The following is a 67735-nucleotide window of genomic DNA, read 5'->3' as shown; positions in this document are numbered from 1 at the left end:
AGAATACAACGAAGCAAAGAACAAAATCAGCGCAGAGGAAGATCCTTCGTCTTTCCTTCAACAAAAAATGTCGGTGTCCCTTTCGAATTATATACACCGGAGTGCGTCTTGTGTATGCGCTTGCGTAATAGAAAGCCTGCAGCCGCTGTCTTTCCCTTTCTCACTCACACACTCTCTCTCTTCGTCGTCGTCCCTCAAACGCTTTCTTGGGGAGAGCGGGCGTGTGTGTCTTCGGTGTTGAGGGATTTTTGGCTTGTTTTTCTTCAGCTTGTGCGCTCACCTTCGTGTATACGCTCCTTCAAAGTGCCGACAAGGTCGATCCCCGCTCCTCTTATCTCCTTATATTATATATATATATATATAATGTACCTGTGCGCCCTACCGGGGGGGATGTGTGTGTGTGTGTGTGTGTATGTGCCTGTGTGCCTGGTTACTTGGTAACGTCCACTGTTTGTGTGCTTTCTGCTAAAGCTTGAAGTGCTCTCCGTAGTGCTCTCTGTTTGTCGCCTGTGGTTTGGGTGGTTGTATTTTGCTGTTGTTTGACGCACGGCCTTTGAACCGCCACGAGGCAAGCTGTCAGGAGAAGGTGATGGTGGTGGTGAAAAAAAAAAACGAGAGGTGATGCGGGGGCGAGGTGGGAGGGGGGGGGGGGCAGTGCCAGCTCTCTTCACGTTCCTTTGCTGTTTTGCGCTTATGGACAATGCCAGTGAATATGGCGCCTGCGCTGTGTCACTCCTCCTTCTTCGTGTGTGTGAGTGTGTGTGTGTGTGTGAGTGTGTGTGTGTGTGTGTGAGTGTGTGTGTGTGTTTGTGTGTGTGTCCTCTCCCTCGATTTGTTTTTTTTTATTGTTGTTTTCGGCGCGAGCGCCAAGGACCAAAAAAGCAAGTGCCTCTCGCTTTTCCTCCTCGATGTTTCCTTCTCTCCAGCTCGCTCTTCGCACTCGCACGGCGCCGTTTCGTTGCGTCGCTAGCACGTCTTTTGTGTGTTGTCCCGTGTGTGGAACCTGCGCAACCAGTCCGTCTGCGTCGCGCGTTGATCACTCACTCACTCACTCACTCTCTCTCTCTCTCTTACCCCGCTCTCTCTCGCTCGAGCTCCGATACAAAGGTGCTTGCGAGTTGTGTTCTTAGCCTTCGACACACAGGCGGCCCGGCTCTTGCGCAGCCGGGCAAAAACAAAACAAAAAAAAAATTTTTTTTGAGGAATTAGCGCCACGGGCGAGGCGCGAATCAACGAAAGGAGACGGGGCAAGAACAACACGCACAGCGAGGGGGAGAGAGAGAGAGAGATGCTACGCTCTATGTCACGCGGCGTGTGCCGTGTACGTGCGGGAGTGGGCGACGGCGTGCGTCAGACAACGAAAAAAAAAAGGAGGAGTAGAATGGGAACGGAGGAAAATGTGAAGACGAACCAGTGCCGTCACGGAAAGCGGGTGTTCAGCTGCTAACGATGTCGAAAAGAAAGACAGTCCCTCCCTCGATGTGGAGGCCGTGGGTGCTGCAAGGAGGAAGGGCTGGCCGGCTTGACAGACAAACAAAAGAGAACGAAAGTGATCTACGCCGATAGACAGGAGATGCGTACATGCAAGCTTGTGAGCCGCGCTCATTTTCCATGTGCACAAATGTGGGCACGTGCAGACAAGAGAAGGGAGAGGTGGTGAGGAGGGGAAATGCAGAATCGAGCCAGCACGCGGCACCACGTATGTTGCGCATGCACGTCGGCGGGCATGAAACAGTGCAGACGCGCAACGAGACAGTGAGGAGGAGGAGGGAGTTAGTGGTCGGTCAGCGCAGGAGAGAGGCGAATGAAGAGCAGCAAGAAAACGCAGACGCCAGAGAACAGTTCAGCATCATTCGCCCTCTCGTCTGTTTTTAATGACTTCTGACGTTTAGGGGTAACCGTCAGCTTACATCAGCGTGAAGAGTGGGGGCGCGGAGGGCGACAGAGTGCCAACGGCACGACGAACGAATTGTCCCTCCGCTCTCGGCGGCAGTGCCTACAAAGCAAGCGCACACACACACCGCCATACACGCACACATGCGCACATCTTCCGGCCTTGCACGTGCGCGCTAGCGATCTCACCCTTTTCAGCACTGTTATTTGTGTGTTTTTCGTTTTGTGTGTGTGTGTGTGTGCAGGGGGAGGTATCCCGCTCTTACAGCCGTGGCGTGGCCCTTCACGGAAGCAGGCGTGCAACAAGGAGCGTGAGAGAGGTGGGCAGAGAGATGAAGAGGAGCACGGCTTTCCGCCCGAAGATATGTGCTGAGGCACGACTGTGTCTTCTCTCTTCTCCATCCAGGGCTTCCCATCAACTACTCCTACTTGAATGAGACATGTCACTGGCGTCCGCCCCCTGCTGTGCGAAGATGTTGTCGTGCGCAGAGCCCTCACCGGCCCTCCACCTCCGCAATCACGCGCAGCACCGCATCACAAAAGCCCTTGAAGTCGGCGTTGTTGTATTGCGCCGCCTCCAGCGCGTCCAGCCGGGAGCGACTGCTGTCAATGGTTTTGATGAGCTTCTGCAGTGACGGACTGCGCAGCGCACTCCGCACCCGCGGATCGTGTGCCAAGGCGCCGAGGTGCTTCTCCTGCAGAATGTACACTGCGTCAGAGTCCCCCGCGTACTCCGTCCGTGCTGATGGCTGCGGTTCAGCACAGGCAGGCCCGCTTGCCTCCGACGCTCCTGTGGCGGTTTTCCAAGCAGTCTCCACCGCCGGAGCAGTCGATGGCGGCGGCGCGTCGTTCTCTGAGCCGTGCACAGCACCAGCGGCAGCGACCTTCTCTCGCGACACGTCTGAGAAGACGTCCGCTTCGGCCTCAGTGCGCTGCCGCTTCTCATCAAGTTCCTTCTGTGGCCGCTGAGCAGCCACGACGGTTTCGCAGAGATGCGCAAAAGACGATGTCGCGGCGTTGATGTTTGCCACCTGCGCCGCGGCCTCCTCTCTCGACATGCGGTGTTTCCTGTAGCACTGCGAAGAACAGTACGCAGAACGGCACGCACGGCACCGGTAGCCCGCCTTGTCTGCGTCACAGACGACACACTTCATTTTGTATACGCGCGCGAATCGTCTCTGGGTACTGCCGCCTCTGTGACAATAAAGCTTGCTCCTCGTCGATGCCTCTCTGTCTGGGTGCGTGCGGTACCTCCCGACTTTGACACGCGCGTTCAAAGATGTCCTTGCCCTTTCACGAGTGTATGGATCTGGCAGCCGACGTGCGCGTGTGCGCGAGCATCCGTGAGACACGTGCACGAGGGAGGACGCGAGAAAACAAGTACACTTATTATACAAGCGAACGATCCATGGCGTTTTCACGGGGTGCCGTAAGAGTAGTGGAGACCACAAGATAATAGCGAAAAAGGAGCCGAAGTAAGTGATGGCACAATGGAGGTGGAAGCGAGCAACACGTGCAACCAAATGATGCACAGCCTCTACGAGGGGAACATGAGGTGGGCGGCATCTGCACCTTTGCAGGCCCGTCACCGAGCAGACGGTGGAAGCGGTCGTTGAGGAAGGAGCGAAAATTTGCCAACAGAGGCAAGGCATCTTTTTTTTTGCGCCCGGCTGCTCTCTCTCTCTCTCGCGTGCGTTTGTGTGTGTGTTTGTGTGTGTGTGTGTGTGTGTGTGTGTGTGCGTGCAGTCACCGCCGAGGGTTCATGAAAATCAGCGTACGGGTGCGATCGATGAGAATGCAAAGGGTGAAATCGGCAAACCACAGCCGTCACCACCACCCCTCAACCCTTTCCGCACGCATGCATCGACGCGCACAGAAGGCTGAGAAACACATCGGCACAACCGAAAAAAAAGGCACGGCATAGATGGTCTGTGCATTCCTGTGTGTCAGGGCACCTCTCTGGGTATGTATCCCTGGATATGCGCTGCGCTCCATCATGGCTCTCTCACCGTCGATGTATCCGGTTGCGCGCCGCCTCACACACACACACACATTTCTTTGCGCTCATCGACGCTTCGCTTGCTCATAGTGCGCCCCTGGACTCGTCCAGCGGTGCGCCAAAAAATAAAACAGAAAGGAACTGAAGGAAACCCACCACCGGGTGGGTGCGTCATGCACAGCACTGCAAACAGAACGAGAAAAGGGCAGAAAGCAACAAAGACAACAACAAGAGAGAAACAGAGTACCATGGCGAGAAAAAACTTGGAGACGAGTGATGGTCACTGAAGGCGATACCGGTTGGGAGGTACGAAAGGGTGAGTGGCGGCGGTCGAAGGCAGGAGTGAGGGAGTGAAACGGATAGAGGGAGGGAGGGAGGGCAACGTCCAGCAGCACCGTCACGGACCTCCATCCTTGCCAAACCCACACCCACACCCACCCCTCCTTCTTCCCTTGCCCTTCGGCCCCCGTCTTGCGTAGATGCGCGACGAGGAGAAGCGCGCGCAGATAAAGAAAACGGCGTTCATGCCAGTCGCTCAAGTGAGCGAGGCGAATGGACACGATGTCCAGCGCCTCCGCCTCTCCTCCACTGCCGTCGCTCATCCACTCAAGACGCCCTCCGCCGGACTCCGCCTCCCCATACACGGCCGCCATCCCAAGCAAAACGAAAGGCGCGCATGTAGCTGATCTCCCGTGTGGTAGAGGAAGGAGAGGCGCAGACAAACACGGAGATGGGCACTGCCGCAGCACGCGAGGGTTCACATATACGGGGCACCGGAGCTCATGGAACCCAGCAGCTGCTTGTTGCGATACTTGTATCCGTTGAACTCGTTCAACGACAGCGGCAGGTTCATCGATTCCACACAGCATTCGTCCAGGCGGAAGCAGCTGCGGTGGTGCAAGCGAGTCAACGTGCACAACGACCCAGGCGGTGGTGACTTCATCTTGTGGAACGTCTCCACCGTGAGGTAGAACCAGCGCTTGATAAGCATGCGCATCGTCAGCCCGTGGGTGATGATGACGACGCTTGTGTCCATCGGAAACTCAACCCGCTCGCGCTGAAACGCATCGAGGAAGGAGGTGACGCGGTCACAGACGTCCGCGCCGCTCTCGCCAAAGGGGAAGCGGTAGAAGAACCTGCCATATCGTTCACGCTCCACAAGGTGGTGCATGAGCTCGTCGGCGCTTGTGTAGCGGCCAATGTCGCCGTCTCGAAGCCGCACATCTTCGCGGACGCCAATGATATTGTTGCTCGTTCCTCTGTTCAGCACAAGAGATGGGTCGCGATGGAAACAGCACTGTGCGTCTGAGGAAGTCGCGTTGGTAGAGATCGCTGATGGGGCCGGGGCGAGAAGAGGTGGCGAGCCCGCCTCGTCCGCCGATGCGGTGGCACACTTAAGTGTTGAGGACTCTGCAGCCGCTGCTGCTGATGCGACAGCGGCGGTTTCTTCATCCTCCCACCACTCCCGCGAGTGTGACAGCCCACTTAATCGGGCCTCATCAAAGCCCTGCAGCACGTACCGCAGCGACTGCCGCGATCGGATGTACGGAGAGTAGTAAAAGTACACGGGACCGTCGCCGATGAGCTCGCTCAGCGCACGTCCCGCCGCAATCGCCTCGCGCTTGCCTTCCTCTACCAATGGAATTCGCCAGTCTGGTGTCTGCACGTATGCCCTCACGTCTTCATTGGCCTCGCTACGGCCGTTCCGGATTAAAATAATGCGCTTGACGGGCTCTGTGAAACGGGACACCGAGTAAAGCAGCGAGTGCGACGCGGCTGTCCTTTGCGAATTAGCGACCGCCGACGATCCCGCTCCAGAAGGGGCTGCAGTGGACGACGCAGCGTCGTGAAGCCCCTCCGGCTCAGCGTCATGACCGCTTCTTGGTGCGCCGGTGGTTGAAGACGGCGCTGAGGGCGGCAATGACGGAGCCGCTGCTCCCCTTGATGAAGCGGAAGACGCCGATGGCGGAGGCTTGGACGTCAGAGTGGATGTGTCGTGGATGCACTTGTTGATCTGATCAGAGCGCTGATCGCTGCTGGCGGAAAACGGCGGCGGTGCGGCAGCGCAAGAGGAAGAACGCGCATTATCAAGGATCCGCGTTGGCGTGGCTTCCTGCTGTTCTGGGACCTGGGACGACGAGGCTGACTCGGACGTTGCCTCAACAGCAGAGGCGGAGCGGCTCGCCGGAGCAAACGCAGCCCGCGGTAGGGAAACGGAGCTTGATGAGGTTGTCGGCGGTTGTCGACGTGCGAGCTGTCGTTGCGCGGTGCTGCGAATCGAGATTGACATGCACTGCTCGCCATTTGGCTTGCGGGTCGCAATCCAGCCGGGTGTCGCGGTATCCCGCGGCACAGCAGAAGACGGCGGCGCCGGCGGCGGTGGCAGTGATGGTGTGTTGCTCTTCGAGAATCCTTTGGAGGATGCGCACCGATACGAAGAAGCGAGTGTCACAGGCGTCAGCGACGCAGCTGCACCGACCCGCACCGTGCGGGTTGTTCGAAAACCGCTGTGGCAGCAACACAGCGATACCCCGCTCGGCAGTCGAGGAGCACTTGCACGTGCTGTCAGCGCGTGCCGTAGGGCACGCGGCGCAAGTGCAGCGTACGTTGAAGTTGTCATGTTCTAATGTTTTTTTTTCTTTTTTTATGGCGCACTTGCGTGGCGCACACAGAAACCCCGCACTAACGCACTCGCACGTGCGCTCAAAAACGCGAGTGTCCCGCCAGGCAGCAGACGACGGAGACCAGACTCGCAAAACAATCGGGCGCACAGCAAAGAAGCGGGTTGCACACCAGAGGGTGAAATATATTGATCGACATATATATATATAAGTAGCACAGGCAATGCGAAGCCGTCAAATCTGGCGGGGCAACACGCACCTCGCACGATCTCTTTCCGTTAGTGGACGCGCACAGCGGAGCGCGGATGCGGCGAATAACGCCACACGAAAAGAAAAGGTTCAGGCAGACGGACAGAGGAAAGAAGAAGGGAGACGCGCTATCACCGGCGTGCGTGAGCCGCAAGGGCAATAAAAAACGAGGGGGACACACGCATACACATATACACGCATATACACACAACAAACAAAGGGCACAACCCACAGTCACCACAACCACAGCAACAACTACAGAGAGAAACAAAAAAAAAAGAATCAAGCGAAAACCAGAGAGGCAGCGAGGAATGTGCCCGAGGAGGAGAGGAGAGGTGAAGGGCACTTGACCGCTGCTCGTAAAAGAAAACGCACAGGCGTACTAAAGCACGAAAGCGGTGAAGCCCGTGTAAGAGAGAGAGAAGACAGAAGATGCCGAAGAAGAGGCACAAGAGAAGATGGAGAGAGGCAGAGACACACAGGACGAGGCCTCCTCAAGCAGAGAGCGAGAGACTGTGCGTGTGTACGTGTATGTGTGTGCGGCACACGAAGAGGAGGTAGAGGAGAGACTGATGCCAGCGCAAATGGGAAGAAGGCACGAGAGACATGGAAAGAGAGTCAGACGGAAAGAGAGCCGGCGCGCATGAGGGAAAGAGGCAGAGAAAGGGATACGACATCCTTGCAGAGGAGGAGCATGCGGATGTGCCCCTCCTCCCCCCCCCTCCCCGCAAGTGGAGAGGGTTGGCGGAGAGTAGGGAGGCTTGTCTGGGGTGGCAGCGGGGAGGGCACCGTTTCGGCTACTCTACATCTGGATGTTGGATAGGACAGAAACACACTACACCGAAGGGAAAGTGGAGGTGTGTGCATGCGTGCTCTTGCCGTATGGATGCCTTCAAGCTAGGGGAGCCTTCGCGCCCTCGCAAGCCAGCAGAGCAGCGACGCTTAGCTGCTTCTCTCGTGTTTTCTGCATGTTGCTGCCGCTGGAGCTCTCTTTTTCTTCTTCCGGCGTCGTTCGAAAAGGTGGTGGCGAAGTTCTCGTGCACGCCCAAGCTCGGCACAGCAGCAAGTGAAATAAGGCAAAAGCATCAGAGGAAGAGTCATTGTATCAACACGCGGCAGAAACACGTGTACGCCTACGCGAGCACAGCCTGGCACGGGGGAAGAAATAGAAAAGGCGAGGCGCGACGAAGCTGAGGGAGGGATCGACTTCTCGCTATATGGGTGCGCGCGCGTGAGGCAGGCAAAGACCTCCTTCCCTTCGCAGCACGCGCGGGTGAAAGCGGCATCGATTGACGGTGGAAACAGAGTGCGAAAAAGGCAACGAAAGCAATGCAGCAAGTGACGTAGCAGCGACTAATCGACCGAACCCATCTTGGGGGCATCATCGGCGTCTCGAGAACGTCATGTAGTCTCGATTTGGTGTGCAGTCCATGCAAGGAGGTGGACACTTGGGCTGGGTAGCGCGATCTCGAGCAGCTAGCGCGGCGTGTTCTGCTGTAGAGGCTGAAACGTCTGCGCTCTCGGCGCTGCTAGCACTAGTACCTGATGCAGATGCGCTTGTCGATGGAGAAGCCCGTGTTGCCGTCGACGTGGAGGGCTTGCGTTGTCGTGGTGGTGGGGCCGGGGCACCGACGCCGCTGTTGTGCGCGTTTGACATGGAGTAATGGTTCTCGTCATCGTCCTCGACCACCGCCTCCTCCGCGGCCTTTGTGGGGTCCACAATGCCGAGGAACTTTTCACGGTACCAGTGAGTGTCCTCGCGGCCGTCGAAGCGCATCATCTGCAGCAATGGGTCACTACCAAACAGACTCTTGCTCATGTCTGTCATGACGAGGCGGCCGAGTCGGTCGTCGCGCTCCAGCACAATGATGGCGCAGTTGGGCGGGTTGCACATCGTCTCGAAAACCTCCATCGGTACGCGGAACCAGCGACCAATGAAAAGACGGATGAGAAGCCCGTGAGCGATGATCAGAACATTCTGCTCTTCGCCGGCGCTGGCGCAATGGTCGTTCAGCGGTGGGACGCCGCGGGTTTCGGCCTCACCAAAATCCGATAAGGGCAGAGGGCGGTGCGGAGATGTACGCCGGATCGTCCTCCGCAGACCGGCGGAAGACGTCGTGGCCTGGTGGAACGACGGCGTCCATGACGGCGGCGCAGACTCGCTCCCCGTCGACGATGCCACAGGGCCTCCCTGTGACGTCGACACGGAGCAAGCGCAAGAGCTGCCTGGGACGTTATCGACGCCAGTACTCCACGGGCCGAGGTCTAGGGCGCCAAGCCCCTCTCGTGCGCCTTGCACGACGCATTCGTTCATGTTCGGCACCGTCAAGCCGATGCTCTCGCGCAGGAGGGAGTCGAAGAAGCCAGAGACGCGATCACCGACATCAGCACCGCTCTCCCCAAACGGAAAACGATAGTACAATCGCCCAAAGGCGTTGCGTGCAGCCCATGTCGCATCCATATCCTGCAAGGGCTGGTAGTTGCCCATCTCTTGCTCGCGCAGCCGCTCATCCTCGCGTTCGCCCTGGATCTGCGACTCGTCGAAGCTTCGGCGGATCTCGCTCACGGTTTGCCTAGTGCGAGCGTACGGAGAGTAGTAGATGTACAGCTTCTCCCCCTGGATGATGTTTCGGAGTCGCTTGCCGCAGTCGTACGCCTGCTCCCGGCCGAGCGCCGTCAGCGGGATCTTCCAGTCTGGCGTGTTGCTGTACACCTCCCGGTTGACATTCGCCTCCGATTCGCCGTGGCGCACGAGGAGGAGCCGCCGCGGCAGCCACGAATTGTTAATGCGGCGGTTGTCTTTGCTGAGGAAGATTTGGTTCGGGTAATAGAGGCGCCTGCGCGCTGCTGTCCACCACATGATAGCGACTCAGTCTACAGGGGCCTTTCTTATTTCGCTTGAAGCAACGAAAAAAAAAGAAAATGGGTTTGTCTGTGTGTGTGTGTGTGTGTGTGTGTGTGTGTCTGTTATGTCTACGATGAGATGTATTCTATGCCTCTCTCCGACCCATGCGCCTCGCGCTACGGATGGTGCGTGGATGGGAAGTGCTCGCTTGTGGCTCAGTGGCGAAGACGCGCAAACATCAACGAAGAGAGAGAACGTGAAGATGGCAAGCGAGGGGACCACCACTGATGTCCCGAATTTCATGCCGCTGTTCCAGCGGCCCCGCGCGCACGTGCTGGAACTTCGCACGTGGTGAAAACGGGAAGGGGGTGACGTGGAGACGAGGCGTGCTGCCAACTCGTCGAGCACATTGCATCGTTGCGGCACTAAGCAATGCCGAGCCTCGATAACTCGACGACGCGGCAGTCCTCTCCCTCACGCTCCCCACATCCCCCACTCGCTCTCCTGTGAGTGCGTCACTCAGGGTCAACGACTACGTTCATCCTTTTCCTCGTGGCTTACCAGCTCAGCAGCTTCTAGTGGCGGCACGCGTTGCACGAAGCAAAAGCACGCTGTTCTGTCGCTTCAACGAGGCCAGTTCCACGCTACCCGGCCTGTCACAGACCCCACATCGGGTGGTGCGATGGCAGCAATAGACACGCCAGTATGGCAGTGCGCCGCCTCAGTCACCGAAGAGAGCAAAAAAAAAAAAAACAGAGACGCAGCTCCTACACAGAGACAAGCACAAAGGCAAAGACGCAGACGGAGGCGGAGAGGGCAAAGCCTGCCATAGCCGCATGCATGGCACCGCCCACGCAGCCACCCGGCACAGGCGTCCAATACAATGCTCGGCGCGTGGAGAGTCAGCCGCCTACCTTGCTTGCACGTATGCGCGGGTGAGTGACTCGCGTGGCTGGTGCGTAAGAGAGGGGAGGCGCCTCATTTTGTTTCAGCTCCTCTCGGTCTGTCGCCTCATATCTCACTGCTGCCTTCATGTGCAGTGCGTGTTGGCGAGGGGGTGGGTACGGCTGTGGTGGCAAGTGGTGCATCGAGAACAGCCACAGTAGGAGAGATGAGACAGATGACCTGAACAGACACAAAAAGGGGGTCCAATGAGTAAGACGATACCGGCGATGACGCGCGCGCGCTCACACTGTCCAGAGACGCAGACGGCGCACTCACGAGGTGCCATTCGTGTGTGCGTCTGATGAAGAACCGAGAACCAAAAAGGAAAGACCCGAAAGATACACAAGACAAGGGAAAACAAAAGCCGCCGAGCTCGGCGTTGGCTCACATGAAATAGAAATCGCGTTCGCAATGTGCGCGGAGGCAGCGGATGGTCAGGCTCGATGTCAGAACGCTGAGGCTGGACAGCATCATCGCCGCGCCCGCCACGACGGGAGGAAGACGAATGTGAAAGAAAGGGTACAGCAGCCCGCTGGCAGCGGGGAGCATCAGCAGATTGTACCCAAAGGCCCAGATGAAGTTGCCGTAGATGCGCTGCACAGTGACCTTGGAGAGAGATTGCAAGTTCAGCAAGTCCACAAGGCTATCGCGCACGAGTACCGCGTCGGCCGCCTCAATCGCCACCTCGGTACCAGCGCCGAGGGCGACTCCGACGTTGGCCTGCGCCAGGGCGGGGCTGTCGTTGATGCCATCGCCAACGAACATCACCCGCAACCCCTGCTCCTGCAGACCCTTCACAATCCCCGCCTTGGCGATGGGAAGCGCCTCGGCGTACACATCTTTCGAGTGGATTCCAACCTCGGCCGCGATCCGGCCCGCCACGCCGGCGTTGTCGCCCGTGACCATCAGCACGCGAATCCCAGCCTTGTGCAGATACCGGATGACACCGTGCGCCTCACGCTTCGGACTGTCGGCAAGGCTGACGACAAGGCACGCTGCGCCATCAACCGCAGCCACAACAGTTGTCAGACCGTGCCCGTTCTCCTCCTCGACGAGGTGAGCCACCTCAGGGGTTAACGAAACGCCGTGCTCGCGCAGAAGCGCCACATTCCCGACGAGGACGTGATGCGCTCGCGGCGGTGGCGGTTCGGAAGAGACCTCGTCCTTGCCGCCGCTTGCTGGGGTCACAGCCACCGAGGCCTCCACGCCCTTGCCGCCATGCGTCACCACGGATGACACCCCATAGCGTGCGCGGCGCTGCACCTCGTCCGTGCCCCTGTCATTCTCCGCCAGTAGCTTGGCGCTGACTGCCTTCGCGATAGGGTGGTTCGACTGCGCCTCCACAAGCCCGACAAGGCAACGGACCAAGGCGGCATCCGAGCTGCCATGAGGCTGGGCGGTCGTCGTTGGGGGCGACGCCAAGCCCGTCATTATCATGTGCGTCCGAATCACCTCCAGCCGACCGTTGGTGATGGTGCCTGTCTTGTCGAGCACAACGCAGTTCACGCGTCGCACCTCCTCCAGCGTCGTGCCGCTCTTCACCAGCACTCCGTTTTTTGCCCCCACGCCGGTGCCCACCATGATCGCTGTCGGAGTGGCCAGCCCCAGCGCGCACGGACAGGCGGCGACAACGGTTGAAATGAAGAAGTTGAAGGCGAACGCCTGCCAGCTTGTCTCAGCCCCGCGCCACGACACCGGGTACGCGTCCGTCACACCGAGCATCAGCCATAAGCTGAGCGTCAGTAGGGAGAAAACAAGGACGAAGGGCACAAACGACATGGCAATTCGATCGGCAGCGCGCTGGATAGACGGCTTTGTGTTTTGAGCCTCCTGCACAATACGCAGCACCTGCGCGATCATCGTCTCTTCCCCAACCTTGTCCGCGCGGATAAGCAGCGATGCGGTGATGTTAAGGGTGCCGCCAACCACCTCTTCACCTGGCTTCTTCTGCTTCGAGAGCGACTCGCCTGTTACCATCTGCTCGTCCAACTCGGAGCTGCCTTCGACAATAGTGCCGTCGACAGGGACACGATCGCCGGCCAGCACACGCACAAGGGCGCCCTTCTGCAGCTGCGACGCGCTCACTCGCACCTCACTCCCGTCCGGCTGCACACACACGGCCGTTGTCGGCATCAGACTCATCAGCTCAATGACTGCCCTACTTGCGCTGCGTTTTGCCCGCGCCTCGAGGAAGCGGCCAAGTAGCATGAAGGTTGTCAGCATTCCTGCCGTGTCAAAGTACGTCATCATACGCGCATGCGGGTACACAAACAGCGTGAGCAGGTAGACAACGGTGGAGTAGGCGTATGTGCAGCCGGTGCCAATGGCAACGAGCGTGTCCATCGTGTAGGCGCCGTGCTGCCAGCTGCGCCACGCGCTGAGGAAGAAGCCGCGACCAAAGTGGAAGACGATCGGGGTGACAGCGCAAAACTGCATCCCGTCGATCATGCGCGCCAACAGCGGCCGCGCCATGATGTCCATGAACACCGTCAAGACCATCACCACCGCGAGTGGCACACTCAACAGTGCACTGCCGATCAGGTTGCGCTCATGCTCCGCAATTTCGCGCGCGCGCTCGAGTGCCTCACGAGTGCGGCTGATGGAGGAGTCGGGCTGCATCAGCGCCGTCTCTGTCACTGTATACCCCATCGAGCGCACCATCCTGCACGCGTCCGTGAAGCCGCTTGGGGTGCAGGTGGTGATGACGGCGGTGCCAGTAACGAAGGAGACGGTGCAGTTCAGGACAGTGGGCATCTGCCGCAACCGGTGCTCGATGCGGGCTGCGCAGGAGGCACATGACATACCTAGAACAACCAGGCGATGCTCATAGCCCGACATGACGCTCCCTACGTGCACCGGGACGGCTTGCAGGTTGGTGGGGCACTTGCACTCGCCCTCTTGTGGTTGCTCGCCGTCGGCGGTGCCGAGTGGGGCGGTTGTGTCCTGCGCCGTCACGATGTAGCTCATGTCGGCCACGCAGCTCACAACCTTCGGCAGTGGTGCAAGAGCCGGGTTGTGCAGTACCTGCCCACTCATGGCTGAGAAGTTTACAGACGCGCCGAGCACGCCCTTGAGCTGCTTGAGCTTTGCCTCGATGCGCGCCGCACAAGAGGTGCACGACATGCCCTCGATCAGGAGGTTTGTTGTGGCTGCCGCCGCTGCCGCTGTAGCCGTCGTCGACGTGGCGCGGACACCCACCGGGGCACGGCGCCTCGGTGAGGCGCACGCCTGGACGGTCGCCACGGTAATGTCCACCGACGATGGCACCTCGGCCCTCTCCGACAGGCATTCCTCCGAGTCATCTTCAGGAAGCAGACGCGTCTCCTCCGTCACCATCACCGGCTCAGGCGCGTAGGCGCACAGGCACCCGCGTCCACCGCAGCCGCACGGCACCCGGCGGAAGCGGCGAGAGAAAGGTAAGAAGCCGCCGCCCTCTCGCAGCGAGCTCGTTTCCGTCGACTTGGACGTCTCGCTGGACCGCTGCAGCTGTGACGTACAGCACGTCGACACGGAGGCGAAGGAGGAGAGGTGGGAGAGACTCGCCGCACTGGGACGCAAAGGGGGCGGCGCTGGTGAGAGCTCTCTCTCTTCTCGCCCCGGCGCCCCGCACGATGGCAATACCGCGGGCTGTACTGTGTAGCCCATCGAAACCATCTTCTTCTCGATTCGAAACTCAGTAGCGGCATCGGTTGCGTCCACATCCACCTCGGCAAGCTGAGCGTCGAGGTCCACGGAGACGGAGTGCACTCCCTCCAGTGTCATCAAATTCTCCTGCACGTGTTGAGCGCATCCCCTGCACGTCGTCCCAAAGACGTTCAGCGTGACGCGGCGCGTTGCTTGCCGTTCGCCAGCCACTTGAGCAGTCGTCGCGCCCATCGTTGTGGAGAAAGGACGGGAACCACAGCAGTCGTCGAAATAGTCATGTCCGACCTCGCACAGGGACGCAGGGTCAGTGAGGTCGACTGCAGATCTGATGCAATCTTGAGACACAGCAAGTGATACGCACTCTAGCTGTCCGTTGCCGTGCGTCCCCGTCGCGGTACGAATCGTCCTCGCATGCGCGTGACGCTGCGCGAACGTGCCGTAGAAGGTGGCTGATTGCGTCGTCGTCGGGAAGGACACCGTGCGTGAGGTGATCTACGACGAAAGAGAGAAAAAAGGGGAGGTGGAGAAGGGAGAGAGTCTCACAGGAGTCGGCGTGACTAGTGAAGCGCTGGACACTCTCTCCTGAAGCGTGCTCCGTGCGCGACACGCACAAGAAGGCGCAGCAAGAGTGGCAGTTGGACGATCGACTGAGGGGCAGGAGCTGCTGTGCGGCAACGAGAGAAAGAGACGTGCGCAGGCAATGGAGAGAAGACACACCACACCCACACAGAAGGGGGGAAAGTGGAGGTCGACAATAGAACTAGCTGAGCATGCAGCACTACAAAGAAGCGGAGCGACTGGGCGAACGCACGCCTGCGTCGCTGTAGAGGTTGGTGGGGCCTGTTAGGGTTCACGCACGCACACACACACACAAGCACAGAGGTATAGGCAAGGCAAAGAAGTGTAGCACAGCAAGAACTATACACATAATTATGCGTGTGTGTATGTGGTTGCAGCAGGCGAGGCGCCACCGAGAAGCCCCAAGCAATCAGGGAAGGGAGAACAGTCATCCAGACGAGAGAGAGAAAGGGGTAGAATAAAGGCAGTGGGTGGCGCCGCACAAGCGCGTCTCCGTCAGCGGGGCAGCACAAGCATCATAACCTTGTCTGTGGCGTCAGCACAATGCATTCTGGTGAACCCAGATCTGTTGCCTCCCCTCACCCTCCTCCTCACCTCTGAAGTAAGAAAAGCATAAGACAGCACGGAGAGACTGCAGGATGGAGGGGAGACAAGTTGAGCGAGAATCGCGTCTCCGCACAGCACGCGCGGGTGTGCATCATGGCAAGATGGTGCCATCCAACATTCGCAGCTTCGATGCGTTTGAGTTGTCGTTGTGTCTTGTCTGTGTCTGTGTGCGTGCAAATTGGCCGCCTGTGTTGTACCCCTCCCCCCTGCGCGTCGTCGTCGCCAATGTGGGCGATTTCTTCCGCCCTCTTTTTCGCACCAGTGACGTCGATGGAAGGCAGGCGATGCATGAGAAGAGCAAGTCTTCCCCGTCCCTTCTCCCGCCCCTCCCCCGCGGTCACTCGCCTTCGCTTTCAACTGTGTGCGTGTGTAGGCATCCGAAGAGAGAAACTCGAGGTGGGGCAATCGACGAACGCTCTCTCTCTCTCTCTCTCTCTCTGGATGTAGCTGTGGCTGCACTACCCTCCAGAAGTGCAGAGCCATGGCAACGGCTACCACCACCCAACACGACATCGGCTGTTAGGCAAGCATCACGAAGGGGCGCAGTGGCCTACCCTCGCGCACCTTGTCGTAGCACGCCTCGACGTCCACCTCGACGGATTGACCGCAAACCCGCTCAACAATGACTGCCGCTCGGCGAGGCCCCAAAGTAGCCGAGGAGAAGCGGCTTGCAGAAGTGGCCGCAGCCGCGACAAGGGCGTCAGTTCGATCCGGCGCCATATTCGCACGGGCTACCACTACGGCCGATTCTGCCGGGGGCAAAGTCGCAGCAGCGACGTACACCTCCTTGATGCCGCACCCCTTCACCTGCCGGTAGTACTGCGGGTGGTGCCGCAGAACGTACAGCACCGCCGCGCGGTCAATAGGAAACAACGTCGTGCGTGGCATATCCGCAACAGACGCACCACCCGTGTCAGCCTGTGACACCACTGCTGATGACTCCGTGCCCGCTATGCGCTCTGCAGGTCCTACGCCGGTGTTTGGCAGCGGCTCGTAGAGCCTCTCCACCCTCTCGCTCTCCGAATCCGTCCTTGATCGTTTTACGCCGCTCGCAAGCGGTGTATCACCGGCGGTACGGCCGGCCGCGCAAGGCGCTGCGGTGGCGTCTAGCGAGCGGAGATAGTACTGCAGCATTCCGCGCATATGCTGCAGCGTCACCCGCTCCACAGCGTTCGCAAGCTCTGGTGGAAGTGGCAGCCGCTGCGTGCCCCCGCTGGAAGCGCCGTCGCGAGGGGGGTGCGACACCAGCCGCCGCGGCTCCCGCAGCCGCGACAACCTCGGACGCTCGTAGCAATCCTGCAAATCCCAATCCACGGCCACGCCGCACGTGCGCACGAGAAGAAGCATCGACGATCCCGGCGGGAGAAGATAGCCGCCGCCACCCCCACGCCTTCTCTCTGGCGCGGTGGCGTGTGGCGGCAACGCGAGCCTCTGCACGCCGCATCCCGCCAGCAGCGGTGCGGAGGGGTGGCTTTGGAAAATGCGGAAGAGTGCACTCTCCTCTGCGCGGCGCAGGAGCAGCGCCTCCACCACCGCCACGGTGTAGTCGAGCACCGGTGCCGGTGGCGGTGCGGCGCCGCTGCCGATACTGCCGCTGGCACCCACCAGTCGTCGCACCGGCAGCCGCCGCACCGTGCGCTGCGGCCGCTTCTGCACATGTTCCAAAAACGCGAGCGCCTCACTAAGCCCGCCGTCCATCACCATCCGCAACGTCGTCGCCGTCGCGAAGGCCTTCTGGCCGCCGGCCGATCTGGCCTGTTGCAGCCCCAGCTCCACGAGCTTCGCCGGGGTAATCACGCGTGACTCGGCTCCGCTGTTGTCCAGCAAAGTCAGGTCGATGCCCTTCATCCAGCCACGCAGACCCCACTGCTGAATACCGCGGCGCTGGCAAGCAAGAAGAAGGGGAAGGCAGTGACGCTGCAGCACCTCCCGCACGAAGTCCGCGTCGGCAGGGCGCAGACGGTCGCCGCACACCTCCGTGGCGTAGCGAGGCAACGCCGAGCCAAGTCGACAGAGCCGATCTGCCAACTCCTCAGCGCTGTACAGCAAGGGCGGAACACGCGAGCCGGGGGCCGCGGACGACGCCGAAGAAACGCCGCCGGCGCTGTCTAACTCGAGAGCCCCGTCCACAAAGATCTCGGTGAGCTGCTCCGCGGACGGCGCAGAGGCTACGGCGGAGGAAGCAGTGCCCGAAGACGGCAGAAGCCGACGACACGCCTGCGCAGCTCGGGTACCGCTCAACAATGGTGCGACCGTCAACGGCGGCGGTGGCGGTCCAACACAGCGGAACAGCTCTCCCCGAAAGCCGCTCCAGCCGCCACCACCGCGGCTGGACGTCAGCCATTCTCCGCAGCGGGGGCCCAACACGTGGAACGAAGTAGCAATAGGGTCACAGGTGAGCAACAGTAAAGACGGAGGCGCTGCGGCCGCGGGCAAGGACGGCAAAGATGTGAGCATAGCGTCACCAAGAGCGGAATCGGCGGCGGCGCTGTTCTTGCCTATAACGTCTGCCTGGTCTGTTGATGCCCTTGTCGACAATGGCCCTTCGCATGGTCCGGCTACGGTGAACGAGTCCACAGATTGCTGCCGCTGCAACTGCTGCTGCCTTGCTTCGCGAAGGAGCTCCTCGCAGCGCTGGCCTGTATAGCCGAGAATCACCTGGCGCAGGCGTTGCCGCAGCATGTCCGGCTCGAGCACGCATCGCCGCAGCGTGCGTCGCCACACGACAGCGAAGGCGATGAACGCAGGGTCTTGGGGAAGTGGCGGAAGAAAGAAGGGGTGCTGATCGCGAGGCGTGTCGTGCGGCTCAAAGGGCTCAAAGGTGATGGAGACGGCGGCAGTCGCAGCGCCGGTGGACCTCGCGGTAGTCATGGGTTGCCGCCGTGTGCCCGCACGCGGCGCGGGAGACCCTGCACGCGCAGAGTAGCAGTCGGAGAGCATGACTGACTTGGGAGAGGCGGACACACCGCGGTTCGATCCTCGCGACAGGCAAAGATCGCGCGCTGGCAACGGCACCGCACGGCTGCCGGTTGGTGTGGTGGCGGTGACAGTGACGCCACGCCGCGACAGCCACTCTGCAACGACGTGCCTCAGAGTTTGTACTGCAACGGAGCTCGCATTGCCACCACTGCTGTCGCTGCCGGCTGTCCAGGTATCTGGAGCAGAGGTCCACACTTCCCTCCCCATCGCAGCCTCAAGCCACGGCGCGAGAGGGCGAGGGAGAGCAGTGCTCGCCGCTTCGGGCGCCGCGGGCTCATTGGAGCTTGCGGCTGCTGTGGTGGTGCGTGCGAGAGCTTCCAGCAATACACGCACGTGCTGAAGCATATCCGCGTATGTCTGCGGAGGCTGAGAGAGGAACGACTTCAACGAGCTCAGCTGCAGGCGGGTCTCGGTTTCGCTGTTTTCAGGGCAGCCCGTCTGCATCGTCGCGTGCTCTCTTTCAAGTTCGACGATGAGGTCGTTGCCCCACAGGCCCTCGAGCTCGGACCAAACCCTGCCAGCTGTCACGATGACGTCGAGGTACATGATCGTGCCCGCGCACATAACGTACACTTCCTGCGCCGGTATCGAAGCCTCGGCAGCGAAGGAGTGCAAGGTCCATAGGGATTGGCACGTGTGCGTGCTCCACCGCGCGCGCACACACCCAGTGGGAGCAGGTGTAGCAGTAGCCTCAGGTGCTGGCAATGGTTGCTGTGTGGCGTAGTATAGAGATGTGCATCCGCCGACAGAGGGAGAAAGCAATGCGCTGTACAGCAGCGAGGGACACAGCAGCCGCTCGTACGGAGCAACCAGAGATATCCAGTTCCACGCCGCGAGTGAGCGTGGCGGCGGCAACACGCCCTCGGCAGATTGTGGCGGAGATGAGGATGCGGCCGTGGCGGCTTCCGCGCCAAGTTGAGACGGCGGGAAAGCACTGCCATTCGCTGAGGCTCGTGCTCCGGTGCACTCGGCCCAATCAAATTCCGGAGCGGGTGCCGCTCTTGACGCCACGCCCGTGCGCTTCGGCGCAGTCCGCACTTGCGGAAAACCGGCAAAGCGCACCGGGCCGCGCGTCGATCGCACCGCGTGCAGCAGCGTGCGGTGATAAGAGTGGTACGTGTGCTGCTGATCCCAGTACAGCGACACGTGCTCGCGCAGCCGCTTGCTATGCCACGGCGCATCGCCTGCGTCCCCGTCTCCGTCGTGGCGACGGTGAAGGACGTGCAGGAGAAATGAATCAGTCGAGCCGAGAACCTCTGTGGACTCTAGTGGAAGGAGCCGTTCGCTTCGCGGCAGGCCTCTACACACAAAGGACATCTGTGGTGCGGAAGAAGAAGAGACGTGAGGGGAGGGATCAGTTCATGAGGGAGACCACACATCCGCCCCTGCCTGCGAGAACGAGAGTGAGAGAATATAAGGTAAGCGACTAGCAGGAGGAGGAGGAAAAGAAGTGCGGCAGCCGCAGGGCTTCCGTCGGGCCACAAGCCCGCGGGTGACTGAAGGCAGTGAAAGAGACAGAGAGAGTGAGAGCAGTAGCTTGAGAAGAGATAACAATCAGCAAAGTAGAAAGGATGAGGCAGCTTACACGGGCGCAAGTCGTGACCACGGCTGTCCTCCACCTGGGCGAATGAGCGGAATACGTGAGAGGGCCGTCTTTCGCCGGCGTGCGCGCCGGAGGGCAGAGCAACGACAGGCCTCCCCCTCCCCTCTCGACCTCCGCGCCGCCAACGTGGAAAGACAGAGAGGTGACGAGCTCGCTAAACCAAAGCGCTCCTCCACCCACGTGCCTCGCGATACCCCTTCCAGTGCGAAAGCACGGACGAGTGCACGTGTCGTCGGTTCGCGTGGCGGCGCTGACTTGCCGCGATGTGCTTCGCTCTCTCTCTTTTTCTTCGTCTTTTCACATGTCTCCCTGATCTCATGGTGGAAGAACAACACCACCGACCGCATCGGCCACCTCGATGTCCGCGCACAGACGCGCACACACGCTCACAAAGAAGTACCAAAACACTGCCGTGAGAGAAAAAAAAGGAGCCCAGAACTCTATGAATGCATGCGCACCTGTGTCTCCCGCACCCGGCGGGTTATCCGTGGCTCGCTCACCGTCCAACGGGCGCCGCCCCGCTTCCCTGAATACGATCGCACGCGCACTAGGAGGAGCAAGAGGAGCAAAGAACAACAAAATGGTGAGCAACAAGAGGGCGCAGTGGCATCTGCTCCCTGTCAGTCCATCCTCCAGCCCTGCGCTCCTTTTCTCTGCCAAGTCATGGGCTCAAGCGAGGGGAGGGGGGAGGGGTGCACTGGACCCTTGAGATACCGCACACTGTGACGGGTGCCCCCGCCCGCCGGCCTGTCAGTAAGGGGCAGAAGTAGTGACAAGAAAGCCCAGCAGAAAGAGATGAACATACGCCGGGAAGAACGAAGCGCCGCCATCTAGTCACACGGAGCCTACACGCACACGTGAAAGCACAGCCATGGGGAAGGCACGCATACATTCATGCACACCTGCAGCACAAGTGAAAGAGAAGCGGGAGAAGTTACTTGGCTCGATGGGTACCACCACATGCAGCAAACACGACGAGGAAAGGCAGGCCCGTCGGTTAGCGAATGGATGGCAGCCTCGGCGCGCGGGGTGAAGACACAACGGAGAGAGCAGGGGAAGGCGGCCGAGAGACAGAAACAGCAGTGCAGCAAAGTGTTCAACAAAGAAGAGCACTTTGTTTGAAGAACAACAGTAACGGGAGCACTGCACACACGCACCCCTAGACACGCCTGAGGTGCTGTACTCGCACCTGCGGGCATTGCGCCCGTGCGTGTCAGCAAGCCTCTCCTCTCCGGGGTGCAAGAACGGGAAAGGCAAAACCTGAAAGCAAAGGAAGAAGAGCAAGACGCTTGGAGCCGATACGCCTGGCCTCCTCCCCTGCCCACCTTCGGCAGCTCCTCCTCGATGCATCGCGGCCCGCCCTCATATCGCGTACAAGGTCTTGACCTCGAGAGAAGTGTAGTAGTTGAGTAGCTGACGCAGCTCGCTTGACCGCTCGGCGTCGTGCGTGCAGCCGCCCAGCTCCTCCAGCACGGACGACGTCGCCGCCTGGATGCTTCGCGGCGTGTGCCGGTACGACATGTAGCGCTGACGTAGCTCTGCATCTGCTATGGGCGGAAATCCGGCCACGCTCTGCTCATGGAGAGCATTCGGCGGCGGCGACGGCGGCTGGTGAAAGAGGTACGTCTCAGAAGACTGTGGGCTGGGCAGATAGATTGGCGGGGGTGACGCATGCGAAAGCGTGCGCAGCTGCGCTTGCTCAGGTGGCATGCCATCCGCCACCTTGAGGGAGTATGAAGAGCTGCCGTGCTTCTCAGCTGGCTGGCGAGCGGCCGCCACCTGCGCCACGTTGCTCGGCGTAGGGCCAATGTAGTAGTCTGTGCCGGCCAAGTAGTCGTACTGGTCATCGGTGCCCGCCTCCACGGCGGCGCCGTTTAGAGGCGGGACTGTCGACGACGGCGGCGTCACTGCCCAACTGCGGACTTCAGAGTCCGCGCCACGCTGCCCCTCATTGCCGCCGCGCGGTACACCGTTCGCCTCGTTCGGCGATGCAGCAGTGTGGAAGGACTGCTGCTGCGGCAGCATCGCCGTCCCCACACCGCCACCAATGGAGCACTGAGAAATGAAATGGTACGGATCGCTGGGCATGACGGAGGGGGGCACGGACTGCACACGGCTTAGCATGGCGCGGTAGGTGCTCCCATCCAAGGGCATGTTGTACGCCGCCAGCAGTCGCGCAACTTCGTCGGCGGGCATAGACTCCATGGCCTGCGGCGATCCACTTTCAGGGATGCATGGCCCCTCGTTCACTGTTACGTCAAGAGGTTTGCCGGCGCGGTAGCTGTCCAAGTTGAACGCGCTCGGCATCAGCGACTCCAGCTTGGGATCTTCTTCCTCTTGGGCGGCGCTGGACCGACGCCGCGTGATTCGGTTGCGGAATGTGGCGCTCGGTCCCAGCGGAGGCGTATCTTCCACTACTGGGCCACTCTCCTCGGAGCTGAAAGAGTGCGCAAAGCGCTTCTCCGGCTCCGCCGGCGCGGCGGGCGCCGCAGCGGCAGCGGCAGTGGCAGTGGCAGTGGCAGTGGCAGTGGCAGCAGCCGCAAGGGTACCGTCTGGCAGCGACGCTGGCCTATGACGAAAGGCGCTGCCAGGACTAAGGTGCGCCATGAAAGCGCTGGGGCGCTGCTGCTGAAAATCCGGCAAGCACTCTTCGTCCTCGGTGTCACGTGCCCGCTCGCGGCTGCGCTCAACGTCGCCTTCGTCGTCGTCATCGAGGAAAGAGTTGCAGTAGCCTTTCGAGGTGCTGTTGTCAAACGGGTGCAAGGCGTAACTCTGACGCTGCCGCGCTGGCGGTGGTGCGGCTGGTGCGCCACTTGTGCTTGTTGAGTCAAGGGCTGAGAACGGCGCTGCTACGGGGCCCGACTCTTCGTTCTGGACAATGCCACCGTGCTGCTGAAGGCTGTCGCGCGGCAGCGAGGTCAAGCAGCGGTGGGCAGCAGACACGTAGTCATCGATGGAGGTTGGCTGTGTCGCGGTAGCTCTCTCGTCGTCGCTCTTGCTATCGCCGCTGCTGCTGTTCAGCGAGCTAGACTCCTCGTCGCTACTCTCCTCGCTCCGTTGCGGCATCGTTTTGCGCAGAGCGCGCTGCACAAGAGCCAAAATGGCTGCCTTGTTCTCCGCGCGGGTGCTGTCAGAAGAGCCGGAGTAGGATAACGTGAACGGCGTTGGCGCGTACTGCTTCACATTGGAGCCGTAGAACACATTGTAGTTGCGGAACAACTGGTGTTGGCAGAGCTGCTGGGCTGTTGGTCGCTGCTCGGGGAAGAAGGCAACGCAGCGAGTGATGAGGTCGATCCACTTCTCCTTTTCGTCAGCGCTTGTGTGCAGAATCCAGTTCTGCTCGATCAGCTGTCGCAGCTGCGACGGGCGTGCGGCACTGCGCTGCAAGTACAGCTTTGCGTTTCCGCTAGGCATATAGCGCTCAATATCCTCGGCAGCGGGGGTGCCAATGGTGTTGAGAACCACCTCGAGCTGCAGGCTAGCCTTGGCGCCGTCCCACTCGCCGCGCTCGTTCAGCGCCGTCCGCATGGTGAAGAGCGTCTGCCCGGTGCACATTTCGTAAAAGATGCAGCCCAAGGACCAGATGTCGATCCGCGGCGACCCGCCCGACACGCTGGTAATGACCTCTGGTGGCCGGTAATAGCGAGTGCAGATGTAGATAGTGTCGCTATGTTGGGCGTCCCGTGCGAGACCCATGTCCGCGATCAGCGCGGTGGACATGTACGGGTTGGTGATGTCGAGGCGCACCAGCACGTTGTCTGGCTTCATGTCGCGGTGGATGATGAAGCACTGGTGCAGGTAGTCGAGGCCAAAGCATATCTGAAAGGCGAACACAACGGCCACCTGGGCCAAGAATTGATGCGTCACCCCTAGGCGCTGAACACTCGACTGCGACGAGAGCAATCGAATAAAGTAGAAGAGGTCCCCCTTCATGAGCGGCATGACAATGTGAACATTGAACTCGTCCGTTTTGGTTAGCTTCGCCACAAACGCCATCAGCTCCTCGTGATGCAGGCGCAGCCGCTCATCCTCGCTCAGGCCTGCGTAATGTTCGCCCAGCACGTTCAATTCATAGGCTGTGTTCTCTGCCGTCTGTGCAACGCTCATAAGCGGGTCATCGAACGTGTTGGAGTCGTTGTGGTGCGGTATGGCGGTGCCTTTGGTGGCAAAGATGCTGAAGTACCCGATGACGTGCGGGTGAGCCTCGTGCAGGAAGCACATAATATCGATCTCTCGCACGAGCCGGCGGCTCTCTTGATTTACGTACCGGCTAGGAATTGTTTTGATGGCGACATTATCCTCTGTGATGGCGTCTGTGTACTCCTCCACAGCGCCAAAGCCGCCCTTGCCGATCTGCTTCACCAAAATATAACGGCCGGCTAACAGATGCATGATGCTCGAAGAAGCGCAGGGAAGCCACACGACAATGAAAAAAAAAAAATGATGCAAGAAGAACTGCCTCACTACACCTCTTGCCCGCAACGCTGCAGGGGGTGCCGCCCGAGTTATACGCACGCCACCGGGGCACACTCCAACACGCACGATTGCAGCGGGGTGGAGGGAAAGAGAAACAGCACAGGGAAGAGGGCGCTCAAAGGGCGCGAAAACAAGCACCTGTGTCAAGCGTTAAGCGAAGAGCAAAAATAAGAAGTAACGACGAGAGCAACGAGCTCGAGCGACGCCCGCAGGCAGACAGAGACAGACACACGTGTGCCCTTCAACACCGACAACCAACCGAGCGAAAGACGACAAGAGGCACAACAAAGAGAGAAAGAGGCCACAGCTCAGCTCAAGAGGGCGATAGACATAGACGCAGCGACGCACCACCACACGGTTGGAAAAATCGCTACACAAAGGAAGGAAAGCCAGCAGTGTCCGTGCCAGCACACAGATAGTTGCAGAGGCGTCAACCAACCCAGACAAGAGCAGCTGCTGCACCACAGACCAGGAAAAGGCGACGATTGCACGGCCTGCGCACCACGAAAACGCACACAAGACGAAAAAGGGCGCGGGGCCTTCACAGTAGGTAGCGCTCGCACGCTTTGCCGCCGATCGGTGTTGGGTTGACGGTGTGCGTAAGGTGTGCCTGTCGTTTTACCTGTGGCGGTTGCTCTCCTCGCGAGCTGCACAGATGCCAACAGAGAGACGGAGAGTCGGGGGAGGGGGGTGGACAGGTGGGCCCACGCTGAGAAATGAGGGGCTGAAGAAGTTCGCGGACAGCCGGCTCCGTCACACAAACCACAAAAAAAAAGCGAAAAGGGCCGCCCGCCACGGGCGAGGTGCGACAGGGAGCAACGAGATGATACAAGAGACACGAAAACAAACAAAAAACAAAAGAGAAAGAGAAACGGTGCGAAGAGGAGCAAAACGTCGAAGGAGGTGTCCGACGATGAGCCACACGCGCACGCAAGCAGGACAGAAACACGCAGGAGCACAGCTGGAAACAGGACGCGCAGATAGAGAGAGCCACGTGGCGTGACGACACGATCGGAAAGGAGCAAGTTCGCAAAGAAACGGACAAAGAAAAAGGCAAATAGATGGTGACACGGAAAGTGAGACCGGGTGGTGTCACAGAACTCACAATACGGGAGCAACAGCAAAGGATACAAAGAGTAACGCGCGTGCGCGTGCGATCAGCCTTCTTCGTTTCGGTTCGTCGCTGCTGCCTCACTCCCATGAACAGCCCTGTTTCTGCACTTCGCGCTGCTGATCGGCTTCCCTTCGCCTCCGCGCTTCTACACAACTACACAGGACGGCAACAGTAAAAAACGCTGTAAAATGAAGGAGTGTCGAGATCGAAAAGAAGAGCAGGCCACCCGGCACCGACCAAGCCAACGCACGCAAAGCAGCCAACGGTACACCAAGACCGCCACGCAACAAACACCACGGTGGGGGAAGGAAAATAAAGCGGAGAAGGGAGAAGAAAAACAAGATGATGATGATGCTCCACACTCGAGAGACAAGCGTGCACACGCGCACGGAAGCACTCGGGACACACACACGCACACACACTCACACACGAGGAGAAAGACGGCGAGAGAGCTGCACGCAGACAGGCAAATACGTGCACGTGCGTGTAAGCGGGCACACTCACTCTCAGCAATCCAAGCACGAAAACAACAGAAAAAAAAACAAGGAAGACTTTCCTCGCTCCGGTTATTGCTGGTCCTTATCCGCTATCGAGAAAGGAGGCACTCAACAGGAGGTGCAAGGAGAAATGAGAGGCAAAACAAGATGTGAGAAGCGTATGAAGACGGACAGCGATGTTGGTATGTATGTGTTCTTGTCTGTGCAGAGGCAAGCTCAAGACGACGAAGGATGCAGCCGGAAAGAGAGACCTGGAGCGTTGACACTGCTGAGCTCGTATTCGCTGGGTGCGTGAGCGCGAGAGAGTGTGCGTGTGCGCAGCGTGCCTGCCCACCGCGACGCGTATCTGTTAACGAGTAGCTTCCCCTCCTCTCCGCTTCGCTGCGTCACTTGACAAGGGCGCGCGTGTCGTAGAAATGCGTCCCGAGGCGCAGAGGAACGCGCGGCGTTGTTGCTGTTGTTTGTGTGGTTTGCCTAACGCTCTCTCAGCCACATCCAAGAGCAAGCCTACACAGAAAATGCACGGAGGCAACGACAGATATAGAGAAGGGGTGGGAGGTCGACACTGGAAAGAGCAGTAGCCACCGGAGGACTACCTGCAGCAAGCGATAAGAAGCTCAATATAAGAGAAAGCGAAAGAACAAGGCGGCGCAACGGAAAACGACGCGTCAACAACTCAACACGCCCAAGCACATCCACGCATACTCACAGAAGTGTGACGCAATAACGTAGTGATGGCAAGCAAATGACTAAAGGGGGGAACGAAAAGAAAAAGGTAAAAGGCACCCGAGCCAAGCGACTGCAGAGAGGCCGTGTGAGAGGGCGTGACTCGAATCGCTGAAGCACGAAGATGGAAAAGGTAAGACAAGATGAGACCAACCCAAAAGAAACTCAAAACGGCACAAAATGTGAGCCACTTGTAGGACTCGCAATGGCTAAAGCGCTGCCGTGTGGGGGGTGCGCGTGCGTGTGTGGGGGGGGGATGCAGGGGGAGTTCATAAACGAAAAACGGTCGACGCCGCACAGCCCATCAGCGGGGGTCACCCGCAGTGGCAACGAGGTGCCGAGAACGAAGAGAGAGGGAGCGAAGAGAGCGTGAGGGAGACGAGAAGATCGAATAGAGAGCATCGGGGAATGGAGAAAGCCCGTGTGGAGGAAGCGCGCGCTGGGTGTGCGTATGCGCTGCCGACACGATACGGGCACATCTTCGCATAGGTATGTGTACGGGTTGCACACATGTCATAGGGATCAGCTGCAGCTTCGCACAAGGGAGGAGAGAAAGAAGAGAGACGCGGTCAAGCACATTCCCAAGCGGAAAACTCACGAGTGAAACGCATATCAACAGCCACCGCCGCCGCTGTCGCTGCTGCGTCTCTCCACGCCCCTCTCCCCCCTCTCGCTCTGGTCGGCAGTGAGGTGCACGGCTGCAAAACCGCAACCAACACCCTCATGCATCCACAGATACTGTGCAACCCTTCCCCGCCGCCGCCGCCGTTATGCACGAAATCATCCGCACATCAGCACCACGGCAGATCCATGTGAGGTGGCTTTTCGGTTCAACGTGAAATCTTTTTTGTTGGTTTTGAGCTATGTGTTCCTTCTTCGTCTTCTCGTTCATTCCTTTCTCATGATGGAGGCCAACAACAACAACTCAACGGAAATAGCATACTGAAGGATACAAGCATGCGGTACTCGCTGCCCAAAACCCAATGCAAGAGACGAAAGAAAGAGAGGAGAGGTGGAGAAGGAAGGAGTCCTTGACGTTCTTCGTCGGGGCAACGATTGTCTGCAAACAGTCGCACACGCACCTAAAGACGTGTGTATGACGGTGCGACGGTGCGGAGGAGCGGGGAGAGGCAGACTCCAACAACAACACCGCGGCCTCATCACTACGAGAAACAGCTACATAAAACAAAGAAAGGGGGGAAGAAGAAGACAAGAACACAGCAACACAGAAAAAGAAACGAAAGAGGGAGGGGTGTGGCGCGACAAGGCGGTCCGACGAAATAAAGTGCACCACAAAACACCACACACAAAAACAAAGGAAAGCATCGTCTGTGCGCACTTTTCTTCGTGTGTTTGCTTCGGCCTTCGGGCTTCATTTGTCCTTCAGTGCGTGGGTGTGTGTGTGTGTGTGTGTGTGTGTGTGTTGTTCTTCTTCCTCCACGCTATCGAATTCTCCTCTGCTTTTGGCTTGTCCGACCCCCCACCACCACCGGATCACTACAGGTTACCTACTAATAGAAAGCAAGAAAAAGAGAGGAGGCACGTGGAGGCAGCACCTTCGTGAAGAAGGTGCACGTGGAGCGGTGTGTGTAGGAAAGCGGCCGCAACGGCGAGGACTGCGCTGGAAGACATCGCTGTTACAATCACACGCGCACCGGCACACTTTCAACCCACGCACCACCACGTCAGCTGGATTCCTTTTTTTTTTCGTTGCTGTCGCCGTTACCCTTTGATATTCTGTAATAAGCGCGCAGCGGGGTGCCGTGTCCCTGCAGCCAACCGAAAGGGGAAGACCCACATGCACATGGACAACCCGCATTCGCCTCATCGTACGACCGCCTCCCCGACACACACACGCGCAACGACGCATGTGGATATCGAGGGCAAAGGAACGAAAGAAACAGTGCCCAAGCGGGAAAAGGGGAAGGTGCGCGCGAAGAAGGTTTGCATGGACGGAACCGACGAACGCCCTCTCGCACCGTCTGGCCCATCGATCACACGTTCACAGAGAGAAACGTCCTTGTGCGATCAAGCCTGCGCGTCCAGCTTGTCCTTGATGTCGTTCATGAACGGCATGATGCGCTCGTGTTGAATGCGGAGGTTGGCCACAGCCTCCTCGCCCTCCATCTCAGTGCCGTCGTTCTCCCACAGATCTGTGGAATCCTCGACGAACTGGTTCTTGGTCGTCAGGCGCTGGAACACAAAGTAGCGAATAGCACAGATCTGCACGACGCAGCAGGCCAGGGTGAGCTTGATCAGCACCTGCATCGTCGCACCGCTGATGCCCGTTTCACCGCAGTTCGCATAGAAGTACGTGCGAGCACCCGAGCACACGGCGCGGCGGCCGGCGACACTCTGAAGAGCAAGACGGCGGAACATGACGGGAACAAGAGCGAGAGCAAAAGTGTAGACCGGCTCTGATGGCGGTGTGCAACGGAAACTAAAAAAAAAAAAAACAGAGCGCAGATGAGAAGAAGTCGGGGAGCACACACGTGAAACACTAAAGTCGCGAGGATGCGAACAGGCTGCACGTGTTTGGGGTAGACAGAGCGGGGGAGGGAGTGGAAGAGGGCGTGTGTGATGGTGAGGACGGAGAAAGACACACATGCCGAGAGCAGCGTCGTAGGAAGCCGTCAAGGATGAGAGGAAAGGAGAGGATGTGATGAAAGCTCCCTTTCACACCCTCCTCTCTTTGTTGTTTTTTTGTTCGTGCTCATAAACGCAAGGCACGGTATCTACGCTGATTGCTCATGAGCGTGTTTTGCGCTGCCTGCTGTGAGGGGTCGGCGCAGGATTGATGAGGTGTCTCGCGTCGCAGCAGGACCGTAAGCAACGACTTCTTTTAAACGCAAACGTGGCTGAGTCGACTGTTGCGTTGTGTGTTTGAATAGGTTTGTTACCGTTGCCCTGCTGCTGCGCATGGGCGACATCATCCTTTCCCTCCTTTTCGGAGTTATCTGCAGCGTTAGCGTCCACCTTTCTTAAACGTAATCGAGCCAAACAACCACCGGATCACCCACCAATGCACACCCCGCTCCTCCAGTGAACGAGGATACGGCTAGCACACGGTCGTCAGCTCAATCGAGCTCCTCGCTTCCAGGGGCGATGTAGGCGTCCATGATGTCCTCCAGGTAGGGCATCACGCTCTGCTGGAGGAACTCGATGACGCTGGGGGCTAGCGTGACAGTCGGCGTCGCAGCGACCGGTACGCCGTCCTCCTCAACCACCTCGACGCAGCTGGCTGCTGTGGCCGCCGCCTTCGCGGCGTGCGCGGCCTGGGAAACATCGAGTGCCCGCGCGAGCACCTTCTTTGCGTTCACGCTCTCCAGCCGCGCCATGCCATCCTCGGACTCGAGCACGCTGGCAATGAACTCTGCTAGGCTCCTCTGAATATCCTCGATCGGCTCCTTGCAATTCAGCCGGTCCACCGCCGTCACAAGCGCGTCACTATTCAGTATGAGGCCGTAGAGCGGCTTGGGAGAGCAACCGCAGTTGCGGTAGCACTGTGCAGCGAGATAGCGATGGCGCGGGTTCGGCGACGAGAGCGAGCTGCTCAAGGTCCCACGCCAGCCTTCGTCCTCGAGCAGCAGCTCCTGGCCGTCGAGCGTGCGGGTGAGGTTCAGGAGGATGTGGAGGATCCACCGGCTCAAGTCGCGGTGCGACGAGGATGGCTTTGGCTTCGCCAAGTTCTCACCGGCTTGCGCCGCCTCCGCCTCCGTGGAGCGGACAAAGAGCTCGTAGTACACCTGCAGCTTGCCGAGGTAGAAGCCGCGCATGTCCTCGTCATCCTTCTGCAAAAAGTCGTCGATGGCGGTGACGTGGCTGGACGTGAGGTTGTTCAGCAGCATCAGCGTCAGCTCCTGCACGCTGCGCACGTACGGCTCTGGCTGATCGCTCCGCTCCATCCCATCCAGCAGCCGCATTGCCTTGCGCACCACCTTGCGCTGCACCAGCATCTCGGCGCAGCTGCCATCGGCTGAGCAGTTGACAAGGATTGTCAGGATGTCGCCCAGCACGTGCTTGCCGCCTGCGTGCAGGTACTGGAGGAGGGAGTCAATGCAGCTGTGGCCGTACTGCGGGGATGCGAGGAGAAACCAGAGATCGCGGTTCTCCTTACTGTGCTCGGCGATGCCGCGAATCGCCATCTTGCGAACGTCTTCGCGTTCGTGACGCACAAAGCAGAAAGCCTCCTGGAGCTGCTGAATGGTGTCAGCCGAGGGCATGGCCTGCTGCTCTGCCACTCCTGTGGCAGAGGACGGCACAGAGGTCATGAGGGGCGTCGCGAAAAGGGGACGGGAGGGAGGTGCGATGAAGAGCAGGGAGCTGGAGAAAGAAGAACACCACGCCACTCAAGGAAACGCGTCGGTGCGTAGTTGATGCTGCACGTCTGTTCGTCGTGCGTTTCCTTGAGGAGAGGCGTCAACAAGACACGGAGCCTGTACAAGAAGGATCGCGGTTCACCTTCGGGTGCTCGACAGAGGCTGCGAAGGCACAGAATTGGCGAGGAAGTCGCGGGAGGCACCATTGGGGGGAGGGAGGCAAACGACAGTAAAGGCGGCAACGAAAAAGAAAAAAAAGGTGCAGGACGAGGCTGGTTGAGCGAGGGGAGGGCGGCATCGCTGGCGCGGGATAACCACCTCAGGCGGAAATAGAAAGAGCGCACACGCACTTTAGCACACGCGTGGCTTCTGCTCGCCAAGACAGCCTTGGCCTAGTCTGTACGGCTTCGTCCACCTCGAACACGCGGCACCCGTGTGCACGTATACCTAGCTCGCAGAGGAAAGGTGGAGGGCAAGGTGGTCAGACGGCTTCTCCATTCATTGGTTATCCATCCTCCCTCCTCCACCGGCGGGGGCGGGAGCTGCCGCCGTGTGTTGCTGCATGTGGCAGTCACTGCGGTTCACCTCGTTTTGAGGGTCTTTCGCAGCACTCCACATCCTCGTGTTTCTGTTGTGTTAGATGCTAGTTCTATAGGACCCTTTTGTCTCCGCCCCATCCCCCTCCCCTCCCCCTCGCTTTTTGTCTTGGATGGAACGGAGGGGACGGGTTTTCTTGTGTGTGTGTGTGTGTGTGTGTTAGATCAGCCACAGCACCAAAGACAAAACATGAAAAAGACGCAGCAAGCACGGCCTGCAAGGCAGACCACAGGAAGGGACGAGGGATGAGGTGCCACCATGCAGTGACGTGTGAATGTCTGTGTGTGTGTGTGTGTGTGTGTGTGTGTGTGCATCGAGAGAAAGAGGGGGGGAGGCATGTCAAGCAACGCCTGTCGCGCCTTTACTCGCTGTGCGCATCCCCGCCCTCTTAGGCCCTTCGCTCCCGCCCTTCCGCCAACCTCTCGAACCCTCTTTCGGCTGCTGGCCGCAGTCCCCCGCCCCTCCCCCACTTCCAAGGCGCAGCTGAAGCGACAGAAGAGAGGCGGCTTCGATGCGTACGCGACAGACAAAAAAGAGTGCTTGCCCACGAGCCCGCGCAGTGTCCCATCCGACGGGTCCGAGGGTCTTTCGCTACAGCAGTCACGTACCGTCGACGGCCACGACGGCACCAACGCGGCCGACCTCTGCTGCGGCCCCGCCAGCCCGCTGGCGTAGTGCCGTCACAACTTGTCGCTTGTGCACGCGCTGCCCATACGACACGCGCATGGCGCGTATCTGTGCGTAGAGGGCACTGGCGCTCTGCTGGGGGAGCAGTGCCGGGTGCAGGTAGCCGGCGCTGTGAAGCTCCTCCATTAGTCCGTACACCTGCTGCATGCGGGAGAGCTCATCACACGAGGGAGGGCTCTCCTCCTCGACGTCGCTTTCAACCACACCAGGCAGCATCGACAGAGTCACAGCCTCCGTCAGCTGCTGCACCAGTTTTATGATGGCGGTCAGGCACTGGCGGTCGCGGTACACGACAGCGCCACCGTGCCGGACAGCGCGCTGGGTGTGCTCCACCAGCTTACACAGCAACGCCGCCTCATCTTGCGTGAGCTGGTAGATGAGTGTGCGGTTGGATGCTGCTGCAGCCCCGGCAAAGGCGGCCGTGTGCTTGGCGGCGTTGAGTTGCGCAGCTATGGTAGCGTGCTCCGTCGCAATACCACGTGCCTCGCTCAGCAGATACCAGAAGGTTGCTTCGCTGCGCTCGTGCTCCGTCACAGGGCTGACAGACTGTGACAAAGTGGACGGCGACGCCGCTCCCCCAGTGAGTTCGCCGGCCCGCCCGCCCTCGTGTGTCTCACACCGCCTCTGAATCTCCACCAAGACGCGGCGCGTCAGGATGCTGCTCACATCCGCGATCGCCTCCACCTCGGGCTCGGGCTCCGTGAGCCAGAAGCTGCAGCACGCCGACAGACCGCGATGGAGCACCGCGAGGTAGTCGGACAGAGAGTCCGCGTGCATGGCCTCCCACATGAGCTTCTCGGCGAGTTTGTTGTGCGTAAGCAGCTCTGTCGGCGCAACCTGCTGGTACAGGAGCTGCTGCACCTCTGCATGCACCGTTGCGTCACTGTCGGCGGTCACAAACTGACGCACCAGGCGGGCTTCCTGCTCCTCGAGCTCGCTACGGGAGAGGTTCTGCCTCTGCAGCTCGTACTCGCGCGCGGCCATGATGAAGGCGGCGTAGACGCTGGCGCGGTGCTGCGGGTCGCGTAGCCGCAGCGTCATGGCTGTGACAGCACGCAGCCCCTCGTCAAATGGGTAGCGAGGCAGCAGCGCTAAGAAAACCGCGTATCGCGCAAGCGACGTCGCCAACGTTGCGCCGGCGCGCACCTGAACAGCGTGCGGGCTCAGCGTTTCCCCGTAGGCGACGTCCTGGGCAAGCACTACGTGCGTGATCAGCCGCACGGCGTCGCTGTCCCCTTCCTCCGGGACGATGTCGAACCACTCGGCCGCACCCACTAAGGCCGTCGACGTCGGCCCCGCGGATGGTGCTGTAGACAGCAGAGAGCGCTTTCCGTCCGTGCACGTGAGTGTTTGCAAGATGAAGCGCATCTGCAGCTGCTCTTCCAGCGGCGCACGCGGCAGATAACCCGACTGCAGGCGCTCAGCAAGGCCCTGCACCAGCTTCTGCGAGAAGCTCGCCGCCCAGTTATCACCGCTACCCGTCATCTCTTCAATGAAGACCGCGTAGCTGCGGTCGATGACGCCTGCTGCCGGGCGCCCAGACTCCTCGCCACCGGCGCCGGCGGCGACCATCAGCTGCTTTGTAAAGGCGACCACCAGCGCGCACCGCAGGTAGCACCACGCCATGTCCTTCCAACTCCCGTTCACCTTGAAGGCGTTCTCCAACACGGTAAGGTTTCCGCACAGCGCCGCTCCAATTACGGCATCGAAGTCGCTCACGGCGCTCGGCGTCGACGGAGCTGCGCTTCCCTCTACGCCAACGGCGGCGGCGGCGCTGCGGTACTTAAGGGACTCCTCGTACAGCTGCGAGAGGTTGTCGAGGCGGTATTCGTTGCCGCACCAGGCCTGATTCAGTTCGCCGTGCGCGTACTCGCCAAAGAGAGGGGCCAAAGCGGTCTGGCTGAACCACGGCTCCTGCACCGTCTGCAGCTGGGCAGCGCTGAGGATGCAGCTGTGCACGCAGCTCTCGTAGGTGACGGCGGCGTTAATGGCGCGGTTCAGCTCTCCGCCACGCAGGTACGTCAGGATGAGCTGGCGAAGCACCACCTCTTCCTCTCCACGCAGACGAGGCTCGTGTCGCGAGTTGTCGCGGTACGTGCTCTCCAGCCAGCGGCAGATGATGTTCGCCCGGCGCAGTACCGGCTGGCGTTGCAGGAAGGCTTGTAGATGAGCGTAGTGCGAGACAAACCAGCGACGATGCGGCTGGACCGACTCGATGCCAATGGCATCCGGGTGGTATTGATCAGACTGCTCGGCGTCCGTGTAGACCTCTTGCATGAGAGCCCACAGGTACTCCTCCTGCTTGCGCCCAGCAGCGCGGCTCGCTTGCTTGAAGTGCTCCACAGTTGGCACTGCCCGAACCACAGCGGTGGCGGCGTTCGACACGGACCCAGAAGAGGAAAAGTCGTTAGAGCCACTCGCAGATGGGAGGTACCACTCCGCGTAGGTGCGCAAGGCTGAAGTGCTGGACGCCGCGGTGACAGAGCCGCATTGGCTGCCAGGCGCCTTGGACGGAGCCGCAACCACGGCCGCGTTGTCTGCTGTTGGGCCTGCGGGAACAGGGCGACCGTGCACATCACGAACATAGGCACGAGATCGGGGGAGCGGGATGTCCGCCATGCCGTACCACTGCTCGTACTCCGTCATTGTACACGCGCGTGAGGGGCTGTACAGTGGAAGAGAACGCAGGGAAGCGAGGGGCAGGAGTGGGGACGCCGCCTATGCGAGACCTGAAGAAAGAGATAGGGAGCAAGAGAGCAAGGCAGGGAGGTGGAGAAAACGAGTGGCGGCTTCCGGGTTGGCGTAACCTCCGGAGGTGCGTGTGCGCACAGTTTGCAGCACAGGGCACCAGCAAGGCAAGCGGTGGAGAGAGGGAGGCACACAAAAGCAGACATGGAGTCGAGTCAGCGGGTCACCGAAGCGAGGGAGTGGGAGCGAGAGAGACATTGTGAACGGTACGGCAACGTCGCACACGACCGTGAACATGTGAAGTGCAAAACGAGCGCGCACGCACAGACGCAGACACATGTTCGCATACATGCACGTGAGGAAGCACTTCGCCAAGACAAAGGAGAGGGTCTGTTTTTGAGGTAGAGAAGCACGAGTCCGCTCTCAAGCTGCACTCGATTAGGGTGCGCATACGGGACCATGGCGGTGAAGCGGCAGCCAACACTCTTTCGCTTTGATCGAAAGAGTGTACGGAGGCGCTCAAGGGGGTGCCGCGAGGGCACATGACTGCAGGCGCCTCACTACCGCAAGCCAGCGTGCCGCGCACATCTGCCACACTTTATGCAACCAATGCAACGACGACAACAGTACGTCCTTGAGAACACACACGAAAAAAGGAAAGGAAACAGGCGACCGCCACTTGAGCACTGTTCCCTGCGCACAGACTAGGATAGGGCCTCTGCTGCTCAGACAGCTCTTGGTGCATGATCCAGCAAGATGCGCTCATAATCCGAGGCAGGAGGCACCTTCATGGTCAGCGCTGGCCCGTTCCACATGTCCTCCGCGCTCGTGATGTGCTCCCAGCTGTGCACTGGTCGCGCACGATCCGCTGTCACTGTCACAGGGTCCTGGTCTGCATCCTCATCCACCGCGGGTGCACCACCCGCGATGCGGCTGGCGAGAGGCGAAGAGGACGACGCGACGCCATGATCAGCGCAAGTGCGAACGAGGGACGAGAAGGGAGGGAAAAAGCTCGCGTGCGTCGGGTTACACATGGCAGAGTCAAGCGTCGGTGAGGTATCGAACGCTTGGCGGAGATACACCGGATCGTGGCAGCCAAACCGGGGCACCTCGCCTCTTCTGTAGTGCTCCTTGAAGGCTTCAGTGCAGCAGGCCGGCAGCGTTCCCACAGCACTAGGTGCTGGAAGTGAGGAAGGTGGCGAAGGAGACGACAACGAAGAAGACAAAATCGGTGTCGACGCTGCGACGGCGGCGACTTCCGATGGACTATGGGTGCTCATTTCGAATCCGCCGCCCCGCTTTCTTTTCGGTGCGCTGGTTCTCTGACAGCGGTGCTCCTCAGTTGGTCTACTCACGTCTGCGGTCACGGCTGCGCCGCACAGGTTTTGTGTGGTGCCTCGGTACCGAGGTGCGAAATACGAAAAAGAAAAGGGGAGAGACGAGTTTGTGAAGAGAAGATGGCGAGCGAAGGAGAGCGCAATACGACAGCAGCAACAACACCTAAAGAAGCAGGTCGCCACGATGGGCATGCGCTCGCCCTCGACCAAGAGCGAGGAGGCATGCAGAGAGACAGGGGGGATGGGAAAGGGGCGAAGATGAAGTGTGTGCCGCGTGCCGCCCTTTGACCTTAGCGGATGCAGGCGTATGCCGTGACTCTCTCTCTCCCGTCTCCTGAGACCCAAGACAGCCGAGATGTGCGGCGAGACCCCTCATGTTGACGCACTACCACCGGCGTTGTCATAGTCGCACACACGCGGGGAGCTTGTTTTGGCTCCGTGTGTCACAGCTTGCGCGCATCTCAGGTGTAGCGCGCGTCTAACCGTTAGTGCTCAGTGCATTGGTCTCACCCGCTTTCCGGAGTGGTGGAGAGAAGAGAAAGTCCTTACTGGTGTTGGCGTTGTCTTTCTTTTCTTGTTGTTCATTCTTGCCCATCAACCGAAATCCGTGTCGCTGCACCAGCCAACGAGCACGCGCGCATGCTCGCACGTGTAGTCGTACGCGCTACCACGGCGCGAGCTCCCCTCCCCCCCCCCTCCATTCGAGGGAGCGATGAATGGAACGAAGCAAACACTAGCTTGGCACACACATGCAATCAACACGCAACAACAGCATCGTCGGCTATGTACATGACGGAGCGAAACAGCCCCTGCGAAAGAAAGAGGGAGGAGGGTGTATCGAAAGGGCCACCACAGCAAGTACAGGATGGCCCGCACGAGCACACGCGAGGAGTCGCCCCTAAACGCCACTACACACAGTCCTCGTATGCAGCGCCGCACGCACATCTCCTTGAAGCGCAACAGTTGCCAGGCTGTGGCACAGCGCGGTAGCCTGCTGCGGGCCTTTGTTACCCCTGCCGACATTTTCTATATGGCAGATGCGTGAAGCACGCCATGCACATTGAGGAGCAGTTTCTCCACAATATCCGAGATCTGTGCGACGTGGCTGCTCGCCTCGGACACGAGCTCCTTCATATCCCCACCGCGCCGCTGCTGCTGCAGCTCTTGCTGCTCCTGACGCAGTCGCGCCTCCTCGAGAGCGGTCACTGCCTCGACTCTGTCCTGGTCGGTGTACCGCGACGTGTATGAGAGCATTGTTTGCAGCAGCTCTGGATCTTGCACGACGCGGCACGGCGAGGCTGCCGTCAGGTTGAGCAGCACTCCGCAGCAGTTGTACACGACGCGTAAATCTTCATGCCCGAGGAAGAGCACTGTCACCTCGTCGCAGTGGTTTGCCTCCATCCAGTCGCGCCCGGCGTTCGTGTAACTGATGTTACCGAGGATGCGAGTGGCCTCCACAGTGGCCTCGACGTTGTCCTCAAACAGGTAATGTGCCAGCACCAACCCGAGGGAGCTGTAGAGGGTGGAAAGCCAGTCGGACGCATACCCGCCGTCGTTCTCACTGCGAGCCGGCTCTACAGCTTCAAAGGCGCCGAAGAAGTATGACAGATTACTGAGGCACATGAGCACGTACACGGCCGTCAACTGCATATTCGGCGTTTTCCTCAGCACCGCCAAGAGGCGCACCAGCGGCGGCGTCACTGACCGCACGAGCTGCAAGGGACACTGGGGTGACATGGATGCAATACCAAGCACCCAGACCACAGCCTGCAGCACTGGCGATGGCGGCAGCGGCAACGAATCACTGAAATGCTCTAGCTCGACGTCTGCAGGGCCGGAAACAGTAACGTAACGCGTTGCTAGTGCCTCCAAGAGGTGCACCATCGGAGGAGACACAAGGTACTCCTGCTGCTCCGTGCTGTCCTCTGCGACGCGGGCCATCACGCCGCACAGACGGGAGACTAGGAGCTCTATCGACGACTCCTGCGGTGCGTCTGCGTGCGTGCGGAACAGCTGTGAGCGCAGCGCGTGCGCGGCGGCTGCGATCACGGCCGTTCCTGCCTGCATCTCCGCCAAGCACTCTTCGACGTAGGTGAGTTTCACCAGGGTGCGCGCGGCCGCCTCGACCGTTGCCGCGTCCGCCGCACACATGTTTAGCATGCTCGTGAGAGTGCCCAAGACGCCGAGCCCACGCAACTCCTCCGGGTAGCTCTGAGCGAAACATCGATAAAGGGTACCAATGATAGGCAGCAGAGATGCAAGAGCATCCGCTGCCGAGGAACCTGCCCGATCGCCGTTCGAAGGGACACACTGCGCTAGCGCATGATCGCTGATCCGCTGCAGGGTAGACAGAAAGCCGAGAGACACAAGGTAGTCACAAAGGTTCTCATGTTCCTCTGGTGCAGTGCGGGGCGGAAGGAGCGCGAATGCCGCGGCGGCAGCCCCGCCGTCCCTACTCTGAATAAAGCTCAGAGGTGACCCTGAAGAGATGGAGTCAGCAAAGGACGCGTTGTTGACAGGATGCGGATGGAGGTGACGGGAGGAGGACTTCATGTGGCATGACTGCTTCCGGCGCAGCTGGTTCTGAGCTTCGCCGTCTACAAGCCCGCTGCCGCGAATCACGTCTGTCTCCCCGCAGCCTGAAAGAGGATGACTCGTGGGTGACGACAAGCCACTGCTGTGCAGTCGCTGCCGAGGTCGAGGCACGCTCAGATCGCCAGCTCCCAGAGGAGCACCATGAGACGCGGTGGTGGCAGCGGTGTCGGCGGCGTCTTCGCAACAAAGGGCGACGGTGTCCAAGACCCAGTCGACCCACTGCATCGCCTGCGGCTGGGCGCTGAGCTCAGCCCCCGCCAGCAGCCGCAGAGCTTCTACCAGTGCGCCGAGAGCATCCGTCTCACACGCTACCCACTCGGCGAGACCCGCCTCCGCAATAGTGTGCAATGTGCGTACCATTGTCTCCAACGAAACGGGCTCCGCCACGAGCGCTGTGACCGGGAAGCTCTGCAGCATGATGGTCGCAGCAAGCAAAGCCCTTTGCGCGTACAAGAGTGGCGCTAGGGCGGTGCTTGCCGCAGTTGCTGCACGAGAGCCCTCGGCACTGTCAAATTCTTCTATGTCAGCGTTTCGCGAAGAGCAGTAATCCACGGCCTGTCGCAGCGTGGCGCCAGTGGGCCAATACCTGCAGAAGTGCAGCAGTGTCGTCTGCAGGCACGCCACGGCCTCCCCGTCAAGTACGGGCGTCTTTCCAGTCGAGTGCAGTGATGTCACCAGCCACTGCTTCAGCTGAAGAAGAAGATCGACTGCCTGTTCAATTCTTGAATCACCTGCTTGCTGGGCCACATGGTAAAGCTGGCTGAACTCCTGGGCATCGATGCCGTGATTGCAAGACGCTGCCGGCGACTGTCCCGCCTGCTCGTTGGTTGCATCCTCATCAGCGGTGAGGCAACCAGGGGGCTCGAGCATCCCTGCAGAGGGCATCGGAGATGTGTGAGACACGGATGCGGAGGGATCGGCACCGCTAGGTATGGCATTTCTGGCGTCGGGTGCAGTCAAAGACGCAGCCGCGCTTCCCCTAGCTATTTGGAGAGCCGCACCAGAGGACGGCGCCAGCGCTGAGGAAGGTGGTGCCATGGGGGCTAGACGCCATCCGGCAGGCAGCCGGCGCTGCGAACGGCTCTCCAGCCGACCAGGGCGGCGAGCGTGAAAAGAGGCGGCTGTGCGACTCAGTCTAAGATCATCCACCGACGCGCCTGCGGAAAGAGAAGGTGGTGCTGCAAAGGCCTCTAATGGTGTCTCGGGTCGGATCGGGTCTTGCACCGCGGCGCGTGCGTCGCGCAGAAGACGGATCACACGACTTCCGGCGCCAGAGGCAACGATGGGAGGTGCGGTGGTTGTTGCCGTAGCAGTAAGAACAGCACCGTTCGCTGGCGGAATCTGCGGCCGGGGAGGCGGGAGCGGGACGCGGCTGCCGTTCGCGTTCACTGTGACGACCCCAGACGGTGCGACGGCGATGGAAGAAAACCCTTTGGATGAAGTACAGGGTGCCGCGTGGTAGTGCTCAGGGAGAGGCTCGTACTCGGCCGGTGTGCGATCGGTCGATTCGCGGGCCGCCGTCGAGGATGGTGACTGGCGATGCTGCGATAAACCGCGGGAATGCCCAGCTTGGCGCGCTCCCGCAACGTGAGAGGACCCTGTCCGCTTGTTCGTCGATGCCGATCGCTTCGCCGGAGTGGCAGAGATGCGACTGCTGAATAGCAGCAGCTCCTGTGTGTGAAGGGGCTTGCGGGTAGATGGTGTCAACGACGACGGCCCCACCGGCCCCAGTGAACGCCCCGAGGGCCGCTTGGGAGGCATCTCTCGGTAGGTGCGTGTGTAGTTGCGTGACAACGAGAGCGAAGCGCGAACCGTCAACGTGCTTGGCGTGTGTGTTCGGATAACGTTCTACCTTGTGCGAGGCTGTTTGCCCTTCCTGCTCATGCGCCGCTCCGACGCCGGTGTGCCGTCGAACATTCAACAGGAAAGCGAGACAGATGCACAGACGGAAACCACAACGCCTCGAGACCGAAACCTCTGGCCTCACTCCGCATTCTACTGGCTGGACCGCTTCCGTCTGCCTCTCGCCGTCGACAGCGCCGAAAAGCACCGGTGTAGATTGCAGAAGAGGGTAGAGGACAGGCACCAGTACAAGTGTGTGTGTGTGTGTGTGTGTGTGTGTGCGTGTGCGTGTGCGTGTGCGTGCGTATGAGCGTGGGAAGGAGGGCGGCGGCGGCGGCAGCCTGTACTGGAGTGAGTAACACCGCATGATACCACAAAACAAAAGAAATAAGAGGAGCAGAGATAGACAGCGGTTTCTCGAGATGGGCAGCGAGTCAGCAATGCTGCTTGCCACGCCACTGAGCTGAGCAACCATGCCGCATCAGAAGCAGAAGACGGCAGCTTCTAGACGGGTGGCACCACACAGTGACAGAACACTACGCCCAACATCCACCACCTATGCGCTCACGAAGTGCCGCCACACAGGAAGCGGCGAGGGGTGGGACGACAGACGGAAGACACGACTACGAGATAGAAAGGCAAGAGGAAGAACACCACAAACGCACACCCTCACCTGAGCAAAAAAGGGCGCACAGAGAGAGAGAGAGAGACATCTAGCAAACATTCAAGCAGATGCTTGTGCGCCCCTCCTTTTCTCCCTTCTAGCTTCCTTATATGTGAGCCTCCCTCTTTGGAAACCCCGCTTCACCGCCCATGGCCCCATCACCTCCGAGCCATAAACGCCACTGTCCGCACCACAAGCACCAATTTAAGATTAAAACATCACGCAAGCACCTGTGCGTGTGGGCGTCACGGAGGGAGAGAAACAAATTCACAAGCTGTTATTTTGCAGAGAAGCTGAGAGAGCGCACGGCAAAGTGCCTTTGATGAATAAGAACGCGCACAAACAGAGACCACAACGAAAAAACACGAAGAGGGGAGAAGCCGACGTGGGGCCAAGTCTGCCTGTTTCGGTTCACCTCATTTTGACGCGCCCATTTCTCTGCCACGCGGCATGATTTCACCGCCACGCTAGCCCCCGGCCCGTCACAGGCCCCCATCGCGTGGTGCGAAGCAGCGCTAGAGACACACGCATCACAGCCATGCGCCGACGCAGCCATCTCAGCACGGACCCCGCATCAGCCTCTACCAGCCCCTTCTACGCACGCAGCCCCACCGCTGCCCCAACTATGCCGGCAGCCACCCGGCGCATCCCTCGGCGTGGCTCAGGCGCCCCACAGCAGGAGGCAGTGAGGGCCGGGCGGGTCGCAGTCGAGTCGCGCTGACACTCCGCCCATATAGCATGGATGGCGCAACCCGGTGGACGGTCGCGGGTCGCTCCGACGCGGCGTCATCCACGACCTGACCGCCGCCATCAGCAGCGATGCAGCGCTCTGACTTCCCCACGTCGTAGGCGTCTGACCCTGCCACCACCAGATGCGGTGCGGCATTGGCGGGGGATAGGGGCTGCCTGGCTTCTCCCCCGCACAGGGCGGGGGTACTGGTCCCTGATATCACGCGCCGAGGCGCCACCCACCATCAGGGATAGTGGAGAAACTTTCTTTCCGCAGCGTTTCACTCGGCCACGTACACATCAGAAAATATACGCACACGAAAACAACACTTCACTCGCCTCTGTTGCACCACGGCTACGCTCTGGCCCTCCAGGACGAGTCCTCTGCCGTCCAATCAGGTCTGTGTGGCAAGCATGCTCTTCTCCTCGTTCCTCGCTACTTCCTTGGATGCGTGCGGCGCGATCAGTGCGACACGCTCGGCTGAAGTGCATGCCTTGATCCAAGAGGGCCGCGTCAGGGGTCCTGCTCGAGGGCAAAGGCGGTGGTGTCTTCCGTACGGCTGGTAGGGGATGGGTCCAGGCGCATGCCGGATGATTTTAGGGAGGAAGTTGGCCGGTCTCAGGCCAGGGCCTTCCGATGCCCTGCACACTCTGCCTGTGTGCCATGCGTCTCCCTGACTCGCCCCCAGCCACGGCATTCCATAATGTAGTGCAGAGAATCTTCACATGGGAGTCTGGAGGACTCGATGGTGCAAATTCGCGGCGCCCTCGCCATGCCTCCGGGATCTGTGCCGCATCAGCCCATCCCGTCAGACGTGGGAGATGCCGCGTGCCTCGCGCACATGTGCTTTGGGGCCGATTCGTATCGGGTCTCTTCGCGCCTTTTTCGTGCATCACTCCTGCTCTTCTGGCCTCTGGATGCCCCGTTCAGATGCGGCACACCATGTCAGCGGTGTGCGACAGCGTGCGCGTACAGTGCCCGCATCTCTGCATCCTGGGGCCTTCCTCAGAGCGACGTTGTTGTCTGAGAGCATGTCTAGATGGCCTGCCCGCATGTTCCACGACAGTTGGGACGCTGCTATGAGTCTGTGGCAGCTGAAGGCACTCCGCCCTCTTCTGAATCCGCACCCTTTCCACACACGTGGCTGCGTAAGGCGGAAGGGGGTCAGCAGATACGCATGCGCGGGCGCACAAAAAGAGCCCATAGCCTGCCGCACTGAAGGGGCGCAAGGGGGGCAGCGGTGGACATCCCACGGACGAACTTCGTGCGGTGCGAGTGAGATGTCAGTAGTCAGGTCATTGCGTGCAGGATCACAGCGTGCAGTCAGGTGTGCTGTGAGCGCAGGGCGACCCACAAATCTCGCGTAGCATGCCGGGCACAACGCGGGGCCGGACGCCCTCATAGGAAAGCACTGGTGGTGGGGGGCATCACTATGATAGCGCAGTGGTAGGCAGCACACCAGCTGCACTCCCTCTTGTCACTGCTAGTCACCCGCCACTGCAGGGATCCAAAGTGCGGACAGGTGCCCGTGCGGGACTGGGCAAGCACGGTCTCCTGTCGGCTCGTAGGCTCAGCATCCTTGCTCTTCTGATGTGGGGCAGCAGCCGCCAAGGAGCTCTTGTGGCTGCGTGTCGCATCGTTTAGCGCGGTTGCAGGGGATGTCGACCTGGCGTCTGAGACCGATGACCAAGTCCGCGATCCACACAGCTAACGTCGGAGCCTCTGGCACTGCCGACTTCGCAATCTTGACCACTTCGCCGTTGTGCACCAAGTCGCAATGACCACAGACAGACCGAAATGAGAGGCGCACGCGACAGGCTGGAAGCGCCAGTGCATGTGCACAGATACATCGGAGCATGCCATCCTCCACAATTGCAAGGCCCGTGCTGAGCGCCGTGAGGAGGGAGAGCGGGTCCATCGCAGTAGCACCTGCCTTTCTGTGTCTTGGGTCACCCCATTCGTCTTCGCCGCAGAGTCCGCCCCGGTCGCGTTGCTTCACACTCAGCGGGATCGCTGCATACAAGAGGGGGGGAGCAGCCGCCCCGTTTGCGCTGTACCCATGGGCGTGGAATGAAATATACGCACCGCCTCTCCCGGCGGCTTCAGGTGTGTGGTGAGGGGAAGTGCGAGCCACCAAGCGAATACAAAAAAAAAGAACACGAGAGCACGCAGCACCAAACGGAAAAAAAAAGATATATACTGGAACGAGTGAAAGAAATGGTGCAAGGTACAATGAAAGTACATGATGTGCTGAGAGCTTGTAGCCGTTGCGTGCGCGTGCCTGTGCAGTCTCTTCAGGTCCTCGTCCCGCACATGTAACGCGTGGCAAGAGGATATAGCTGCAGACCTCACGCACGCCCACGCATACCTCTTTTCCGTCTCCTTCCTATGAACCTACTACCTTAGGCGGTAAAGAGAAACGAAAAGACAGCACATTTTGTGTGTGTGTGTGTGTGTGTGTGTGCCTGTGCCTGTGTAACAAGAAACTAGATAACGCGAATGAAGGAAAGAAGGAAAATCAATAATACATGTCTTTGTATGTATAGAGAAGTCGGATAGCAGTACGCGATGCCTTCTCTGAAGAGCAATATGCTTCGTCTTCTCTAGTTTGCGATCATCCGTCAAGAAGGAGATGAAATACACATCACCTCATGAGGCCAGTGGGGGGGGGGGGAAGGGGCAAAAAAAAAAACGAAAATAAAAGGCGCAAGCACCCAGACAAGCATACACGCAAACCAACGATATTTTTTTTTTGTAAGGTAAAACAACAACAACCAAAAAAAAAAAAGCGAAAGGGTCAGAAGACGAAGAAGAAGAGGGGGGAGGCCAGCCAAAATACGAAAAAAAAGCGATGCAGCATGGTGGCGATGCGGATATACATGAGAGACAGACAGACAGATGATTGACCGGCTTTTTTGTTGTTTTCTCGTTTTCTTTTGTCGTTGTCCCCCTCCACCCTCTCAAAAACAGCAAGATCAAGGAGGGGGAGAGCTGCGTCGATTTTTTGAAGAGGTGCAGAGAAGGGAAGTGGTGAGGTGGAAGTGTTGAATAGAAAGAGAGAGTCAACTGGGAACGGGAGGGAAGATACATGTGCAACCGCACTTCTCCCCCTCCCACGCACACACACGATCCACTCGTTTACTGAGAGTGCATGTGCTCGGAGACTCTTTCATGTACACGGGCACATGTATGTGCGCTACTTATCCACGTCGGTTACGTTCGCACATCTGCTAGTGCATCGTAAAATAAGCTAGGCAGAAAGAAAAGAAACAGAGAAAGCACAAAGGAGAACAGCAGCCCATGTTGCGGGTGCCTTGCTTTGATTGTGCTTGGTGCCAAGCAAGGAAGGGAAGAGGGAGGAGGCCGCGTGCGGCAGAGGCGCGATGGGGACGTCGGCGTGAAGTTGGTCCCCTCTAAAGCTAAGCCCATGCGCCGGTAAGCGTGCACAAGCCGGGCCACAGACACCCGCGAAGGACACCCACGCAAAACGCTCCCACCGCTGAGCAGAAAGGGGGAAAACGAGAGAGCGCGCGCACGCGCGAGAGAGAATGAATAATTTGCTACAGCGTGCCCAACGCCAAGGAGACACCAAGAGATCTGGAAACAAGCCACAGCGGCCATGCACACCAACCAACCCCCACACGCGGAAAAGGGAGAAGGAGACGACATAAACTACATAAAGAAGAGGTTCCATGGAGGCGGCAACACACAAAAGCACGCGCCTGAACTGAAGCCAGAAACGAGCGAGAGATCCGGATGAGCAACACAGCATCCACAAGTACGGTCGAAAAAAAAAAACATATAATATCAATAAAAGGTCAAAGACATAGAGGAGAGAGGGGAGAGGAAGAGAACGAGGAGGCGCGCAGAGAATGACCACAACATAGCACATGAGGCAGAGAACAAGATACGCATACGCTGGGAAGCACAAGCTCGAAGGCGCCAAAGGAGGGACATGCGGAGAGGTGAAAGGGGGCAAGCGGAGGAGCGAAACGGTACAGCGGGGTGGAGGTGGTGGTCAGTGAGGTAGAGTACAATCGAGGGCAGGAGGACGACTAGAGAGGGAGGGAGGAGGGGGAGGGTAACTACCCGCACTGCCCCCTTTCTCCCCTCGTCTCCGCCTTCTATTTCACAGATGCCGCTAGGTTGCTGTTGAGGGTCTGCGTCGGGCTGCTCGCGTCGTCTGCGCTGGTCTACCATGGGGGGCGCCGACACCTTTCACACCTCATTCATGCGAAGCAACGACGCCTTTCCGCTCATGCCCACAAGGCGGCACCACCAGACCGCCGCTGCTGGACAGCTCCGCCATGACAACCGACGACGGTGGCAGCAGTGCAGCCGACGGAGCGTGCAGACCTTCGAATGTGTGCATCAGTCGCTCGCAAGACGGCGCCACGGCCATCGGCGTTGTCGGTGACAGTACTTCATCAGCAGCGGTCGCGCGGAAAAGCGGTGAGGAGACGCGCGTCGGTGTGTACGAGGCGTGCGCTCGTTGTGCGTGCTCGGTAGAGAAGAAGAAGCCCGTTTCTAGCATCGCCTGCGCCTCCAGCGCCTCCTCCCGTTTCGAAAGAGCCGCGTAGCCGACACTCGCCAGAACACCTGTGCCGCAGCTGAAAACTGCAACGCAGAGAGATACCAGGCTGGCAATAGCGGAGAGCATGAGGAGGATGAGGAAAGCCCTCGTGTACCGCACGCTGGGATCGTACGCTACCGAGCACAGCTGCGTGAATGTGCTGATCCACATTTGCTGCGATGCCTCGCAAAAGGGGCAGCTGACGTTGTGCGCCGCCTCGGCGCTGGCATACGTCGTCGCATTGCAGAGACTCATCCCACCGCTGCATCTACGGTCCAACTCCACGCTGCACAAGGCAGCGTCGACAGCAGGCGTCACATTTTGATAAATGAAGACGTTACTCCACCCTTCTGCCATCGACACGAGACTGTTCAACCCTTGCAGCTCTCTACGTACCAACCAGAGCATGCCAAAGAAGTACATGAGAAGGATCCCGATACCCGCGAAGATGTAGTAAGCGCTGAGCAGCGAGCGGAACATCGTTTCCGACTTGAAGCAGATGTGAAGAAGCGCGGGCGGCAAAGGCTGCACGGAGGCGTTCCGGAGTGAGGTGGACGACCGCCTCGTCGGGGGACTTTGCGATGGCGACGCCTCCGCCGTGACGCGGGTGGGTATGCACCACGCCAGCGCTTGCAAAAACGCCGATGCAGCGCTGCGCTGTGGAAAGTCGCCTGAGCAGCTGAGGTGACGCTGGCTGTGCTGCAACTCTTCCTCTCTAGAGGCCTTTGGCGGCTGCACCTCTTCACTGGACAGTGCCCCGACTTCTCTCTCTCGGACCGAAGCGGCACGCGGCACCGCCGCAGTGGGCGTCACCGTAGGGGTCGCCACAGCTGAGCGCCTTAGCGGTGTGACGGAGGAGGCGTCTGTGCAAGCCTGCTGGGTACTGGTGGTGTCACGAGCGTCGCTAGGACGCACCGAGAGAAGCGGCGGCGTCAGCGACGGCACCGAAGAGCTGGCGAACGCTGTCGACGGGGCGTGGAACGGGTTGGTCGCGCTCTGGGCCTGAGAGGCATTGAGTCGGAATGCCGCATCATTTGGTGCGGCTTCCGTGACAGCAGCGAGGGTGCTGCTATCAACGTCATGCAGTGTGTCCAGTGTACGCTGTGCCTCTGTGTCCGTCGATTGTCGACGCGGGCGCCTCGATGCCGTGCCACCGGACTCATATATAACAACGCTGCCCGGCGACTTCACCATCGCGCGAGTCACGTGCGAGGGCAGCGGGGAGGCCGGGTCAGACACAGAAGGGGTGGCTTTACCGACGCCAGCGTCGCCTGCTTTTGCTGCTGTCGTGGCGACCACGGCCGTCGCGTCATCGTATCTGTCGCGAGACGCGACCGTTTCACCAGCCTTAACGCTGGAAGGGGTCTTGCAAACGTAGAAGGGCGGGTGGCCACCGGTGAGGCGACGCGCCGACGGCAGGGCAGCAGCCGCAGGCGGCTTGCGTTCCAGCTCCGGAGCCTCTTTCTTGAAACTTGGCGAGAGAGAGAGCAACGGCATTGCATTGTTCACATCCGCCTCGGTCTCCGCAACGGACTGAAATGAGAAAAGGCAGGATGCTGCTTTGTGTGCCACCGTTACAGAGCTGCCCCTCGGCGCCCCCTGCGCGTTTTGCAGAGGCGTGTAAAAAAAGCAGGAACCTTGCGGCACCGGCGGGCCCGACGACACCTCTAGCGACAGGGGAGATCCCGGTTGTGGAGGCCCTACTCTTGGCGTCGAGGAGGAGGTGTCGGTCGCAGCCGCCGCGGCGGCAGAAGCGGTAGCGGTAGCGGTAGAAGCCTCTGTGACAGCGCCCACTTTGCCCTGTGGAGTCCCCTCCCCTTCGATGTGTGTCCTGCTTAGAGGGCGGTGCAAGTTCGAGTCATGAACGGTGAGAACCGGCGTGCGCATGAAATCCATCGGAGTACTCTGGTGACCTGAAGATTCCGCGTGCAGGGTATAAGTTCGCTGCTGCGCCGTCTGTTCCCGTTGCCCAGCCCCCGCGCTGCGTCGCATGCGATCATACTGCACGGCCCACTGCCGCTGACGGACAAGGGGGTACGCAACATGTATGCCGAAAAAGAGCAATGGCTGAACGAGCGCGATGGCACCGCTGGCAACCATGAGGCCGCTGGAGATGTTCACGTCCCTGTCCGGCTCAGTCACAATCCTGAAGTAGCCCAGGTAGCGGGACCGCTTCAACATGGCGACAACGAGCATGCCGAGAGATAAAGCGAAGGTGGTGATGTGTGCAGCAATGAGAAGACACCGCACCTGGGTGTACTGGCGAGCGGTCAGCCTTTCGGGCATATTGCTGATTAGCACCGCTGCCTTCAAAAAAAAAAAAACAGGCAGACCCGTCGATTCTGTTGTTGCTGTTCAGAATAACGGCAGGGACGCTTTTGTGCCGCGCGTGGGACGCGTGGGTTTGTGTAGTGCCGCCAAACACCTCTCTCGTGCAAGTGCAGCCTCACAGCACGCACACACACACACACAAGCGCACAAAAAAAAACGCAATCAGATATGCGAGTTACTAGATACGCAGGAAAACGATGGAGCAGTTAACAGACGTCTGTGCATAACTGATGAGGGACTCCAGTAGGACGGAGGGCGAGTGCGTGAGCTGCCCTCGAGAAAAACCTGCGCAGAAGACACAGGGGGAGGGGGCGAGGAGAAAGGAAAGGCAGCCACGCCGTAGAGCGGCGGCCTTTGCGTGCACGCAAGAGTCGATTTTTTCGCGCGTCTACGGCCATGGGACCACAGGTAGAGAGAATGAGGAAGAAAGAGAGAAGTGCCGAATCCTTGAAGACAGACAGTCGTGTGACCTCTTGTGCATCGCGTGTAGAAAGCAAACGTGGGCCTCGTTTCGGGATGCGACTGATCAGCACTGTCATCTCCACTGCGGCGCAAACCAGAGGCTGGCCCCATTGGCCTCCTCGGTCTTGGCGACTCAGATCGCAAAGGCGGGGGCGCAGAGAATTGGCGCGGCGTCCATGTGCGCATACATGCCTATGCGCCACCGCTCGCACGCGTGTGCATAAACGACGACAGCACAAGACGGCGGGACTCTCGAGCCACGAGACGAGCTGGCGCTGCAACGAGATAGAGCGCACCGCCAGCCTCCAAGCCTCCCACTGACTACACTGCGTCTACAACCGCTTCACTCAATCTGCTTTGTTTTCCTTGTCGCGTTTTGTTCTTCCTTGTGTTCATGGGCACAGTGGCGGCATGACGCGCAGTTCGCTCTTCCACGGGATCAGCAGCAGAGATGCTCCGTCGACACTGGCACCGCAGCGCTCGCAACGACTCACGCTCGCTCGAGCATCCGAGCACCCACGTGCCGGTACAGATACACACACGCACACAGATGAATACGTTGTGCCCTCGCCAGTCTGAGATCATGGAGAGAGGAAAGATAAGGCAGTCATGCATTTGAGGGGTACCATCCCGCGCTGTCTAACCGGTCATGAACGGTGCCATCAAACGTGTTCGATGCGGTTCAGTAGGCCGGGATGGGGAGAGGCCGACCTCTGCATTCCGTTTTCACGGGGTCGCTGTTTACCGCGTTTTGATGGCCTCTTCGAAAGCTCAGAATCCTCCCTTGTCTTATCCATCACGTCATATCCTTCGCCATGTTGCTAGGTAGACCCCGTCACGCGTGGTACGCAGGGTCGCGGCTCCGGCCGTCGGCGGGACTAGCGGCGAGCTTGCTGTATTTCAGAAGTGACCGTGTACGGGAGAAAAGTCATGCATGCATGCATTGCAGCATGGATCGCATGGCCGCGTGCGCAGCCTTTACGGAGGGCAGAGAGGGCCGGCGTGCTGTCGATGGGAAGGTGTGGTGCTGCCGTAACTTCTCATTTTAGTTTCTTGTGAATGGCGTGAGTGTCCGAAAAAGCACCGTGAGCCGCGCAAAGTCCAACCCAGTTGATGCCACTTGCGCCTGGCGCCCCTCCCCTTCCCTTCAAAGGCTACCGGTGACGACCATCTGCTTCGTACGCGGATGCAGGCATACCGCGCACCCTCCTCCGCGTCCTCCTGGGGTTGCAACCTATGGGAAGGCCGTGCTCTGCGGCAGACGCCGAAAGATGTGCGGCGCGACGTGGCTTATATTTGGTCCTGCTCGTTGGCGCCACAAGCGGAGTTCGCTTTGGGCGCTCTGAGGCAGATCTGCCCACGAGGAACCACAGTGGAGGCCTCGTGACCGTTTTCGAACAGAACCGGCGCGTCACCGTGAGGAAAAGACGAAATTTGTGAAAGGGCATGTACACAGCTCAGGCAGCACAGCAAAGGCGACCCATGAGTCGCCCCGACTCGTCCTCGTGGTCAGCTGCTTGATCAAATGGATGCTCAGCTGGGTGCACGGCTGTTTTCCACCGCAGACCGTTCCCATGTCGTGGTCAAGCACCACGCCAGCCAACGCAGACATGTTGCAGACGCCGGTCTCGTCGTCATTCAAGGTGAGGCTAAGCATTTCCGCGGCGTTTCGGGGCACCTGCAGAGCTGTCTCTACCGCCTGTCGACCACCCGTCCGTTGGATGCTGTTGATGGAGACCTACACGTGAATTTCGGAGGCGGGTCGCTTGGCCCGCATAGGATGGCAGGCCGATGTTGCTGCCACCACCCGCATCACCTCTGGGCCAACGGCCAAGCTCATTCGGGTGCGCTCTTCGCTGATGCACGGAGCCGTCCCTGGTTCGCAGGCTCAAGAGCGGCCGCAGATGCACGGAAAGAAGCACCTGGAAAAGGTGACCTTGCCAGATCCGTCCCCCCCACCACCACCACCACCGTTCCCCAACACACACAGTCGTCGAGCACGAGTTCTCCCCTGGCTGTGCATCCAGACCCACCCCCGTGTTGTAACGCTGCTCATCTGGCCAGCTGTGTTGACTTGTCGCGGCCAGAGAATGAGGGCGCCGCCATCTGAGACGACCTTTCTTCTCCTTCACGACGGCGATCGCCCATTCAAGGAGAGGGGTCGGTGCTGCGCTCGGCACACCATAATGGTTGCTGCCAGTGAGGGGAGGGGCCTCGACATCCGCGTCTGTCACTGGCGGCGGAGGAGTGACGCCCTCTGGGAACGCGCGGGGCACTGGTCGGGGGTACTTCCCATGCACTGCGCTCGTTGCTGCCTCTTGCTCCCAATCTCGCCACACAGATCTGAAAGCTGCATCGCTTCGACCAGTGCCGCGTGCAAGGGGGCTCCCCTCCGCTCTTCTCTGGCCGCTGGTAGGCGTCAATGGGCTGGTCTCGGGTAGAATTTTGTAGGACGTGCAGGATGGCCCCTCCTCCTCTTCAGGCTGTGACAGCCGGGTATCCTGCACGGGAGCACGATGGCGCGTATTCGAGGCGTGGGGAGCACATGCGTGTTCTCATTCAGCCGCTTCCCTCTGCTCGCGGTCACCCTTCGGGGATGCGGGCGCCATCGGAGCACCCTGCGCCATGTAGGCATCGCATTGTGGGTGCGACATCCCCGCAGGGGGGGGGGCCATTGTATTGGAGGTGGGAAGGCAATGACCGGGGCTGCTGTGTGAGGCGTGTGCGCGCAGTGCGCAGTTTGGCCATCTCAACCTCACACCCCTTCCAAGACGGAGCGGAATTCCTGAACCGATGCGAGCTTCCTGTGCTCGCCCTCTTCGTGCTGCGTCATGCACGCCCCGGCGAGATCTACGTCGTTTCGCGAGAGATGTGTATGATGGTTGCGTTGCGGGTGCGACAACGCGACCCATCGGAGTCTTCCCAATGGGGGTTCCGCAACGACGCCTCTGTGATACCGCAGTAGTTGAAGGGCATGTAGTCCTCACATTGAACGCGGCGAGCGACAGAGCGGAGGCGTCTGCTGTTCAGGACGACGAGTTCATGCGCAGGTGGGGAATGCGTGCATGATCGCATTACAACGTCGCCGGGGCCGGTCCGGCATGCGTGTGAGAGGGGGACGCCAGCGTGGCGTCCACAATGTGGGAGGTACGAGTCGGCCCCTGCTGGGAATGTCGGCTTACTATCATTATTCTTTCAGTGCCGTGGGAGGGGGGGGGAGCTCATCCCACTGACGAGCTACGGAAGAGAAGGAGAAGAGGGAGGAGAGGAGAAACGAGATGCGACATCACTCACCCTTCTTGGGTATACCTTCTGCCGTAAAATGTGCAGACGCAGACGAGCACAAAATCTATACCCGTAGCCGAGCTGGAAAACGGACAAGTGTAAAGAGGACGGCGGCAATCTACGCGACACCCACCACTCATACCACCACCAACACCACCTAATGCGCCAAAATGAACGAAAAAAAAAAGAACAAGTGACAAGACTTCCTTCACGAACGCCAACACACCCGGACGCGCATAGAATCAGTGCACATACGTCAGCGCGTGCGGGAACATGCAGATCGTGCGCAACGACCGAGACCACATCAGATTGCACAATCCAGCGGTGACTCCCATGCTCACGCTATGATTGTTTTTTTTTTCTTCTTCTGTGTGGTGTTGGTTTGCCCGCCTACACACATCCGAACGATACACACGTCATGAGCGCACATATATATATATATATATAACGTGAACAATAACAAACAAACAAACAAAAAAAAAAAGAGCGGCATCAATACACAAATCAGAATGAGGCATTCGTTGTGCGGCGCAGGCACGGAAGAGGGAAAACGCGGCACCGCCCAACGTGGAAACGAACCAAACAAAAGATGCGCCCAATCGAGAGCACACCCAGCCGACGCTTCGCACGGCAGTGAAGTGCGAAGACAGCATTGGCAAGGAGGGAGGACGAGATGGGCGGCGCGGAGGATGCGTGCATCTACGGCAGGCGCAGAGGCCTATGAACGAAAGAGATGAGGCAGTTTATAAAGCACTCCCGAAAGGTGCGCGAGGAGTGCGACTGTGCATCTTCGTAGGTCTGACTTGGCACAGCGCTGGATACACACAAGCACTCGATTCTTCCTTCATCTCCGCTGCTCTCCCACCCTCATCGCCCGCTCCTGGCGCCGGTCTTGTTCAGTTCGCCAGCTGAGCGGTGCAGCTGCCGCTGGTATAGATGCGGAGGAGGAACTTGTCAGCCACGCTCTCCTTCGCGCTCACCACGAGCAGATACCGCGTCTTCGCCTCCAGCTCTACAGGTGGGGTTGACACGCCGCCGTGGGAGTACTCGTCTGACGCACACACCAGCTCCATCGATGACGCGTTGTGCACACGGAAGAGGCTCAGGTTCGTGGCGGGGGCCTTGGCCGGCTGGCCCCTCGCCTCCGCATCCACCATGTCAACGAGAACAAAAAGTCGACTCATGAAGACGGAGCGGGCGGGGCACAGCACCTGCACCTTGCTGTTCTCAAAGAACGGATCCCTCATGCTGAGCACTGCTCTTGGCTTCATCAGTGAGGTGCTCAGGCAAACTGCGACGGGATGTAGTGCACCGCGCACAAGCGTCTCTTGCATGTTGTGCCCCTCCTTCGGAATCTCCCACGCCTTGTGTGGCTGTGACGTCTCCACCGTCAGCTCAAAGCTCCCCGGCCTGCCCTTCTCCCACAACGATGGAATGACCGTGTAATCGCCGGCAGGAAGCAGCGGAAGCAGCGCCTGCGGCGTCTGCGCCGACCGCACCGCGCTGGCACACCGCTTCACGTAGTCAGCAAGGTAAGCGGTGAGCTCGAGAATGTACGCTCGCACGTCCGCGTCGCTGGCCCCGTCCAGCGCACTGTTTGCCTGCCTGGCAAGATGCGTCAAGCGTGGCACGTAGCTGCTGAACTGCGACGAGCACTTGAGCACATCAGACACGATGTCGTTCATGACCTCCTTCAGCTTCCTCACTGGTGGGCTCGAGGCAGACTCGATCGACGCCGCCTTGCCGTCCAGGGCGAGGGCTACTGTGACAGACTTCGCGGTTGTAGCGCCATCCCCGCCAGAGGCGAGGGATTCGCCGGCGAGGGAGGACGCGAGCTGGAAGAGCGATGCGATGGTTGTCTCCAGCGTGATCGGCTTCCCGCTCACGGTAAAGTGCGCGTCACGCGGGGAGGCAGCGTAACCCTTTTTGATGGCATTCAGGAGAAGCACCGCCACGGTGTCGGTGTCCCCGAGGTCGTAGACGATGAAGGACTCCGGCGTCCGGTTCGAGGAGGTCACGGTCACCAGCACCTTCTTCGCCTCCCTCCACTGCAGCTTGCCGAGGGCGCGGTAGCGGTCGTAGCAGACGCAGAACGGCAGCGCGCTATCGAGAACGGCCCCACCAAAGGCGTAGCGGGCGCTCTCGAGGACAAGCTCGCCCGCCTTAGCGCCGTTACCGACGCGGCCGTCGAAGTCAGTCATCTTGCGCTTGGTGCCGCCGCTGCCGCCGCTCTCCTCGTATTTGTTGGACGACATCGGCTTGATCATCTGAATCGAGCACGGCACCTCGCACCCTGTCACAGCCAGCCTCATCGACACGTGCGAGGGCTGGTCCAGATGCAGGCAGTACTGCGGGTTGAAGACATACGTGGCGGCGTCGGTGCGGCCGCCGCAAGTCTTGCCCTTCACCCACTCGCCGGACAGCCGCGTCGTGAACTTGAGCGAGGAGGTCGGTATCATGTGCATGTACACTCCACCGTGCGGATTCCCGGCATTGGCGTTGGCGCTTGCCAGGAGGGAGTTCTTGTCCTCGGCGCCGCTACCGTAGTTGCCCTGCAGCCGCGGCAGCCGCATCTGCTCAAGCTCCGTGTGCAGGGTCACCGTGAAGTTGAAAGGCTGCCGCGCCTTTGAGGCAGTCCGCGACACGACCACCACCAGATTGCTCGAGCCGGCAGGGCAGTCGAAACTGAAGGTGCGCGCAGACGAGGCGCGGTAGATGACGTCGTTGAGGGGCTCGATGCTATTCTTGAAGTCCGAGTTCGAGGCGAGGCGGCGGCAGTAGCACATCTCCAGCGAGCAATGGCCACCAAGGTGCTGCGCTACAGACGGGTAGTCGGTCACGTCGTACACCTTCAAGGCCAGGTACGGTGTCGTGTCGTCGTCCTTCTCGTACTGCCGGCCAAACTCCGAGACGTCGGTGATGTGGCGAGATAAAATCAGGTGCATGCGTGTCCGCTTCGGCGCGTCAACGACACCAATGTGCAGCTGCGGCGACAGCGCCGTGCTGATGGTGTAGTCGAACGCGCCGTGGCACGCAATGCGCACCGGTCGGCACGGCCGACCCTCCGGGGTGCGGTACAGCATGTATGGGTTCCAGCTCAGACTGCAGGTGTCGAAGCAGCGCACCACATCATCGTAGGCGATGCAGAAGACACCCATGTCCTCATCCTCGCGTTTCAGATCAAAGGCGGCGCGGACGGCGACGCTTGCCTCGCTGGTGTCGCGGCGGCCGTACCTGCCGCTCCACTCCTGCTTCCCCCACGGATTGCGCAGCAGCATGACGCGCTCCTTGCCCACCTCCTGCATGTCCAGCACCGCATACGCGTGCCCTGCGGCGAGCCCGAGCGCTTCGTCCGCTGCTGGCATCTTCACAGGGGTGCTGACTGTGAAGAGCAGAGCACCTGCCTTGAAGTTTTGATAAAGCCGCCGCCACTGGAACTCGCGGTCGAACTCGGGCTTGTCGAACGCCGTCGAGTCTGGAAGCCACCCGCTTAGCTTGTACAGGTCGGCGTAGCTGACGCTGCCGGGGAAGTTGTAGCTGCCGCCGCACACCTTGACGAAAGCCTTTTCCATAATCGACACCCACAGCTCGCTCGGATCCGTGCTGCTCGTGCAGAGGAAGCGCCTCGACTGAGGGTTCACCGGCAGGCGATCGTCCACCGTAACGATGCGAGTAATACCGTTGATGAGCATCTTTACACAGTACTTGCCCTTCGGGTTCAAGATCGGGTTGCCGTCGCGGTCTTGAGGGTAGATGACGTTGCTGATGATCTTCGCGTTCGGGAAGCGCTTCTGATAGCTGGCGCAGATCATGAGACTGCAGACGAGTGAGCAGTCGCCGACGACGCTCTGCCGAATGTGCAGTGGATCCGCCTCGCGCACAATGGTGTAGTCAAGCCCCGCCTGCCGGTATCCAGAAAAGTGCATGAGGACGGCGCCGGAGCTGATTTGCCTCTGGCACAGCTTTGGTGTGAAGGCATCCTCCCAAACTCCCTCGCAGGGCATGAAGATATTCTCAGCTCCGTAGCCCTCCTGCACATCGTCCCAGAGCGGAAGCAAGATCGTGCTTGTGATGCCGCTCTTGCGCAGCAGCTCCATCTCACTCGGCAGGATCGGGTTGTCCTGCAGAAAGCGAGGCGGGTGTTTTGCGTAGTACTTCTGGCGCATTAGCTTCAGCGTCGCGCCGATTTCCTTGAAATTGCCAGGGTTGTTGCGCTCACGGCTGCCTCGCGAGTAGGCGTGCTGCAGCACATCTACCGCCCGCTTGAGCTCCCCTTGCTGGCTAAGCTGAATCGCGATCCCAATCGCCTTGTAAACCATCTCGGATGTACGAGGGGCAAAGTGAGACGCGACGCCGAACAGCCGCTGCGAAGAGCCGGGTGGTGGCGGAGTCGGCAACGCTGGCGGTTCCGCGGAGCTGCCGCCTGGCTTGCCACCATCTGGCACGCCGTCGCTGCCGCAGGTTGGCTTACATGGCGGCGCAGACGGGGGTGAAGGGGTCGGCGAAGCCACCGGCAATGTGCGCTTGCCCGACATCGACGACGCGGCGGACGGGCTGGGGCTGGAGTTGCTGGCCTGAAATGGATCGGTTTGATTGACTTGAATGGCGTCAAGCACCTTCAAGTCGTTTTCGACGTCTGCCGGCGTCTTTTCGCCGTCCTTACCGCGTGGGTTCCGCGCGCCGAAGGCCGTCGCGGTGGCGTCGGAGCCACGAGGAGACGTGTGCTCGCTTGCCTGCCTAGGCGACGCACGGCGTCCCAGCGGGCCGGCCGGAGAAACACTAGGCTCAGGCGAGTGCGCACTCTGGGAAGTGCGGTTCAGCGCGCGAAGCCGCTGTATGCGCTTGGCTACATCGCTCATGTAGTTCATGAGCTTCTGTCGTTCGGTGTCCACCATGTTCGGGTCCGAGAGGGCCTGACGAAACAAAAAAATAGCCTTCGTGTAGCACTCCTCCGCCTCCACGTATTTGTGGTCCGTGTCGAGGTGAACGGCGTTCTGCATCCACATGGACGCCTCAGCAGGGACGGAGGACGGCATTGAGGCAAGGGAGCCGGCACGGGAGCGAGCCGGGGGAAGGGGGTGAGTCGTATCAGCGCTTTCGGTGATGGCGTTGTGGGCGTGTTGCGTCGAGAAAACGCAAAAGAATCGCCTCCCGAGCAACGACACGAATTTAGGATGTGTAGAAGAGTTTCAGGAAGCTAGACAAAGCAAGTCCGAGCAGGAGCAGTGGAGTCGGGCTGATGGGCGGAGGAGGTAAGGAGATCGACAGCGGAGGCAACACACAGAAATGTGTGGTGTGTTTATGTGTGGTAAAAAGGGGGGAATGAGCAGAGAAACAAGCGATGCACTAAGAAAAGTGCACGCAGACACAACCAAGATACCCGAAACAAGCGCACGAGGGATGAGGATGAAGGAGAGCACGAGAGACGAGGAGAGGGGAGGATAACATGCGTCGTGAACAACAGTCAGACAGAGAGACGAGGGCTGCAACAAGGGATGAGTAGACGTGTTGCTGCTGAGCAAACGATGCCAAAGAGCTGAAATCGGCCGAGAAGCAGAGTGACAGCAGCGGAAAAGAATAAACAGGAAAGCGAAAAAGGGGGGAGTCCTGGGCGAAAGACGACACCACGCGCACACGAGTGCGCCAGCAAAGACAAGAACAGCGGCCCAAGTACAGCGGCAGCTCTAGCCGACACACGCTCACGCAGAGATGCGTAGAGAGAGGGAAGAGATAGCCAAGGTGAAGAAACGCTCACGGTGGAACGTCCCTAGGCGAAGATAGGCGTTGTGGGCCTCTGCGCTTTTATAGGTGTATGTGTATGTATGTATGTGTGTGTGTGTGTACGCGTGTGCGTGTGTATCTGTGTGTGTGTGTGTGTGTGTGCGTGTGTGTATATGTGTGTGTTTCTCGGTGTGTGGATACACGCGCTTGCATGCTGGTCGAGACTCCCGTATGTGGCAAAAAGCTCAGCGAAAGGAGGCGGTAAGTATGGAAAACACGTAGAAGGATGGAGAGAGGGAGAGAGAGGGGAAGAAACGAATAGAGATGATGTGAAAGATGGGAGGTGAGTGGTGACGGGGGCGTGGCGAGGGACGGACGCAGAGACAACTGAAGCACACGAAAAATGGAGGCAGCAGACCGAGAACGCGCGACAAGAACGCCACTTGTCGAACTACGCCCACCCTGGATGGTGAAGTGAAAACCGAGAAAGGGGATGGTAGTGGCATGGCGGTAGTCGCTAGGTTGTTGATATTTCGTGTGTGCGTGTGCGTGTACCGAATGCCCGCCACCTCACCGTCGCATCGCACAGGGTCAACAGTGCCCCCCCCCTTCCACTCTTTCTGGGGAAGCCAAGCAGCCTGCACAGCCTGCTCTCGGGCACGGCTGGCTCAGTATCAGTGTCGGCGGATAGGTGTGGGCTGGAGCTATGCCGGAGAGACTTGCAGCCATGATCCCGACCATACTCACTCACGATGCATCGTGTCGGCGATCCGACAAAAATGTGCATCGCACCAACTGTTTTTCTGCTTTTTGCAGCATTGCGGTGGTATTACGCGTGATCTGGGACCCAGCCCGTGCCGTGTGCAGTGAAAGTTCAGTGGGCTGAACCGCGTCAAGCAGTGTTCCACCAGCCCCGTTGCCAGACATAGCCGTAGTGCAACAGAGGTGGGTGAGCTGTGGTTGTGTATGTGTAGATGTGTTGACCCATTCGTCATAGAATTGTCACCGTCGGACAGCAGTAAAGGTGCTTCTGTATGAGTTCGGTACCGTCCAAATCGGGTACAGACGTCACAGCGGCGTGAGGAGACGACTGGTCGCACAGAAAATGCACATGACCACGAAGGGGCGGGAAGGTGGGGGAGAAGCAGTGGTGGAGCGACAAGGAAGGCATGGCCGGCTGGGAAGCAAGGACAAGCTGACCCTAGAGGGGGTGAGCAAGATGTGGAAGAAGCGCAAAAAAAGGGGGCCACTGGAAGAGGTAGAGAGTTGGCACAAGAGAAGAGGCGCCGCTCCGGGGCATCAGCTCGCGAAGGCCACTTTTTTTTTTGTATTTTCCCCACACGCGCGTGCCGACACGACCGTACATCCATTGCAGAATAATGAGCGACACCGTCATTCGCGTTTGTTTTTGCGGCACTGGCCGCGCGTCCACTCACACAACCTAAGGCGCAGCGAGGAGGGCAGACGAAGCACGGGCATGCACGAGAACGCACAACGCGCATCGACAAAAAAAAGAGCAGCACTGACGTTCCCTGACCCCGTCTTCCTTCGTTTCTCCGACAACAAAACACCAACGAGCCAAGCGACATCGTAGCCGTCGTCGTGCGCACCCTTTTTTTTCGCGTCAGCGCAGCCATTGACGGAGAGAGGCGATGAAAAAAGGAGAGTTGAGCGCTGTAGAGAGTCGCGAGCACACATGTGTCGAGTAGCAGCAGTCGCAGCAGCCGCGGAAGCATCTGAAAGCAGGCGCAGGTCTCCGGCTCACGAGAGTGAAAGCGCGCAAGGTATGCGCCCCCTCCCCCTCCCAGCATCTCACAGTGAAGCAGCAGACCGCAGCTGCGCTGCTTATGTAAGTTTCGCGGCTAGCCCTTCCCTTGCACAGAAAATGTGCACTACCTCAGCCGCTGGAGCTAGCGTTCTCCGCGCCTGCCGCCTCTGACGCGTTCACTGCGAAGTATCCCCACTGGAAGGTGTCCTGGAAGGGCGCGATCACCCAGATCCGGCTCGTCGGGGGGATGATAAAGAGGAAGACAACGGACACGATCACGAACACGGCGCCACCCGATATGCTGTAACGCTTTGCCCGCTCCACATACCAGCGAATCGACTCGCTCTCGTCCTCGTAGTGGCGGAAGAATAGCCAGAGAACGGCCCACAGCCAAGGCAGACCAAAGAAGCCGATGCGGTAGTACCACTGGCAGGCGCTTTCCGCCTTCTCCAGCGTGAAGGAGCCACGAATGAGCATGGCGGCTAACGGGCGGGGGGAGGTGGAGGTGGAGGTGGAGGTGGGGGTGGAGGTGGAGGTGGAGGTGGAGGTGGAGGTGGAGGTGGAGGTGGAGGTGGAGGTGGAGGTGGAGGTGGAGGTGGAGGTGGAGGTGGAGGTGGAGGTGGAGGTGGAGGTGGAGGTGGAGGTGGAGGTGGAGGTGGAGGTGGAGGTGGAGGTGGAGGTGGAGGTGGAGGTGGAGGTGGAGGTGGAGGTGGAGGTGGAGGTGGAGGTGGAGGTGGAGGTGGAGGTGGAGGTGGAGGTGGAGGTGGAGGTGGAGGTGGAGGTGGAGGTGGAGGTGGAGGTGGAGGTGGAGGTGGAGGTGGAGGTGGAGGTGGAGGTGGAGGTGGAGGTGGAGGTGGAGGTGCACACAACGAAACGCGCAGAGGGAGAGGAGGAGTGAAAGGGTGAAGCAGCGGCAGAAACTGCAGCGGCACCTGTGAAAAAAAGGTTGCCCTCTCCCCTCACACGCTGAGAGAAAGAGAGAGAGAGAGAGACGCTGGCTATGAAGACGAGAGCCGGACGACAGAAGGGAGCATGTATGCGAGGGGGTGGGGAATAAGTGAGCAACAGAGATGACGGCCAACGGAAACCGGGCACAAACCATCCCGTGCAACACACACAGACACACACACACACACACAGAGAGAGGAAGAGGGGTGAGGCAGAGGAGGAGGGTTTTCATAAGCGCATATATAGAGAGAGAGATGCATATCTGCATTGCGAAACGAGCACCAAGATATGCCCCTCCTCCCTTTCCTTAAAGTGTCACTGGTTGCCGTTCACACGAGGTGGGGATGACTGTGTCAACTTTGCATCAGCACCGCGGGTGCCATTCTGCCTTTGAAACTCTCTCTCTTTATATATATATGTACTCCATCAGCACAGCTGACCACACGATCGCAGCACACGAAATGCGAGCAGCCGAGCACACCTCAGTCCCTTGCTGCTTGATTGTGTCAGCCTTCGTCACGGGGGAAGAGGAAGAGGGGGATGCTTTCGTTTTTGTCAGCTCAGGCAGTGAGCAGCCTAACAGCTCGGGGTGTGGGCAGAAAGTGTGCTATCAGAAGAGCGGGGTGCAAGTAGAACCAAAACAAACCCAAAAAAGGAGGATATGCGCTCATGACAATCGCAGACAACGAGGTCGAAGGCGAAGAGGGAGAAGGTGGCGCGCGGAGGTAGCAAAGGGGCTACAAAAGGCTCCCGCGCGGAAACCTCGCTTGCAGCCGCTTGCCTCAGTGCCTTCCCACCACAGATGCACAGGCTTTCCGTCGATTGCTTTCAAAGCCGTGTTGCCTGCAGCTAACGCAAACGATGAAGAGAGAGCAGCAGCGGCCATAGTGACACTTAGTACGGCCATGTCGACGGTGAAGCATCATCCCTAACGCCGTCAGCCGCGCGCCGTTGCTAGGGTCAATATGGTGACACGATAATGGAGTTGTCACGCTTCATCTGCCGTAGGAGCACTAGTCGTCGATCGTCTGTCAGCAGGAGAGGTGCGTGCACAGGGTCAACGGCGGCTGACGCAGTGGTGGTGCCCCTATCGCCTCCAGCGTACTTCAAAGGCCCCGCAGCGGTGGCGTCCGTTGAGCCGGCATGGTTGCCCTTTAGTTTGCCCGCTTGTTTTGGCACAGCGGCGTTCCGCTTCTTCACCGCAGCAGCTGTCGCCGTCTCCATGCGTGGCTTGACCACACCAAACATGGCTGGCACGCCTGCAGACGGGAGTGACATGCTGGTAGCCTCGCCAGGCTTCTCGGGCGCAACGTCGTCTCTCAGCAACGGCGCTATCCAAGGCTCGTTGAAGGATGCGGCGCTCGTGACCTTGAATGACGTTGGCGCAGAGGACGCGCCCGCACCGGCTGCAGCACTACTCGGGCCTGCCGTCGTGAGGAAGGACTGCACGATTTCTTCGTCCGTGCGGTTCACGAGCCATGCTGCCAGGTACGTCGCACAAAGTTCCACCAGCGACTGGGTGCCCATAAAATCGGCAACAGAGATGAGCTCCAGCAGGCGACACTGCTGACGCGCTGTTAGCGTGACGATCGGCTCAACATGCGACGGGAGCGGTGCCGCAGAGGCCGCCGCCATACTTGCGGCAGTCTTCCCTGACGCTTCCGGAGCGGAGCGGACACCTTGTGAGCTCTGCGATGTCAAACCCTGCTCTCTGTCCTCGGTCACCTTGTCTGAATTGCCACTCGTCCACCGCGCCCCCGCTGTCGACGCAGGGGTCGCACCCTGCGTCGGTTCGTGTGCCAACAGAACATGCTCGATGAAAAAAAGGCCCTCCGGATCACCCAAGGCCACGAACTCACCGTAACCGAGCTCCTCGCCAAGGTACGTCCGTTGGCGCCGATCGTGGGGGCCGCCATCAACGCCGCTGGTAGCTCGCGCCGCGCTCTCATACGCCTCCAGAGACGCTGTCGACACGAAAGACGTAAGAGAAGCGGAAGAGGCGGACGACGACGAGGATGGCGTCGCAGCAAAACTCTGCGGCGAGTGGGATGGGTGGTGCGCGCTCTCTGGTGCGTCTGCTGGGGCCACGGCTGGAGGAGGCGGCTCCAGCGGAAGAGCAGCAGTAGAGAACGGAAGCATCGACGCGCTCGCTGTCGCCGCCACAGGTGACCGACCACGACGACCACCGCCCGTCCCTGCAAGTGCAGCATCCTCCAGAACAGTCTCCCCGCGAAAAGAGGCCAGTTCCGCCGCGGTGAACCAGTGCCGCAGCCGGTTCGCGTGAAGCGCGTAAGCGCGATCGCAGTCAAGGGGCTGTACAACGTAGCCTTGAGCGCCGTCGCGGCCTATTTCATCCTCATCCCATGGGAACAGCCAGGACTGCGCCGTATCGCATACTTCTCGTGCTCCATCTCCTCGCAGACCATGCTCCGGTGGCGGAACTCCGATCGAAGAAGCCACTGGCGGTCGAGGAGCCCCCGTGACGGTAGCGCCCATCGCGGCAGTGGGTTTTGCCAGCTCCGCAGCGAGCTGCTTGCGAAGGTCGCTGTACTGAAGGTAGGCGATGTAATCGCGGACAGCTTGAGCGGAGCCAACGGGCACTGACCCCTCCGACGCGCCGACATCACGAGCACTTCGAAGGTACAGTGAGTGGGCGCACATGTGCGCTGTAACACAACAGTGAAAAGAAACAGCGTCGGCTGAGACGAGGGTGAAGGCAAAGGACGCATCGTAAGATGGTTGTGTGTGTGAAAAGCTTGGCCTCGTGGCAGATGAGCTGATGGTCGGCGCGGTGGTGGTGGTGGTGCGGCAACGACACACCTCGGAGCGGCTCTCTGCGATTGCAGCGCCGCAGCCGCTGCTGCAGCTACCAGGGCCCAGCATAGGTGCCCTTTTCCTGCTTCCTTCCAGTTCAGCTTTTTCTAAGCAGTGCGCGTGTAAGAGATGGGATGCCGAATTCGCAGCTGTGTGTGCCGAGCAGCTTCGTGCATCAAGTACGCTGAATATTGTCGACCGTGGACACCATTCCACTCACACGACTCCCTCTAGCGCAGTGGGAGTCCCTCCTAACAGTGCCGCGGATCCAAGGCAGCATTTTGAAAACAAAAAGAAGAGATGAGTGGAGGCGAGTAAGAGAAGTGCGAGGCCGTGCAGACTGCTTGGACCGTTTGGAGGGAAGGGGGTAGAGAGCTAGAACCGATGGGCAGAAGACGTGAGCCCCGCAAGCCGAGGACACGCCCGGGTGCGGGCATCGGAAGAGACCCAAGCACCTTCATGATGCGCAGACACCACCCTCAACAGAGGGGAGAGCAAGGCCGGCCCGGCGGCCGCGCGACATGACGGAGCGGTCTAAAGCATGTGCTGCAGGAAGACGGGTGTTGTCGAAGCAGCAGAAAGAGAGAAACACCGTTTCCTTCACCACACACACACGCGCGTACGGCCCTCCTCCAAGGCGCCCTTGCCTACTTGGAAATGCTCGTGTTGTTCGCCAACCAGCCACTGGCACGAGCGCCCAGGTGAGCACCTCAGCTGATCAGAGTCGACACTCTTGCGGGTTGACCTTGTCTTCCTCTCGTGTTGACTCTCGAAGTGCTTCGTATCCGTGACGCCCTCGAAATAACAAACAAAACACATCTCGCTGACGCGTATCTCTACATCGGTCAACAGACGATAGAGCAAACTGTGCTGCTTCTTTTTTCTTTCGCGGGGTTGTGGTTGCGCTGTCACCCCGCCGTGTCGACCAGTCTAGCAACAACGGCAACAGCACCCTACCCCCTCATAAAACCACACGCCCCTCCCTCATCCCTGGTGAGAGGACGAGCGAAGGAGAGGGAAAGAGTGGGAGAGAGAGAACGCGCGCGGTGAGTCGAAAACGCACACAAGCGCGGCATCCTCTTCATCCTTCCCCGCGCCACTTTACATCAGCCGCAGGGACGAGCAGCCATACAACACCACCACTCGCACGGCACGCCCCCCGCTTCCCCCTTCTTTCTTTGCCGAAAGAAGGGGAAAAAGCTGGCCCTCATCTCCTCTCTCGCTCTCGGTGTACGTGCCCCTCCCTTTCCCCTTCCCCCTCCACACACACACACAGACAGACAGAGAGACAGACGTGTGCTTGCAGCTGCAGCGTTACCTGCACGTTTGATTCCGAATACAATGCATCCACAGCGTTCCTTGGCATCTCCTCTCACCCGCCCGTGACACCACAATCGCTCCCGTCTTCCCTCCCTCTCTCCCCTCTTTCGTCGTGACGCCGCAAATTGCTCGCAGAAGTGCACCGGGACACAAAGCCTGCGTCGCTTCCCTTGCGCAAGAGAGAGAGAGAGCGACACACACCTCAGAGTCTCTCTTGTGCAAGTGCGTGAGAAAGAAAGGCGGGCACACGCGCTCGTGGGAAACGTGTCTCTGCAGAGAGCGCAGAGAGGCGCAAGACGTTGCAAGAAAGATGCGCACCACAAAACCACGCATGGACGGAAGGAGAGAACGAAGGGAAGTGCTCGGGAGAGCTGAGGCGGTCAGCAGGAGCCGAGAGAGGTGGAATGGGCAGGCATACGGGGAAAAGTCACGCACAAGACACAGCTTCGTGTTATCGGAAAACAAGTCAAAGCCGCAAGACAGGAGAGCGAGAAGGTCCAGCAGCGCAGACAAAGACGGGAAAAGATAGAAAAAACGAAAGCACACCTCTTGCGTAGTTTTTCCCGCGTTTGTTTGCGTGTTTACGCATGTGCGGGCTGCGCTTTCGTTTTTCATATGTTTGCATCCTCTTCGACGCGTCCATTTCGCTGCCACACGGCATGATTTGATCGCCACTCTGCCCACAGTCCGTCAGAGGCCCCACGCCTCGTGGTGCGTAGTAGTGGCAGTGCGCCGACGCAGCCATCTCAGCACAGACCCTGCCTCAGCCTCTACCAGCCTCTTCTACGCACGCAGCCCCGCTGGCGCTTCCATTATGCCGGCGGCCACCCCTGGTGCATCCTCCCTCGGGGTGGCACTCAGGCGCCCCACACCAGTGGGCGGCGGGGGGGGGCCGGAGGTGGGACGCATTCGAGCCGCGCTGGCACTTTGCCCACCATACGGATGGTACAAGGGTGTCCATGGTCGCAGGTCGCTCCGATGCAACGCTATCCAGGAGCCGGCCGTTGACATCAGTGGCGATGCATTGCTCGGACCCCTCCCCCATGTCGTAGACGCCTGACCCCGTCACCGCCAGAGGTGACTCGGCGTTTGGAAGGGATAGGAGGGAGCGGCTGCCTGGCTTTGCCGCCGAGTGGGGCGCCGGACCACGGGATGCCGCGCATTGAGGTGCGCTCCTCCCCTTCATCACAGTGTGGGTTACGTCCGAAAAAATAAAGGTGCAGCAGATACACGCATGCGAAGAGCAGCGTGCATTGAAACAGACACACACACACATTATACATATATATATATAGTTACGGTCTTGCCTGAAGGGAGGGGGCAATCCGAAAAACACCATCGCGGCGGAGGGAAGCGAGACCACATCAACAGCGCGGAAAAAGGCGGGCAGGCAAATACAAAGAAAACCCCCAACAGGTAAAAGAGGCGCACAAGAAGCAACAAAGGAATTTGTGAGACGACCGAGACACGTGAGACAAGAAGACGTGACCACCCGACGAAAATGCAAAATCTAGATATATATTTATATACATGTAGATAGATGATGACGAAAGGAAAGAAGGAAGGTGAACGACAAGCAACAGTAACGCAAAACCCAACGAAAAAAACAAAAAAAAAAACGGTGAAGTGAGAGAAGAATGAGAACATGAGGAGAAGCAACACAAAAAAAAGAGCATGGAGACATGCAGACATGCACCACAACGCCCCTGGTGATGCCGAGATAAGCATGGGCAAACGGACATTGTTGTAAATAACAGACAGTAAAGGAATACAAACGAAGTGCAAGAAACAGGCATGCGTGCATACTCACGCGGAGACACTCAAGGTGCTGGCTCTTCTTCGTCACGTATGCGGCGAGGGCCGAGAGGGGTGCCGTGCACACTTGTCCGTCTGATCGCCTATAAGTATGGCATAAACGCGTACTCACACACATGCGATTGTGAAGAGAGGGAGAATGAAACAAAAAGAAACTAACCCTACATGTCGAGGAAGATTATTGTCTAGACACCCTTCCTGTCGCTGCTGCTTGACTTACAATGAGCGCGCGCGTATGGGCTCAGAGAGTCGCCTGTTAATCTCATCGAATAGAATACATGAGCGTCCATACTAGGGAAGAGATGTGAAAAAGAGCGAAAAGGGCTCCCAGTGTAAGAGCGGGGGGGGGGGGGGGGGGCAACGCTCAAAAAGAAAAAAATTAAGCATCTAAAAAAGGCACACCAGGCTGCCTCATGTAACTGTGAGTGCCATGCACCACTCACATGTGCACTTTCCTCTCGC

At 59.5% G+C, this 67735-nt stretch overlaps 14 protein-coding genes across 14 annotated transcripts; all 14 read right to left on the bottom strand.

Annotated features, from left to right (window-relative positions):
* Nucleotides 1-2387: 2387 nt before the first annotated feature.
* Nucleotides 2388-3047, bottom strand: LMJF_33_2120 (conserved hypothetical protein; the record flags this gene model as incomplete). Its single annotated transcript, XM_001685921.1, has 1 exon — nucleotides 2388-3047. The coding sequence occupies one exon, from the start codon at nucleotides 3045-3047 to the stop codon at nucleotides 2388-2390; it is 660 nt and encodes a 219-aa protein (XP_001685973.1).
* A 1602-nt stretch (nucleotides 3048-4649) lies between these two features.
* iPGAM (putative phosphoglycerate mutase) lies at nucleotides 4650-6182 on the bottom strand (the record flags this gene model as incomplete). Its single annotated transcript, XM_001685920.1, has 1 exon — nucleotides 4650-6182. The coding sequence occupies one exon, from the start codon at nucleotides 6180-6182 to the stop codon at nucleotides 4650-4652; it is 1533 nt and encodes a 510-aa protein (XP_001685972.1).
* Nucleotides 6183-8143: 1961 nt separating this feature from the next.
* On the bottom strand, nucleotides 8144-9622 carry LMJF_33_2100 (putative glycerolphosphate mutase; the record flags this gene model as incomplete). The annotated part of the gene is made up of 1 exon (XM_001685919.1): nucleotides 8144-9622. The coding sequence occupies one exon, from the start codon at nucleotides 9620-9622 to the stop codon at nucleotides 8144-8146; it is 1479 nt and encodes a 492-aa protein (XP_001685971.1).
* A 1314-nt stretch (nucleotides 9623-10936) lies between these two features.
* On the bottom strand, nucleotides 10937-14428 carry LMJF_33_2090 (putative copper-transporting ATPase-like protein; the record flags this gene model as incomplete). Its single annotated transcript, XM_001685918.1, has 1 exon — nucleotides 10937-14428. The coding sequence occupies one exon, from the start codon at nucleotides 14426-14428 to the stop codon at nucleotides 10937-10939; it is 3492 nt and encodes a 1163-aa protein (XP_001685970.1).
* A 1473-nt stretch (nucleotides 14429-15901) lies between these two features.
* On the bottom strand, nucleotides 15902-19678 carry LMJF_33_2080 (conserved hypothetical protein; the record flags this gene model as incomplete). Its single annotated transcript, XM_001685917.1, has 1 exon — nucleotides 15902-19678. The coding sequence occupies one exon, from the start codon at nucleotides 19676-19678 to the stop codon at nucleotides 15902-15904; it is 3777 nt and encodes a 1258-aa protein (XP_001685969.1).
* A 1648-nt stretch (nucleotides 19679-21326) lies between these two features.
* On the bottom strand, nucleotides 21327-24356 carry LMJF_33_2070 (putative protein kinase; the record flags this gene model as incomplete). The annotated part of the gene is made up of 1 exon (XM_001685916.1): nucleotides 21327-24356. One exon carries the CDS (start codon nucleotides 24354-24356, stop codon nucleotides 21327-21329), a length of 3030 nt encoding a protein of 1009 aa, XP_001685968.1.
* A 4449-nt stretch (nucleotides 24357-28805) lies between these two features.
* On the bottom strand, nucleotides 28806-29156 carry LMJF_33_2060 (conserved hypothetical protein; the record flags this gene model as incomplete). Its single annotated transcript, XM_001685915.1, has 1 exon — nucleotides 28806-29156. One exon carries the CDS (start codon nucleotides 29154-29156, stop codon nucleotides 28806-28808), a length of 351 nt encoding a protein of 116 aa, XP_001685967.1.
* A 698-nt stretch (nucleotides 29157-29854) lies between these two features.
* On the bottom strand, nucleotides 29855-31048 carry LMJF_33_2050 (conserved hypothetical protein; the record flags this gene model as incomplete). The annotated part of the gene is made up of 1 exon (XM_001685914.1): nucleotides 29855-31048. One exon carries the CDS (start codon nucleotides 31046-31048, stop codon nucleotides 29855-29857), a length of 1194 nt encoding a protein of 397 aa, XP_001685966.1.
* Nucleotides 31049-32293: 1245 nt separating this feature from the next.
* On the bottom strand, nucleotides 32294-34657 carry LMJF_33_2040 (conserved hypothetical protein; the record flags this gene model as incomplete). The annotated part of the gene is made up of 1 exon (XM_001685913.1): nucleotides 32294-34657. One exon carries the CDS (start codon nucleotides 34655-34657, stop codon nucleotides 32294-32296), a length of 2364 nt encoding a protein of 787 aa, XP_001685965.1.
* Nucleotides 34658-37431: 2774 nt separating this feature from the next.
* Nucleotides 37432-39885, bottom strand: LMJF_33_2030 (conserved hypothetical protein; the record flags this gene model as incomplete). The annotated part of the gene is made up of 1 exon (XM_001685912.1): nucleotides 37432-39885. The coding sequence occupies one exon, from the start codon at nucleotides 39883-39885 to the stop codon at nucleotides 37432-37434; it is 2454 nt and encodes an 817-aa protein (XP_001685964.1).
* A 6576-nt stretch (nucleotides 39886-46461) lies between these two features.
* Nucleotides 46462-49095, bottom strand: LMJF_33_2020 (hypothetical protein; the record flags this gene model as incomplete). The annotated part of the gene is made up of 1 exon (XM_001685911.1): nucleotides 46462-49095. One exon carries the CDS (start codon nucleotides 49093-49095, stop codon nucleotides 46462-46464), a length of 2634 nt encoding a protein of 877 aa, XP_001685963.1.
* A 4688-nt stretch (nucleotides 49096-53783) lies between these two features.
* On the bottom strand, nucleotides 53784-57923 carry LMJF_33_2010 (calpain protease-like protein; the record flags this gene model as incomplete). Its single annotated transcript, XM_001685910.1, has 1 exon — nucleotides 53784-57923. One exon carries the CDS (start codon nucleotides 57921-57923, stop codon nucleotides 53784-53786), a length of 4140 nt encoding a protein of 1379 aa, XP_001685962.1.
* Nucleotides 57924-60505: 2582 nt separating this feature from the next.
* Nucleotides 60506-60853, bottom strand: LMJF_33_2000 (conserved hypothetical protein; the record flags this gene model as incomplete). Its single annotated transcript, XM_001685909.2, has 1 exon — nucleotides 60506-60853. One exon carries the CDS (start codon nucleotides 60851-60853, stop codon nucleotides 60506-60508), a length of 348 nt encoding a protein of 115 aa, XP_001685961.2.
* Nucleotides 60854-62284: 1431 nt separating this feature from the next.
* LMJF_33_1990 (conserved hypothetical protein) lies at nucleotides 62285-63985 on the bottom strand (the record flags this gene model as incomplete). Its single annotated transcript, XM_001685908.1, has 1 exon — nucleotides 62285-63985. The coding sequence occupies one exon, from the start codon at nucleotides 63983-63985 to the stop codon at nucleotides 62285-62287; it is 1701 nt and encodes a 566-aa protein (XP_001685960.1).
* Between the last annotated feature and the right edge of the window lie 3750 nt (nucleotides 63986-67735).

Source organism: Leishmania major, chromosome 33 (genome assembly GCF_000002725.2).
Source record: "Leishmania major strain Friedlin complete genome, chromosome 33".
Classification (NCBI taxonomy): domain Eukaryota; phylum Euglenozoa; class Kinetoplastea; order Trypanosomatida; family Trypanosomatidae; genus Leishmania; species Leishmania major.
Note: the sequence above shows the minus strand (reverse complement) of the source record. Positions and strands in the feature narration are given on the sequence as shown.